Below are 72,089 nucleotides of genomic sequence, written 5' to 3' on the forward strand. Positions count from 1 at the left end.
CGACACTGAGCTGTTCTAACCAAACAAACAAAAGCCTGTACGATACGAGGGTCAGTAGCAACGGCGATACTGTACACTACACTGTTATTAAAATAAACGGTTGTGTCTAGTAGGCACTCCAACACGCAAGAAATTACAAAAATAAAATAGTAACTACCCAGATAACTGAAAATAAGTTGTACCTGTTTGCAGCTCGCAAAAATGTGTAACAAGCGAACGGTGTACTCGCCTTATTAGCAGCAGGAAATCGAAGTGCTCTCTCACTGACGGTCTAACCGACACTGTTCATTTTGTCTATAGGAATAATACACTACTGGCCATTAAAATTGCTACACCAAGAAGAAATGCAGATGATACACGAGTATTCATTGGACAAATATATTTTACTAGAACTGACATGTGGTTACATTTTCACGCAATTTGGGTGCATAGATCCTGGGAAATCACTACCCAGAACAACCACCTCTGGCCGTAATAACGGCCTCGATACGCCTGGGCAGTGAGTCAATGGCGTGTACAGGTACAGCTGCCCATACAGCTTCAACACGATACCTCAGTTCATCAAGAGTAGTGACTGGCTTATTGTGACGAGCCAGTTGCTCGGCCACCATTGACCAGACATTTTCAATTGGTGAGAGATCTGAAGAATGTGCTAGCCAGGGCAGCAGTCAAACATTTTCTGTATCCAGAAAGGCCCGTAAAACATGTGGTCGTGCATTATCCTGCTGAAATGTAGGGTTTCGCAGGGATCGAATGAATGATAGAGCCACGGGTCGTAACGCATCTGAAATGTAACATCCACTGTTCAAAGTTCCGTCAATGCGAACAAGAGGCGACCGAGACGTGTAACGAATGGCACCCCATACCATCACGCCGGGTGATACGCCAGTATGGCGATGACGAATACACGCTTCCAATGTGGGTTCACCGTGATGTCGCCAAACACGGATAGATCATCATGATGCTGTAAACAGAACCTGGATTCATTCAAAAAAATGACGTTTTGCCATTCGTGCACCCAGGTTCGTCGTTGAGCACACCATTGCAGGCGCTCCTGTCTGTGATGGTGCGTCAAGGGTACCTGCAGCCATGGTCTCCGAGCTGCCGGCCGGTTCCAGGTTCTAGGCGCTTCAGTCTGGAACCGCGCGACCGCTACGGTCGCAGGTTCGAATCCTGGCTCGGGCATGGATGTGTGTGATGTCCTTAGGTTAGTTAGGTTTAAGTAGTTCTAAGTTATAGGGGACTGATGGCCTCAGATGTTAAGTCCCATAGTGCTCAGAGCCATTTGAACCATTCTCCGAGCTGATAGTCCATGCTGCTGCAAACGTCGTCGAGCTGTTCGTGCAGATGGTTGTCGTCTTGCAAACGTCCCCACATGCTGACTCAGGGATCGAGACGCGGCTGCACGACCCGTTGCAGCCATGCGGATAAGATGCCAGTCATCTCGACTGCTAGTGATTGGAGGCCGTTGGGATCCAGCACGGCGTTCCGTATAACCCTCCTGAACCCACCGATTCCATATTCTGCTAACAGTCATTGGATCTCGATCAACGCGAGCAGCAATGTCGCGATACGATAAACCGCAATCGCGATAGGCTACAGCCCGACCTTTATCAAAGTCGGAAACGTGATGGTACTCATTTCTCCCTCTTACACGAGGCATCACAACAACGTTTCACCAGGCAACGGCGGTCAACTGCAGTTTGTGTATGAGAAATCGGTTGGAAACTTTCCTCATGTCAGCACATTGTAGGTGTCGCCACCGGTGCCAACCTTGTGTGAATGCTCTGGAAAGCTAATCATTTGCATATCACAGCATCCTCTTCCTGTCGGTTAAATTTTGCGTCATTAGCAAGTCATGTTCGTGATATAGCAATTTTAATGGCCAGTAGTGTACTTTGTGTCTAGCGAGTGAGAGAGTATGAAAATCTAATGCGTGTTATTTGAAGGCATTACAGGCTGCATAAAATCCATAGATAGGGGCAGCTGAATCACCCTGCATACACAAAAAATTTTTTTTTCGAGCTATTAATGAGTTTACTGTCCACAGCCTTCCAGGTGAAAACCAGCAACCTGATTGCACTCATTTAAGAAAGGCTTTGACTCGTTGTATCAGTTCAGGCCAACATTAGCTTAAGAATATGATTGACGTGTAAGCTGGAGTTGTAGGTGACCTGGTACTGGTAGGTCCATACGATCTCGCGGCACGTGTTACAGTTGCTGTCTGGCACTTTATTCAGAACACTGTCCTACACTTGATGAGCTCCTGGAAAGACGAAGAAACATGTTCTTTGTCCAAGTTGTGACTCCACCACATTTTAGCGCCCTTGTTCGAGATGCAGTGGCTGATAACTACCACAACAGATGGATAGTTAGCAGAAGACCAGTTTCATGGCAATCACATTTTTCCGTCCTTAGTCCCGGGGCACCTTAAACAAGCAAAGCGGATACAGAAACTCTTCAATGATGTATCATCGACGCTCATGAAATCATTTGACACCATCAGAGAGTATTTAAAAAGGTGTGACAGCTCATGCGTGCGCAAGTGGAAGGAGGAGATTTCGAAAATGTGTTTGGGTTCCTGAGTTGCTGACACTTTCAAGCTGACTATGTATAACTAATGTACTGAACATCAAATTCATTAGTTAACTAAAGATTTTTGGGCGTTTGTCAATATGTACCTTGTTCTTTTATTATAAGGAACAAGTCCCCAAAGAAAGTAAAAGAATTTTTGAATCATCCTATCTAAGTAGTACATCTCAAACAGGAACGTGATAAATTTAGCTCTGAGCAGGCACACGTAGAGGAAATGTAACTGAAGTTTAGAACAGTTAAGAAAACTATGCGTACGTATGTACTTAGCTGCATACTTCGTGCCGGAAGGAACTCTGCAGGGCCGGCCGGAGTGGCCGAGCGGTTCTAGGCACTACAGTCTGGATCCGCGCGAGCACCACGGTCTCAGGTTCGATTCCTGCCTCGGGCATGGATGTGTGTGATGTCCTTAGGTTAGTTAGGTTTAAGTAGTTCTAAGTTCTAGGGGACTGATGACCTCAGAACTTAAGTCCCATAGTGCTCAGAGCCATTTGAACCATCCAGGACATGCAGTCCTGGTAATGAATCATCCAAAGAACCAGGTGTAAAACAAAGCATAGGGCTACAGACAGAGAAATGCTAAATTAAACGCGATTGATTGACAGAAAGGATAAGTGTGAAGTCTTCAAAGACTACAATAGCAGAATATCATTGAAAGGCCGCTCATAAAACCCAAACTAGTGCTCGACATATGTAAGTGCTTGTGTCCAGACTCTCAGGGACGAGGTAGGAACTGAAATCTAGGGTAGTAAAGGAAAAGTAGAAATGGCGATCTCCGTTTTCAAATGTTCCTTTACAAAGGAAAATCCATGACTATTGAACTAATTTAATTCTCGCACCGCTGCAAAGTTGAGTGCAATAGACACTTGTGTCAGCTGCATTGAAAAATAGCATAAACGTTAAAACTGAACGAAGCTCCAGAGCTCAGTGGAATCTCTATCGGCAAGTGATACACAAAACTACCGGAACATATCTTTGTTATCCATCTGTTGTGGTAACTTGGACGACATTCTGAGCTCAAACGTAATGGGGCACTTAAAACAATTCTTATTAATTATTCAGTCTCAACTGCAGATTCTTAATTACATGACTTGTTTCAAACACTGTGGATCGTCTTCAGATCTAAAACATTTACATTAAGCGGAAAGGAATTGCACATAAACGTATTAATTGATTCTGTTTCTTGGCACCCTGAAACAATCAAGACGGCACTTTTTCGATCTCTGTGTAATAAGTTATTAAAGCTGCCATTAAGCCAGCAAAAGGGAGCAAAATAATCGCCATTATAAAATAAGTTGCAGTAAGCAATGATTATCCAGTTCAACAGTAAGTAAGTTACTACAGATAATTGGATGACAACAACAACGTAAAATCAATGTCAGTACGCAGACAATTGAACAGGAAGACTAGAAAATTCAGAAATTATTGCCAGACAATGTAGCAATATAAGTTTGCGTATGGGTTTCAGTCTAATGACATTATTCACTTCAAACGTCGTATGAAAAAAAGTCTCAAAATTCATAGCAGGGGGTTTGTATAAACTAGAGTCCAAACTGTGCAAAGGTTATATAGGTCAAATAGGCAGGACGTTTGAAATACGCTTCATAGACCACGCTTCAATTCTTAGTAGTAAAACAACATTTGGTAAGCATCTTCTAAAATCTAAACATGTTGTTGGAAGCACTGACACGAGTTGAGATGTGCTGCACAATGAACCTACGGGAGCCCTCCTGACAATGTTAGAAGAAACAGAGGTTCATATACACATTAAATCAGTAGAAGGATTTTATTAACAGTGCGTACTTAGAAACTGTGAAGGCCTCTTCCAGTCGTCCACCTGCGAGCCGTGCAAAACCATCAAGCACAAGCAAATGCAGTCAACCGTAGCTGTCACATCCTGTTCCCCGGGACAAGAGTTGCGGTATATGGTCTCACTTTTACAATTCATTTCTTATACTTTTCGTGGTTTTATGCTTTCAATATTTATAACCTTTAATGTTACACTTAACTAAGTTCTAGGTGCTATCCGTAATTCCAGTTCTATAATTTTACGATCTTTGGGTTTGTTTTTATTTCCACATCCGTTAGTCTATATTTTCAATATTTTAACGAGAATCTTTACACAATTTTCTTTTTGTATTTTCAGAATAAAACGTTATGGTTTCATACTTTCAGTGTTTCATACTTTTGATTTTGTTGTTTGTTGTTGTGGTCTTCAGTCCTGAGACTGGTTTGATGCAGCTCTCAATGCCACTCTATCCTGTGCAAGCTTCTTCATGGCCCATTACCTTCTGGAACCTACATCCTTCTGAATCTGCTTAGTGTATTCATCTCTTAGTCTCCCTCTACGATTTTTACACTCCATGCTGCCCTACAATACTAAACTGGTGATCCCTTGATGCCTGAGAACATGTCCTACCAACCGATCGCTTCTTCTAGTCTCCATCTACATCCATACTCCGCAAGCCACCTGACGGTGGGTGGCGGAGGGTACTTTGAATACCTCTATAGGTATCGCACCGACTATTGAACTAATTTAAGTCTCACACCGCTGAAAAGTTGAGTGCAAGAGATACTTGTGTCAGGTGCATTGAAAAACAGTGTCCAGACTCTCAGGACGAGGCAGGAACTGAAATCGAGGGTAGTAAAGGAAAAGTAGAAATGGCGAATTCCTCATTAGTTAGGTGATCTACCCATGTAATCTTCAGCATTCATCTGTAGCACCACATTTCGAAAGCTTTTATACTCTTCTTGTCCAAACAACACTCCTGGAAATTGAAATAAGAACACCGTGAATTCATTGTCCCAGGAAGGGGAAAATTTATTGACACATTCCTGGGGTCAGATACATCACATGATCACACTGACAGAACCACAGGCACATAGACACAGGCAACAGAGCATGCACAATGTCGGCACTAGTACAGTGTATATCCACCTTTCGCAGCAATGCAGGCTGCTATTCTCCCATGGAGACGATCGTAGAGATGCTGGATGTAGTCCTGTGGAACGGCTTGCCATGCCATTTCCACCTGGCGCCTCAGTTGGACCAGCGTTCGTGCTGGACGTGCAGACCGCGTGAGACGACGCTTCATCTAGTCCCAAACATGCTCAATGGGGGACAGATCCGGAGATCTTGCTGGCCAGGGTAGTTGACTTACACCTTCTAGAGCACGTTGGGTGGCACGGGATACATGCGGACGTGCATTGTCCTGTTGGAACAGCAAGTTCCCTTGCCGGTCTGGGAATGGTAGAACGATGGGTTCGATGACGGTTTGGATGTACCGTGCACTATTCAGTGTCCCCTCGACGATCACCAGTGGTGTACGGCCAGTGTAGGAGATCGCTCCCCACACCATGATGCTGGGTGTTGGCCCTGTGTGCCTCGGTCGTATGCAGTCCTGATTGTGGCGCTCACCTGCACGTCGCCAAACACGCATACGACCATCATTGGTACCAAGGCAGAAGCGACTCTCATCACTGAAGACGACACGTCTCCATTCGTCCCTCCATTCATGCCTGTCGCGACACCACTGGAGGCGGGCTGCACGATGTTGGGACGTGAGCGGAAGACGGCCTAACGGTGTGCGGGACCGTAGCCCAGCTTCATGGAGACGTTTGCGAATGGTCCTCGCCGATACCCCAGGAGCAACAGTGTCCCTAATTTGCTGGGAAGTGGCGGTGCGGTCCCCTACGGCACTGCGTAGGATCCTACGGTCTTGGCGTGCATCCGTGCGTCGCTGCGGTCCGGTCCCAGGTCGACGGGCACGTGCACCTTCCGCCGACCACTGGCGACAACATCGATGTACTGTGGAGACCTCACGCCCCACGTGTTGAGCAATTCCGCGGTACGTCCACCCGGCCTCCCGCATGCCCACTATACGCCCTCGCTCAAAGTCCGTCAACTGCACATACGGTTCACGTCCACGCTGTCGCGGCATGCTACCAGTGTTAAAGACTGCCATGGAGCTCCGTATGCCACGGCAAACTGGCTGACACTGACGGCGGCGGTGCACAAATGCTGCGCAGCTAGCGCCATTTGACGGCCAACACCGCGGTTCCTGGTGTGTCCGCTGTGCCGTGCGTGTGATCCTTGCTTGTACAGCCCTCTCGCAGTGTCCGGTGCAAGTATGGTGGGTCTGACACACCGGTGTCAATGTGTTCTTTTTTCCATTTCCAGGAGTGTATTTATCGTCCATGTTTCACTTCCATACATGGCTCCACTCCACAGAAATATTTTCAGAAACGACTTCCTGACACATAAATCTGTACTCGATGTTAACAAATTTCTCTTCTTCAGAAACGCTTTCTTTGTCGTTCCCAGTTTACATTTTATATCCTCTCTACTTCGACCATTATGTTACTTTGCTCCCCAAACAGCAAAACTCCTTAACTACTTTAAGTGTCTCATTTCCTAATCTAATTCCCTCAGCATCACCTGATTTAATTTGACTACATTCCATTATCCTCGTTTTGCTTCTGCTGATGTCCATCTTATATCCTCCTTACAAGACACTGCCCATTCCATTCAACTGCTCTTCCAAGTCCTTTGCTGTCTCTGACAGAATTACAGTGTCATCGACAAACCTCAAATTTTTATTTCTTCTCCACGGATTTTAATACCTACTCCGAATTTTTCTTTTGTTTCCTTTACTGCTTGCTCAATATACAGATTGAATAACATCGCAGATAGGTTACAACCCTGTCTCACTCCCTCTCCAACCACTGCATCCCTTTCATGCCCTCGACTTTTATAACTGCCATCTGGTTTTTGTACAAATTGTAAATAGTCTTTCGCTCCGTGCATTTTACCACTGCCACCTTTAGAATTTGGAAGAGAGTGTTCCAGTCAACATAGTCAAAAGCTTTCTCTAAGTCTACAAATGCTAGAAACGTGGGTTTGACTTTCCTTAATCTATCTTCTAAGGTAAGTCGTAGGGTCAGTATTGCCTCACGTGTTCCAATATTTCTACGGAGTCCAAACTGAACTTCCCCGAAGTCGGCTGCTACCAGTTTTTCCATTCGTCAGTAAAGAATTTGCGTCAGTATCTTGAAGCCGTGGCTTATTAAACTGACAGTTAGGTAAGTTTCACATCTGTCAACACCTGCTTTCTTTGGGATTCGAATTATTATATTCTTCTTGAAGTCTGAGTGTATTTCGCCTGTCTCATATTTCTTGCTCACCAGATGGTAGAGTTCTGTACGGACTGGCTCTCCCAACGCTGTCAGGAGTTTTATAGGAATGTTGTCTACTCCCGGGACCTTGTTTCGACTCAGGTCTTTCAGTGCTCTGTCAAACTCTTCACGCAGTATCATATCTCCCATTTCATCTTCATCTACATCCTCTTCCATTTCCATAATATTGTTCTCAAATACATCACCCTTGTATAGACCTTCTATATACTCCTTCCACCTTTCTGCTTTCCCTTCTTTACTTAGAACTGGGTTTCTGTCAGAGCTTTTGATATTCATACAAGTGGTTCTGTTTCCTCTAAAGGTCTCTTTAATTTTCCTGTAGGCAGTATCTATACTACCACTAGTGAGATAAGCCTTTACATCCGTACATTTGTCTCCAGCCATCCCTCTTTAGCCATTTTGCACTTCCTGTCGATCTCATTTTTTAAACATTTGTATTCCTCTTTGCCAGCTTCATTTACTGCATTTTTATATTTTCTCCTTTCATCAATTAAATTCAGTATTTCTTCTGTTACCCAAGGATTTCTACTAGCCCTTGCCTTTTTACCTACTTGATCATCTGCTGCCTTCACTATTTCATCCCTCAAAGCTACCCATTCTTCTTCTACTGTATTTCATCCGCCATTCCTGTCAATTGTTCCTTTATGCTCTCCCTGAAACCTTGTGCAACCTCTGGTTTAATCAGTTTATCCAGGTCTCATCTCCTTAAATTCCCACCTTTTTGCAGTTTCTTCAGTTTTAATCTACAGTTCATAACCAATAGATTGTGGTTAGAGTCCACATCTGCCCATGGAAATGTCTTGCAATTTAAAACCTGGTTCCTACCATTATATAATCTATCTGATACCTACTAGTATCTCCAGGCTTCTTCAATGTATACAACATTCTTTCATGAGTCTTGAATCAAGTGTTAGCTATGATTAAGTTATGCTCTGTGCACAATTCTACCATAAGGCTTCCTCTTTCATTTCTTACCCCCAATCCATATTCACCTACTACGTTTCCTTCTCTTCCTTTCGCTGCTATCGAATTCCAGTCACCCATGACTGTTAAAGTTTCGTCTCCCTTCACTATCTGAATAATTTCTTTTATCTCATCACACATTTCATCAATTTCTTCGTCATCTGCAGAGCTAGTTGATTTTGTATTTATAACCCTGTATTCACCTGATCAAAAGTAATGGTTCCTCCTGCCACCGAACTTCGATAATTCCCACTATATCTAACTTTAACTTATCCAATTTCATTTTTGAATTTTCTAACCTACCTGCCCGATTACGGGATCTGACATTCCACGCTCCGATCCGTAGAACGCCAGTTTTCTTTCTCCTGATAACGACGTCCTCTTGAGTAGTCTCCGCCGGAGATCCGAATGGGGGACTATTTTACCTCCGGAATATTTTACTCAAGAGGACGCCATCATCATTTAACCATACAGTAAAGCTGCTGCACGGCTGTAAATACCCCTTGCTTTCAGCCATTCGCGGTACCAGCACAGCAAGGCCGTTTTGGTTAGTGTTACAAGGCGAGATCAGTCAATCATCCAGATTCTTGCCCCTGCAACTACTGAAAAGGTTGCTGTCCCTCTTCAGGAACTACACGTTTGTCTGGCTTCTCAACAGATACCCCTCCATTGTGGTTGCACCTATGGTACGGCTATCTCTATCGCTGAGGCACGCAAACATCTCCACCATTGGGAAGGTCCATGGTTCATGGGGGCTTTTAATATTATAAGACAATAATTTACGTTCAGTGTCTTTATTTCCAGTTTTATAATTTACTGTTCTATCCCTGTTACTGTTTTACGTATCCACTGGTTTACGCTTTTAATATTTTAAAGGTAAATTTTTGTACATAATCGATTTTTCTCGTGTTAAACTCAGAATATCCCTACCATTACCCTACCCCTCCCACACTACCATCGCCTTCTCCCCCCCCCCCCCCTCACCTTTAGCAAAACCACTATTAAACTCATGCCATCCCTGCCAGTTCCCACTCTCTGCTGCCTTTCCCCACACCCACGTTCCTCGCTCCTCTTCCCGCCCTCTTTCCCACTCCCCCCCCCCCCCCCCCGCAGCCTTCACTCCTACTGCAACCGTTACCTATTTAAAACTTTGAGCGCAGTCGCAAAACGCAGTATTCTGAGAAGAGATTATGAACAGGCAAGATGGATTGTTGTCGGAGTTACTGAGATAAAATTCCGCATTTCTGTACGATTCTTTCCCACTTATTTTAAATATTAGACGGTACATATATAGTTTTATATGTCATGGAATAAAAAATGTTCGTCTAAGACTGAAGAGTAAGTGAGAACTGTTTTCAGTATCAGTACAGGTGCCGATTCTCTCAGAATGAATATGACGGCTGTAGGAGTACCTTGAACCGCATTACGTCCTCTATGACTGCCAGCATGGACCCAAAAATAAGAGTTGGGATAGACTCAACTCGCGCTTTCCTGAAGTGACTTCCTGAAAGCCGTGTATCAAGGAAGTAAGGTAGTATCAGTGTTCCTCGACTTCTGAAAAGCATTCGGCTCAGTACTAGACATCGCGTATTATCGGTAGCACTGTCGTATGGGATATCAAGAGAAATTTGTAACAGGTGTGAGCATTTCCTCATAGGCGTATTATCTTGAATTATGACTCATCAGCAAATGTAGAAGCAGCTTCGGCGTGCGCTAGAAACTGTGTTGGCGCTCATGCATATTTATGACCTAGCAGACGTTATTACTAGCGACCTCTGTTTTCTCGCAAATGACGCAGTTGCCTGTAATGAAGTATAGACTGAAAAAAGCTGCATAAATATTCAGTCAGACTTTGATAAAATTTCAAAATGCTGCAGTGATTAGTGTCAAATGTTCAGATATGAAAACTATCCTGTGACTACAGCATCAGTAAATCGGAGCTACAATCAAACAATTCACACAACTAACTGGGTGTAACGAAATGTTAGGTAGGAATTGGTATAATCATACTGATCGCATTCACTCAGTCGCAGGAAAAGCAGGCATTATAAATGAGGGTAATGTAAGCAGACAGACCTTGGAAGCTCGTTGCTTGGCTCCAAGATAGAAGAAATGACTGAGACAACGGCCGAATTGTCAATGATTCGATTATACTAGAAAAAATGCAGAAGAATTATTAATAAGTATCACTGCAGACAGTAATGCAAGTCTAGAGCAGGGCATATCCAATAATCGGTAGCTTTCCACCCACGGGAATCGTCAGAAACACACCATCTGATCAAAAGTATATGGACACCCCTGTGTAATGCCGAACTGACCACCAAACGTCACGAGAGGCGAGTTCTCCAGTATGAAAGAAGGCGGGGAGTATTGTGTTGTCTGTAGAGAAGCAATTAAAGCAGCGCTGGTCAGACAGGGGAGCTCGCTGACTTTGAACGTTGACCAGCCATTGGGTGTCACTTATGTAACAAATCACTGGGGAATATCTCAGTGCTTCTAAAGCTGACCATTTCTACCGTTGACGACGTGACTGAAGTGGAAACGCGAAGGAACAACCACAATTAAACTGAAACCAGGCAGACCCCGTGTAGTGACGGACAGGTGCCAGGACCAAGGCGAGGGTGGTTGTAAAACATGGCATATCAGCGGAAGGATTCATTCGTGAGTTCTAACTAGCTACCAGCAGTCCAGCTAGCACAATGATTGCGGGTCTGGAGTTAAAAAGAATGGGGTAAAGTGGTTGAGCAGCTCGTCGTTCGTGTAGTCAATGTTATGTGACGTTTGAGGCGGTGTAAAGAGCGACCCAGTGGTCAGTGGATAACTGGAAATAAGTAATTTGATGAATCGCTCTGTGCCCTGCCCGCAGCTAGGGGTCGAGGGGCTAGCGTCACTGCCTCTGAATCACGGGGTCCCGGGTTCGATTCCCGGTCGGGTTGGGGATTTTCACTGCCCGGAGATTGGGTGTTTGTGTTGTCCTCATCATTTCATTATGGCCATCATTTGTGAGAGTGACTAGATTAGATTGTGAAAAGGAAATGAACTGTGAAAAATTGCGACTTTGTTCGGGCGCTGATGACCACGCAGTTGAGCGCCACACAAACCAAACATCATCATCATCATCATCATCAACTCTGTGCCCTATAGCAATCGGAAGGAAGGGCATGGGACTGGTGAATCCCATCATGTGTAGTGCCAACAGTCAGGAGCGGAGTAGGTGGTGTTACAGTAGAGGATTAACAATTAAGTGATTATTTATATCAGCATGACAATGCGCCCTTTCATAAAGTATCGTCTGTGAGGCATTGGTTATGGACGAAAACATTTCTGAAATAGACTGCCCTGCCCACGGTCCCTACAAGAACGCATTGGAACACCTCTGGGATATGTCAGAAAATCGACTTCGCTCTGGAACTCAGGATTCAACATCAACAATTTCTCTGATTTCGGCTCTTTAGGAAGAATAGGCTGCCATTTCACCCCTGACATTCAGACGCCTCACCAAAAGTATTCGCAGCTGTTTTGAAGCCGTCATAAAGAAGAAGGTGGACACACCCCATACTGATAGGTGTCCGGGTAGTCCAGGTCAGATAGTGTGTTAATGCCGAAACACCTGTAGTGTGTGTTAAAGAAATGCTGAAAATTCTGTACATTTTGTGAGGAATCACAAGAACGTCGTTTTTCAAGCTAGAGGCCATGTACAGAAATGCAGATTTTTGGCCCTGTGGAGCGTGGATGTTTGAGATTAGTTGCACCAGTGTGTCTGTGGATTCGTCATGCAGCCTGCTGGCAATCAGTGCAAAGTAGATTCGTGGACTGCGCCTGACAGAATTACTGTCAGTTCACTGCATCTTCCCACACTCCTTCGCTCTCGTCATAACCGAGTAGCTGTTTTGTGGACCAGCGCAGTAACGCTGTTGACAGCATTATATGTACCAGCACACAAGTGATGAAACGACCGATGTGCTGTTTGCCTACGGCGAAGTCAACGGTAACAGCAGCGATGCTGCACAATTGTATGCGTTAAGGTTTCATAACAGAAATACTCCCCCATTTAACCTTTGCAGTAGTTGAGAGGAGAGTATGAGAGACCGGAGATTTGCAAACAGGTAGTTTTTCTAAAGCCATAGCGTGTATACACTAAGAATTGCAAGTCCTGTGCTTGTTTGCATTTTAGAGTACACACAGTGGCACTGCCTGGCATCGAAAAATTTACTCTATGTACAGTACGCCTTCGGAATACTTAGCAATTACAGAGAAACTTTACTAATACCGACTAACTGGAGCAGGTCGCGGTCTGGATTACTGACATTTAGATTTATATCAATGTTTTCTAAAATAGATGTCTCAAAGTTATTACTGTAATATGCATTATATGTAGTGATTATATAAAAACGAAATGAACTATAGTGTTGTGAGAAATGCTGTTCATTTTTTCCAGTTTGAAAGCAACTAATGTAATGATGTCTTAATAATTAACAGTATTATTATTGTTGTTGTGTCGTCAGTCCGAAGACTGGTCTGGTGTAGCTCTCCACTTTGGACTCAGCGGTGCAAGCCTCTTCATGTCTAGATAACTACTGCGACCTACATCTATTTGATTCTGCTTACTCTGTTCAAGCCTTGGTGACTCTCTATAATTTTAACCTCCCTCATTTCTGTCCATTTCCAAACTGACTATTCCGTAAAGTCTCAGGATGTGTCCTGTTAACCGATCCTTGGTTTTAGCCAAGTTCTGCCATGACCAATAGGATTAAAAATTAAAGTTTCAATTCATATACAAAGCTTAACCGAGCGAGGTGGAGCAGTGGTTAGCACACTGGACTCGCATTCGAGAGGACGATGTTCCAAATCCCTATCCTCCCATCAGGACTTAGGTTTTCCGTGATTTTCCAAAACCGCTTAAGACAAATGCCAAAATGGTTCCCTTGAGAGGGCACGGCCGATTTCCTTCCACGGCCTTCCCAAATCCATGCTCCGTCTCTAGTGATATAGTTGTCGACGGGATATTCAACACTACTCTTCTTTCCTTCCTTCAAAGATTACATTAAACAAGCTTGATATGTACACTGTTGCGCATATACCTATATTTATGTATGTAATAAAAACGGCAGTCTGCATAGTACTGGAAGTTTATATGCAACATTTTGTGTAGAATGGGATTGCTTTAAGAGTTACTTTATATTTGCTCATCTGGATTTATAATGATATGGTCCAAAGCACCCATTATACTGATGTTGATGCCTCTGCAATATTGTTATTCCCAATATACTTATATTTACTCCGAAAACTCATCTTTGTTCCAATAAGGCACTTTAAAACACTTTTAAGCAATCTCACAGTGGAATTTAACACAACTCTTCAAGTGCAGGTGAACTGAGTAGTGATTAACAATGTTGCGTGGTTGTGACAAACAATGATACAAACTCGCTATCGGCCCAGGATGAAGCGAAAGAGAAAATATAAGTTGCGTTCAAAACTTATACAGTAATGATAAATCTTTAAAATTGTCGTGTCAATCTGTTTGTGTGTTTAAACACTCTAATCTCCGAAACTACAACACGAATTTTCATGGGGTTTTTAAGAGTAACATGTGCTTAGCGTGACGCACCGTATAGGCGTCATTTAGCAACACTGAACCACGGAAAAATATCGTCATTTAAACTGTTATATCAGTCTGTTTGTCTGTTTTACGCTTTAATCTCTTTCATGGAGTTTTCATAGGTATCTTGGGCATAGCTTGGTGTACCGTATAGGCTTCAGGTCATCAAAATCAAATCACCACAGCCAAGTTTTATCCGTACGTGTATTATAACTACGGAAAGAAATCTTTTATTACTAACCCGCTGAATTGATTTCGATGATATTTTGTATTGAGTCAACTTGAACCCCAAGGAAGAACATAGACTACTTTAGAAAGTGTGTGGAACAAGGCACTTATTGACTTCAAGGATATTACGCGAATTAGGGAAAAATATTTATTCTCTGAAAAAGCTATTTACTCTTTGACTTTTGATCTTTATCTTGTTTGTGAAAAAATGAAAAGATTGAAAGTAACGAATACAGTGCAGATACAATCTTCAGTTTGTTTAATCCCTACTTCACACTATTTGCTCCCTAATGTACACTTGGTATGATGTATATAGCCACTTAAATAGCACGATACGCTCTCATGCTCATCTCCTTATGCTTACCCAAACGGGCTGACACGTGAGGGCAGCTGATACTTCTGCATTTACAGTTGCTTATGTATCCACAGTCACTCATCGTAACAACGCTACTGTTACAAGAGACCAGCCACTGGTAGCAGCTAGTTTTGCAATAAATGGTCTTAGGGTACATGATGTCTGGAACAGTAAGACGATGCTTCAGTTCTATACGAAAAACCAGGTCATTCTCGAGTTACTGAAAACCGAATTACTGACGGTCTGCTTCGTCCAGCAGTATTAGTTGTCAGAAACGGATGCCTGTCTTCCACGCACGATTCGTACAGTTGCTTCCGAAAATGACGTTTTGGAACACTTCGAAGATTCGCCGTCCACCAGCATTCGCCAAATGTCGTAAGCGTTGCGCAGATCCCATGCTGTCGAGTGGAGAGGTATCTAAGCAAGAGTTGCATCCGGCCCACCTATAGAAAGTCCAGGAATTAGTGTTGGACGACCATTTACGATGAGTACCGTTCGTGCAATGGTATTTGCAGTGTGGTATTCATCAGGCGCTATTCCCAACCTTGGTGCCAATTACTAGTGAATGCACGTTCACTCGAGACAGCATTGCAACTTTCTATAACACCTATTTTTGGGCAGACAAAAATGTGCATGTGCAAATGTCAAAAGTAACTAGTGTGAACATACGGACGAAGATAAAATGTCTTCAGATCATTGGGTCATATCTAAAATCAACTAGAATTAATGGAGTGATTCACGTCGTTTTTCTGCGAGATGTTCTTTCTAATGTGTTCCATGAGGTCTCACTGTGGGTCCATTAGATAACGTGGCTGCAAAACGACGGAGCTCGAGCTTATTTTGGTGTAAACATGAGGTACCACCTCGACATCACATACTCAAATCAACGGCGAGGAGTCTATTCCATGGCCGCCACAAACATCAGATATAAAACGTACTATTTTTTATTGAGTTATATTAAGATTATGGCATATTCTATTCCTTTAACGCCTCCATATAGGAATCAAGGTATTGAACTACAGATCCACAGCCCGACTTAACCACGTTTGTCAGTTCCTAAAGCGACATAATATGGGGAATCAGGCTCAAGTTCAAAATTTTAAACCCTTTCTTCAACATACAGCAGGAACTGATTCTCTTCTTCTGTTTCTTAACAAAATGTGGACCGTAGGCGTCACCATATCGGAATTTTTCTTCAGATTTTGCACCCCACAGCGCCCAAACTATGTGCCTGGAAAAGACTCCTTCCTGAAATGCGATCAGTTTGGCGTTCTGCTCAACATACTAATCACTGCAAAAGCACAGTTCTTTGGTCCACTTAACGTTGATGGATAATGGGTTGAGTAAATGAGGAAGAAAGGAAGGAAGGCAGGAATTGGTTTAAAGTCCTCTCGACAAAGAGGTCATTAGAGATGTATGAGGAAGAAATATGCCGCACCCTCTCAAGAGATCTGTCCGGGAATTTGCCTTAACCGATTTAGGGAGTACACGGACATCTAAATCTGCATTGCCGGACGCGACTTTGAACTGCCTCCAAACCCCCAGGATGCCAATCCAGTAGTTTAATACTGTTTCAATGGTCTCGGGGTAAAGATGGTAGTTAGGATATTGTATACGTTTGGTTCTTTTATCTCGGTTCGGTCTTTTCTGCCTTTCATTTCCAGAATAGTTGGTCATTCAACATTTCCTTCATTTTGGCTGCTCTGTCTACACTTACTATCGCCAGCTTCAGTAGAGGAGGGTCAATAATCCTGCTTCTAGTTTACGTCTTTCTTATCTGCAATAGTAGTTAAACATGTATTACTACTTTTCACTTTTTAGAAGAATTTCTCTGACAATCAGTTTTACGCTGTGAACATCTTCAATTATGCATTAACGATTTAAGGATTACCATCTTTGTACTACTACGTAGATAATTGTAGCCGTAAGTTCCAACAGTTAGAGCGCAAATGCTTTCAAAATTGTGAACTCCTCCACGGATTTGTACAGTAGACGAATTATATTGAAACATGCATAGTCGTGTATAGAAATGTGTTTGATTTGTAATTTAGTTTTCTGGTGTCTTGTTATCCCTATTTTTCTTTCTTTTGAAACGGATCATACGATGATGACTTGTTAATAAATCGAAACGGTAATGACACAATGTGCATGACCGGAATCTAATAATAATAATCACTTCAGAAGAACCTTTAAAACCTTCGTTTCCAAACCTCAGTACACCACATCGCCAACACTATACATTTCCGAACGGGATCTCACCGTTGAAAAATTGTCAATTCGCCGTCCAGCGTGGCACAGCAATCGTTAACGAAAATTTGTTTCTTACATATCATTTATAAGGAAATATTTCGTGCAGTGTACTGATGTTATTCAATAATACACACGCTTGTCGGACTTGATAATTGGAAGCATTCCATTGCTTTACACAGGGTCTTGCTGCAATATGCCATAGTCGCGGTCAGATGTCCTCTTCTGAATACAATCACACTATAATAAATATTCGATCGATAATGCGCACTACAAGCTGTCTTGTGGCGGCAGTCATGTAGAACACGGTAGTTTCTCTATACTTGGTAAAACTGAAATCATGTGTTTGGTCAACTTGTCAGATACATGCTGAGTAGTAATTGTAATTTTTGTAGTATCTTTTTACATTAATGATAAGTACTGCAATGTATCTTTATTTGAGGAGGCCTAAGAAGCATTTCGCCAGTAAATGATGCGCCATATGAACCCCTCCAGGAGTTCTTTGATCAGCACGGTCATCAGCGTGGCCGTCCGCAGAAATATATTCAGAGAGGAGGGAGGGGGGGGGGGGGAGTGGGAGGGAAGGGAGGGGAGGAGGATGAGGAGACTCTAAAATTGCCATTTTTTCTATAAATAAGTCGGTCAGTTTGGAGACGTGTCATGTCACAGAAATTCAATTTTTCAGGTGACAAAAAGTTTATTACATCACAGAGAACTGATCGTTGCCTACTCATTTCTAGAAGTGTATGAGTGTTCTGTAATGAATAAAGAATCAATACTGTAGATTCCAGGAAGGGGGCGGCGAGGGGTCGTAAGCGGTTAGCAATAATCCATTTCGGCATGTAGACGGAAACATTATGAGCAAACAGCAAACGGAAGCTGCAGATTTTGGGATATTGTCAAAATAAGTAATACGGCAGATTGTCTTTAGAAAGAAAAACCTTTTCAGCAGTTGTGCGTTCCTTAGTAAAGACAAATGAAAATAATTCAAATAATTCGAAAAACGAGTATCCAAGGTGGCTAATAAAATGTGATGTTACTCCCAGGGCGATGCACTGCTGAATTGCTAAAGGAATGAGGGGACTTGGAGATGCTCCAGCTGCAGAATGTTGCTGCTACACTTCAGGGTCTCCTGGAAGGCTGCTATCACGTCGCCTACACTTGGAGTTTTCTAAGGTATTTCGTGTGGTGCTACTACGGCTCATTGTGCTGTACTGGTCTGAACCATGTACTTTCCTGTGCTGGTCTGTCCAAATCTCACCTGAATAAGGAGGGGTGCTGGACTGTATTAAAAACACTGACGAGTCAGAACAGTATGGCCACTGGCTGGTGGTGTTGCGGACACGTTACGGCATGAGGCAAACGTATAAGCGGAGTAGAGACGAGTGGTAACCATTCGGTTGACGGTCCGGTTCAAAATGGGGATATCCTCTGTTGTAAGAGACATTGAAAAGGAATATTATGTTCTACCACCTGCGAACGAGCATCTAGGAAACGGTGAAACTGATACAGTGTTAGGTCCCTGCAGTCCTGAGCCTATATGGATGGAGAACGCTGTAACTACGAGCGGGTGAAAAAATATTGGTCGTCCACACCGGGTCACAGAACACACGTTTCGGAGTCTTACCCAGTCTGTAAAGCGGGATAGGCACAGGAGGCTCAGATGTTACGGAATGCACCGTTCGGTACATGCTGTTGAACATGGGACTACACAGAAGACAAATTCTGCGTGTTCCAACGACTTCGTCAATTACGACTGCAGTAGGCACGAGATCACTGACACTGGACCGCTGATCAATGGACGTGTGTCGCCTTCTTACAACAGGTCGATGGTTGTCACCGGACGCGTGGTCGTCCTGGCGAACGACTGCTCGAGGTATACATCCTTCCACAGGATGGTTGGGGTAAGATGACGCTGCCTTTTAATAGTCGACAATCACATAACGACTATGTGAATTTATTTGTGTTATCCTGATAGCGTGTTTTAGAATCAGCCCCAGATCCCTTGAGCAGGCCGGCCAAGATTTTAATTCAGCGCTGCCAATGTTTGTCGGATCATTTATCACGCACTATAATGTAATAAACTGAGTTAATGGCAATTATTGTTTAATTTCGAAGATTACGAAACTCTTGGTCATTGTTTTGGAGGGCAACGATTTCATTATGTCAGATCAATGGGAGCACTTCGAAAATCTCTAGTTAATAACTTCTCCACGCTGTTGAAGTTCCGAAGAGAGCGAAGAGTTCAAAGAAATTACATCTTACAGTGCGTGATTGCTTACGACTCGTTACTGTCCCGTAGCATATCTCGCTCGAGAGGCCAAAGTCTTTTATAACTGCCTTTCTTTTAGAGGCGGTCTGTCTCATAATATTAAATAAACGAATCATGTCAAAGTACATCAACTGCTACGGCTTTTCTCCCATCTTCGAATTTTTTCCAACTAACCTGAAGTATTAGGAGACGTAGCCGTCTCTTCATTCTTTAGCCGGCGTCTGACAAGTCCACGAATAACCTTTGAACAGTGACGGTACGTGGTACAGTTGTAATACCGTATATCTTCAGCTGCTGTCTGCTGCGGGTACCCAAGGCTTACCGGAGATCGTTAAGTGGGCGAGTGCGTCACAAGCTGTAGAGCGTCTGGAAGCAGAACTTTTCTTTTGTTGAAGAAAATTATTTCGCCCTAAAACCTTCTATTGGCCTTTCGCCTCTGCTATATCTGCTTCTATTTCTCTATTTTATGGATACCTGTTTATAGGCATAAGTCGAAATATGTCTGTTTCGCCTGCGTGTACGACAATAAACATTCAACGCAAAAACTTTCATCGTGTTACTAGTACTACGTCGGTCTTCAGCAGACGAAATATTTCTTGAAGCAAAGGTACCCCTGATAGTATCAGTATTCGTGGCGAAGCGGGAAAGTCGTAGGGCACGAAACACACGTGCTCTACTTTTCCTTCTGTTAAGTTGGTCAGGGAATGTTAATAAACTTCCGGCTGACCAGAAACGCAGGTTTGTGTGGTCGGACTCCTACGCGGTGACCGCGAGACGAACAGGACCTACCTCGGACGGGTTGTGCTGTAAACTGTGAGGAACTACACCATCGTTATTTTTGTACATTTTCCAAAAGGACTTTTATAATTCCTATTATTTATGCTATCATTGAAAATTGAAGTCCTATTCTGGGCATATTACGGTCGCGCAATTTCGGTTAGTTGGTTTTCGCGGCTCTTGCACGCAAATGTCAACAAATCTCAAAAAAATGTTCCAATGCGTGTGAATTCCGAAGGGACGAAACTGCTGAGGTCGTCGGTACCTAGACTTACACAGTACTTAAACTAACTGATGCTAAGAACAACACACCCACCCATGCCCAAGGGAGGACTCGAACCTCCGGCGGGAGAGGCCGCGCAATCCATAACATCACGTCTCTAACCACACGGCAAACAACAAATCTCAACGTGCACAATCACAACCGGTAATTCGGCACCTGTCCTGACACAAAGATACGTCAGCGCTTCCCATTTCTTTCTTTGTGTTCTCTTACGTGGTTTCTCGTTGTCTTTTCGGCGCTTTTTTTTCATGATTATAGCAAACGTGAGAGTCGCGAGACTTTCACATTCTGTAACATATGGTCACTCAATGTGTGCCTCTTTGTATTTGCCCACGTGTTTGCTTACATTGTAATAGGAATCCTCAGTGTTTTTTTCTATTTTTCTTCTCACTACCGTTTTACTCGAAATTTTTGTTACTGATTTTACACAATCTCTGCCTAATCTTCCATATTCCTCTGTGTTCCTTTCCTACGGTCTTAGTCTCTCCTTTCTGTAATGGGTTATCTACGTACATTGCACAGATTAACACATAAATGTTTTCTTTCAGTGTATCAGGTAGCTTTGTTACTGTGTCTACGAGGTAAGAGATAGGTGCACAGAGAGAATCTGTTGCGCAAACTGTTTATTCATTCCAATGGTTGGACTAATGGATTGTTTATGCACATTAATTAAGGTCTTCAGCGATTGGTAAAGATAGTGTCTATTTTCAGCAAAATCGAATGATAATTGTCAGTACGAAAATAAGAATTCACGCAAAACTCAATATTCACGTAATCAGTAACGACGCACATAAAGTGGCCGCGTTTGCCTGTACCTGCTGCCTGTACGGCTACGCGGCAAGGTTAAGACCAAGCAGCCGGCAGCCTTTCTTCCCAGACCAGTCTGCCCCGCCCAGTAACGGCGCAAGGTCTCGCTGTGTCAAGGATATCCGGAGCACTGCAGGAAATTAAACGTGCGAACAGCGCCGGGGAAGAGCCTTCAGGCGTAGTTACAATTTGTTCCGACTGGGGAATCCAGCTGCTGCGGCGCCACTTGTGAAGGGCGGCCTCCTTCCTCCGTTCTCGTACTGCGCAGTAACACCTTTAAAGTAGCAGCATGGCGTTTTGCTTCTGAGAAACAGCGCCTCGGCTCACTTGACGAGTCACCGGTGCCTAACATGCATTGACTCATACCGCGATACCTGTGTCTGTTAAGGTGCAATACGCTTGAGCTTCTCGGATATTGTGACACTAATTTCAGTTCTTTTCTGTCGTCCATTTAATTTATTCCTGCCGAATGGGTATCGAGTATCAGATATTTCAGCAGCTCTGTAACACAAGTGCATACTAGGAAGGGAAACTGGATCAATTATTCAAGGGAAATAGATCCACAAATCGAGCAAGTCGATGAAGCGTTGGTCTACCTCTGGCCCTGATACAAGCCGTTATTCACTGATAGTGTTCTTGGATGTCGTCCCGAGGACTAGCGTTCCAGATTCTGTCCAATTGGCTCGTTAGGTCTTCAGAATACCGAGCTGTTGGAGGACCCTGCGGATAATGCTCCAAACGTTCTCAGTTGCGGAGACGCCTGGCTACCTTACTGGCCAAGGTAGGGTTTGGCAAGCAAGAACAAAAACAGTAGAAACTCTCGCCGCGAGAGGGCGTGCACTATCTTGCTGAAGTGTAAGCCCTGAATGGTTTGCCATGAATGGCAACGAAATGGGATGTAGAATGTCGTCGATGTACCGCTGTGCTGTAAGGGCGCCACAGATGACAACAAAAATGGTCCTTCCAAGCAATGAAACGGAACTCCAGATAATCACTCCCAGATGTCGGGCTGTATGGTGGGCGACAGCAGGTTGATATCCCACCACTGTTCGAGGCTTCTCTAGACACGTCTTTGCTGGTCATCGGCGCTCAGTTCGAACCAGTACTCATTACCGAAGGCAGTTCTACTGGAGTCAATGAGATTTCAAGCCGAAACCGTACCTAGATACCCACCAGACAGCCATGTTACACCAACCTGACTGCCTTCTGCTATACGGTCCGACACCGAAAAGCTACATTCTGGGGTGCCATTTCATTTCGTAGCAAGACCCCTTTGACTGTCATCTGCGACATCCTTACAGCACAGAGGTATGTCGACGATATTTTACACCCCGTTTTGTAACCGCGCGTACACGGGGAGTGTTTCTACTGCTTGTTTTCGTGTTTGTGAAACCATACCACGGCCAGTAAGGTAGCCAGATCTCTCCCCTGTTGAGGGTGTTAGGATCATCATGGACAAGGCTCTCCCACCTCGGGATTCTGACGATCTAACCGTCAACTGAACGGCCTCTGGCACGATAGCCTTCAGGAGGACATCCAACAACTCGGTCAATCAGTGCCAAGGCGAATAACTGTTTGCATAGGGGCCAGTGGTGGACCAGTGCGTTATTGACTTGCTCATTTTGTGAATCCCGTTCTCTTGAATAAATCATCAATTTTTTCTGAAATTGTAATCATTCTTTTCTTTTTTTTACGTCAGTACTGCCATTGGACTGTTTCTGTTTTTTTATTTGCAGTGTTACATTTACACGATCGTGATTTCTGCTTTACAATGCCATTATCAAGTGTTTTAATGTTATGCAGTGCCGAAGATGGCATACTGTCATATTTAAAACACACTATTAGACACATTGTCTAAGGGTCATATTTAAGTAATCATTCGTTTCTCTGCTGTACGTGTACATCGTATCTCCCGATTTCCGTCGCTTTCGGGTAATTCCTTCTTAGTGCTTATCTTTGTTTGTCTTATAACAGTCTCAAAGTACTTTTTAGTACCCCCGAAATAATATTGTTCAATTAATCATTTCACATTCACTACGACCTAGTCCTCTGCGTTCTGTAATTTATTTGAAACTAGAATAATATAAATGTTCCTTTCTAATAGTGGTCTTCCACGGTTCACAGTCTTCACTCTTTAAGTAACTCTGAATTTAGTCTGGAATTTGGCGCCGGAAAGGTTCAGTCAATAAAGTTGTTCGCCCTAAGTGAAGACCATCAGTCAACCACCATACCGTAATTAAGTTCATCGCTTTGCACGCGGTTTCTAACATGGACTCGTGACCTGTGCCAATAAACAAGAAATTATGTTAAGTAAAGGATGGTGGATCCCTTAAATCACGTTGCCGAGTCTGCTGTTTTTAATTTTCTTGTTTTCACTACTGCAAGTACACAAGCTCACCGGACAAAATATTACTCAACCCTCAGAAGAGTTCACTGGTTGATCTGGACATATGTGGAAGCTGCAGAACTGGTCTACAGGCAGCGGTCTCTTGACCCTCCATCGCTGACGTAAGTGATGGAAGTGAAGTTGTGTGCGTATTTGCAGTCGGCTGTGCGGAATCTATGCAGTAAGACTGGTCGACTTGCAAACGTAGCGGAATCCCAGAAAAGAGACACCGCATTTGGACGTGCCTAGATGACAGGGACTGGAGACGAGTACTCTACAACTAGTTTCAAATCTGATACGAATTGGTGCAGTCAGTGTCTGCCAGTCCATCTCAACATGTTTCTGACAGAACACCGAGGCGGGAGCTGCATGCAGTGGACGCTTGGCTTTCAGGTATCTCGCAAATGGACATCGATTACATCAGCATGTAAAGCTGCAGACACACAGTCGATCAAAGAACACACAAACTGCACTGCAGCCGAATGAAACTATTTAATGTGGAACGGCGTGTGGCAGTTTTGTACAACTCACCGATACTGTCACTATCATTTTCTCGTATCCAGTTCTAACCCCATTTTATCTTTTCCTGAACTATGAGCAACAAATCTCCTTTTGATGCATTGAAATTATTTTAATTTTAAAATACGAGGGCAGTTCAATAAGTAATGCAACACATTTTTTTTCTGAAACAGGGGTTGTTTTATTCAGCATTGAAATACACCAGGTTATTCCCCAATCTTTTAGCTACACAACACTATTTTTCAACGTAATCTCCATTCAATGCTACGGCCTTACGCCACCTTGAAATGAGGGCCTGTATGCCTGCACGGTACCATTCCACTGGTCGATGTCGGAGCCAACGTCGTACTGCATCAATAACTTCTTCATCATCCGCGTAGTGCCTCCCACGGATTGCGTCCTTCATTGGGCCAAACATATGGAAATCCGACGGTGCGAGATCGGGGCTGTAGGGTGCATGAGGAAGAACAGTCCACTGAAGTTTTGTGAGCTCCTCTCGGGTGCGAAGACTTGTGTGAGGTCTTGCGTTGTCATGAAGAAGGAGAAGTTCGTTCAGATTTTTGTGCCTACCAACAAGCTGAAGTCGTTTCTTCAATTTCTGAAGAGTAGCACAATACACTTCAGAGTTGATCGTTTGACCATGGGGAAGGACATCGAACAGAATAACCCCTTCAGCGTCCCAGAAGACTGTAACCATGACTTTACCGGCTGAGGGTATGGCTTTAAACTTTTTCTTGGTAGGGGAGTGGGTGTAGCGCCACTCCATTGATTGCCGTTTTGTTTCAGGTTCGAAGTGATGAACCCATGTTTCATCGCCTGTAACAATCTTTGACAAGAAATTGTCACCCTCAGCCACATGACGAGCAAGCAATTCCGCACAGATGGTTCTCCTTTGGTCTTTATGGTGTTCGGTTAGACAACGAGGGACCCAGCGGGAACAAACCTTTGAATATCCCAACTGGTGAACAATTGTGACAGCACTACCAACAGAGATGTCAAGTTGAGCACTGAGTTGTTTGATGGTGATCCGTCGATCATCTCGAACGAGTGTGTTCGCACGCTCCGCCATTGCAGGAGTCACAGCTGTGCACGGCCGGCCCGCACGCGGGAGATCAGACAGTCTTGCTTGACCTTTCGGCGATGATGACACACGCTTTGCCCAACGACTCACCGTGCTTTTGTCCACTGCCAGATCACCGTAGACATTCTGCAAGCGCCTACGAATATCTGAGATGCCCTGGTTTTCCGCCAAAAGAAACTCGATCACTGCCCGTTATTTGCAACGCACATCCGTTACAGACGCCATTTTAACAGCTCCGTACAGCGCTGCCACCTGTCGGAAGTCAATGAAACTATACGAGACGAAGCGGGAATGTTTGAAAATATTCCACAAGAAATTTCCGGTTTTTTCAACCAAAATTGGCTGAGAAAAAAAATGTGTTGCATTACTTATTGAACTGCCCTCGTATACTGTGATAAGCTTATTCGCGAACTGACGATAATGCGGACAATAAAGTGTAGTTCAGAGCAGTTACGAGGGTCATACTGAAAGTAGAGAGCCACAATTTTTAAATGTTAGTATTTTTTGAAGGGAAACCAAGTAGATCGTCGCAGTACACAGATTTGTCTTTCATTCTTCAGTATTGTCTCTATTTCTTTGGACACATTTTTCCCGTCGTTCTGCAAGTTTGAAAATATCATTACGATGTAACTCCATCCAAGCTGCAAGAAGACACTGGCGCACTGCTTTCTGAATATCCTCCACCGTCTCGTAGTATTCCCCTCCCAACCGTACCTCGACTGAACCAAAAACGCGGTAGTTGGAGAGTGCCAAGTCGCGACTGTAGGGTTATGCGGAAGTATTTCCCATCCATAGCTCCTTCTCTGAAGTTTGTGGTCTTCCGTCAATGGCCGTGGGACGAAACGAGTAAAACTTTTTCGATAACCTAAGCTTTGAATCATTTCTTGCATTGCACTGTGCCCTACTGCAATCTTAGCAGCTATTTAACTCACTGCGACATGCCCGTCTTCTCTAATGAGCTCACCAACTCTCTGCTTGTTGCGTTCTATGGAGGCAGTTCTCAGAGGAGAGATGCGAAGTTTATCTTCGCTATTCGTTTTTCCACCTTTGAAAAGCTTCTCGCGTTTCCTAAAACGGCTAGCACCCAGGCAGGCATCTCCATAGACACCCTGGAGTCTGAGGTGAATTTCAGCAACAGATTTTCCCTGTTTAACAAGGAATTTAGTTACAGCACTCTGTCGGAACGAAACATCGATGTCCGCTGTTTTGGATTTTACTTCCTGTGGTCGCGTGATAACGCTAACGACGTCACAATATCGCAAACTACGGTGGAAAGTCCGTAGACTGTCACATTGTTGGAATTTGAATTTTAATGGTGGATTGCTCACGACTTTACTGACCCTCGTAATAGTTGGTAACGAAATTCCCTGTTTACTGTCTATCCCAAACACTAGTAATTGAAAATGCACGGTGTCCGTAAAATGCCAGTATCTCACGCCGAAACGCTGTCGAGAAACACGACACGAGCGATTAAAGTAATATTAAGCATTGTATCTCAAACAGCAATCAACGTGATACATTACCATGACACACATCGATAGTCCATTCATCATGAATGATACCGAGCAACACTTAATGACTCAAATGTTTATCGTCCAGCGTGCGCACAGTGACAGCAACTTTGATAACCCATAAAACTTTTTCGGTGGACAGGATTTATATCTCGCTATTGGGCGCAGCCTAACCAGTAGTTGCTGCAAGAATATCGATATATTACACATCGACATGCAGCCATAGGAAAGAATAAGGTTAGCAAAAACTGCCAAAAATTAATAAAGGTCTGTTACTTGTTAGGATACAGACTGTTTGATGGAATATCGATTGCGGCAGAGTCTCTAATAAACTCTGTAGAACTCTTCCTCGTTGGTGCACGGCCCGTGAAGAACAGAGCTGTGGCAATCTGGTAGAGTGGCAGTACTTTGACGGGACGTCATTATCAACCGCCAATCCAGTAGACACGTAAGGCCTGTGACATCCGGTGGCACAAAGCGAACGCGCGCCTTAGAGAGCGAGAACTGTAGAGTTGCCATGACAGGACTGCAGAGCTGTGGAGAGCGGCACCGTGATGGCATTCCATTTGCGGCATCTATAGCGGCTGAATGAGTGGCAGGTGGCTGGCTCTCATGTTGACAGCTTAAACAGAATGATATAGCTTTGACAATCACTCAGATTTGCTATGTGACAACAGTAACGTATGTTATAGATGACATATTGTCATGTAAGATATCGGAACTGTACATATTTTTTAAATCCTTATTCGGACACAAGTTGTCACAAATTATTGCTAGTTTCGATCACTTAATGATCGTCTTCACATTTATAAATAAAAATAAAACATTAACAACACTAGTTAACAAATTTAAACATTTTTTCGGCATCTGGTTTGTAAATAAGTTTATTTACCTAATTCTGGGGTGTTGAATACACTGGTAAAATCAGTTTCTCTCTATGACGTCAAATTTCCCAGGTACACAGAAGAATAAAAAATGGTAGTACTGAAAATTCACACAAATGATTCAAGCAAATGGTTCAACTGGCTCTGAGCACTATGCGACTTAACTTCTAAGGTCATCAGTCCCCTAGAACTTAGAACTACTTAAACTTAACTAACCTAAGAACATCACACACATCCATTCCGAGGCAGGATTCGAACCTGCGACCGTAGCAGTCGCGCGGTTCCAGACTGTAGCGCCTAGAACCGCTCGGCCACTCCGGCCGGCAAGTCAAACAAAAATACACATTCAGAACGTTTGAAATCAGTACTATTTTGTATGTATATATGGGTATGATGCTAATAAAAGGTCCTAACTAGTTCAGAATATATTTTCATCTTTAATCGTGTTCGGGTTTTGAAAAATGCGACGACGGAGCTCTTGTTTTGTTTGTCGTTTCATCACTCTCCCTAACAAGACTCCAGCAGTAGTCACCAATCATCTAAGGGTTCCAATGGCCTTGGTAACGGTGTTTCATGGTAAGAATGTCTTAGTGGTAGCGTTCACCATGCTCATCGCTTACGGCTCCCAAATTTTCCGGGAAGAAATCAAGATGAGAATGTAAAAAGTGAATTTTAAGCGACATTCCACACCCCATGTTCTTATAGTTGCCCAACAGATCATTCACAATGGTAACATAGTTTTTGTCTTTTCTGTTACCCAAAAAGCCTTTCATAATTGCTTTAAAAGAAGACCAAGCAGCTAATTGGATTTCTGTGAGTTTGGTATCAAAGGTTGGATCTATCAGCAATTTCCTTTTTTGTGGCCCAACAAATAAACCGTTTTTAAGCTTAATTTGGGAAACTTTTCTTTTAAGTGATTGGAAGCTTCACCTTCTTTATCCATAGCTTCTACAAAGTTCTTGATAAGGGCCAGCTTGATATGAAGGGGAGGCAAAATGATTTTATCGGGCTCAACCAGTGGGGTATTGTTCACATTCACGTTTCCAGGAAGATATGACTTCCTTATAAGCCATTCCTTGACTGTATAGTGGTTCCTGGTGTCACGGCTGTCCAAAAGGTACAAAAGGCAGCAGTATCTCGTGAATCCAGCCTGTAAACCTGTAAAGAGTGCAATAACTCTTAAATCACAGCAAAGCTGGCATGCATGATCCTTATATTTGATTGCCTCTAGCAGCGAAGCCCTGGCTTTGTAAGTTTTCTTCATGTCTCCTGAGTAAACCAAAGGTAACGATGGAAATGCACTGCCATTATGCACTAATACCGCTTTCAAGCTGGATTTACGGGAGTCAATAAATAGTCGCCACTCCTGTGGATTATGTTGTACACCTAGCTGCATCGTCAGACCATTGACCTCTCTACACATTGAATTCTGCATATCGAATTATTGAGCGAAGGAAGCATCTGTTGATCTAAAACAGGAAATTTCTGTCCCTGGAGCTAGAAGGTTCCGTTGTTGCAGTCTCGATCCCAAGAGTTCAGCTTGCTGTTTCGAAAGTCTTAGATCGAGAACCAAATCGTTCAATTCCTTTTGATTAAAGAGCAGAGGCGAAGTATCATGATATTGAGGGCAGTACTCTTCTATATGTTCAGTACTTTCTGATTCACTTGACCTGGTGTCTGGTTCCGTGGCTTTCAAGTTACAGACAGGAACAGGCAACCCCTCCATGATGGGGCACAGGCAAATGCACTGAAGATATATTTGGATACTTTATTTTATATCTAGTTTAGCTTGAATGTCGCGAAATATTTGCAAGACAGCAGTAACGGTCTGAATAATGGTCATTAGGCTCACACCACACCATCGGAACAGCGAATGGCATGGGTCGGCGTGTTCCTTTCGACCAGTCGGTTAAGGTTGTAGTACAGGTTATGCAGGCAATATGAGGTGCAAAATTTTTATCTTGATCACCATCAGGGCAATCAAAATAAAATTTATATGCCTTCTTAACCGAATCAGTTATTGGTTTTCTTTGGGTTTTGGAGTGAGTTTCCCACATACATAACAAAATTTGTCCGGGGTGATTTAGACAGCAACGAAATTTACTAGTTGCCATTTTTCTTAGTGTAAGTTTTAAACACAAAAAGCTTGCACTGTCTTTCACAGGAAACATTCACTGAGGATCTCTTCCACAGCACTGGATTACCACACCAACCATTTACTGACGATTTGTAGATCTTCTAGCTCTCCTCTGCAAATCGAAAACAAACAAATAAACATCAAAACTGAAGAACAGGAAAAAGCGAAATACTGAATACGAAAAATAAAAAACCTTTAAAAACTCAAAAATTATACGTGCTAGAACTTTTTGAAAGGTATATTCGGATTCTACACACCAAAATACATACTAGATGATACTAGATGATGTATCACATCCCAGATGCAAAATGGATGTTGACTAGTGTAATTATCTATTTGAGTGTGTTACACAGAATACAAATACTTACAATTTAAAGTTCTAGAAATTGTATCCAATTAACTAGAAGGTTTCGAAAAAGCTTTATAGAAGAAATCAGTGATAAGTTATAATATAGGAGGAATAGCTCTGTACCAGACTTCATCCAGTGGTCTATTCTGCCTTTTCCTGGTCTTATACCGTATCTTTACAGCGTCGGCGTGTTGATCAAGTGAATGTGTGAAAACATTTTCTAAATGTTTACGAATCGTGTAACTGAGGCAATAGGCTGCTACCAGCCTGATTCGGAAATCGCGTTGACCAGCACTGCGGCCTTTGTCGTTGATCTAAGTGGCGGATTCGATCTGGGACTGGTGTCTCCCCGAATACCTGAAGCGGCGTTCTAATGCGCGGGGTTATCCAGGCAAGTCAACATTCCATGGTAACCAATACGTTACTAATGCCACAAGATGACGCACATATCCGTGTTTCAGATACGGTGGATGGAGGATGAGTTTGGGGGGTGGCAGGGAGGGTAGCTAGACAGCTAATAACCCGTGCTATTAAAATGTTACAAAAATTGTCTAAAACGTGTACTAAAATTAATTTAAAGAGGTATACTATTTGTATAAATGGACTTGATATTCATAAATAAGAGTAAATTACAAGTCTTTCTTTGATATCCCTAAGCGATGACAGGGTATTGGTGGACTGCACATTGTGATATATTATACTAATTGTGCTTTAAATCACATAAAGATGATGAAATTCTTTATTATGTTATAGATCTTACAATTAAATTTTCCTCGAGACAGTTAAGTCTCATCTTTATCTACGATAATGATGGAAGCTGAAGAAATGATTCTTCAGTTTCCATCTTTATTCTGTTGCTAACTTGTAATAATACTTCCTCAATATGCATCTTTTAACGAAGTCTGTAAATGCGAACAGAGACAATAATTACAATTGTAATTAGCAGAATTTTTGTTACTAATTCATGTTATTACTAAAATTAATTTCTTGACGTATAACTTTATGATTCAACAGATTAACTATAGAGGATAATTAAATAAGAATTATATAGTTTCTATTTCAAGAAAGAAAATTTTCCCCTTTCTGATAAATGCATTGTGAATATTCCGTCGCTTCTTGGGGGAACAAAGACATGTTAAAATATGAATACGCAGTATTAATTTTCCACAAAAATATTTACCTTATTCTAGTTCATTATAAACCACCTTTCTGTTTCCTTTGCCGTCGTCTGATAATTTAATACGAAGCAGATAGTCCACACAACTATCTGTTACATTACTCATTGAATACTTGTGAAAAAACTGGAAAAAATCAAAATATACTTTAACACATATATGTCTTTCGTGTCCCACATCAAGAAATTGATCGAAAGGGAGGAAGATCTTATTGTTTAGCAAGAATTATAAGAAACAGATTTCGAATTACCTGAGCGGTCAGCATGAAAATTTCATTTCCGGCATTAATAATGTTAAGAAGCAATGGACAAATTTCAGGATCATTTTATAGTGCTTTCTTTACATACGTATGTGCTGCGCGAAGATACGAGGGACTAAAAAGACCTGACATGGTTCGATAGACAACTACTGTCTACATCTACATAGATACTCCGCAGGCCACCGCATGGTGCGTGGCGGAGGGTACCCCAAACCAATATTGTTATTGCCCCCTCCCTTCCCCCTGTTCCACTTGCAAATAGAGCAAGGGAAAAAGACTGTCTGTACGCCTCCGTAAGAGCCTTAATTTCTCGTATCTTATCCTTGTGGTCCTTACGCGCAATGTCCGTTGGTGGTAGTAGAATCGTTCGGCATACGGCTTCGAATGCTGGTTCTCTAAATTTTCTCAATAGCATTTATCGAAAAGAACGTCGCCTTGCCTCTAGGGAATCGCATGTGAATTCCCGACGTATCTCCGTAACACTTACGTGTTGTTCTAACCTACCGGTAACAAACCTAGCAGCTCATCGCTGTGTTGCTTCGATGTCTTCCTTCAATCCGACCTGGTACGGATCCCAAACACTCGAGCAGTACTCAAGAATAGGGCGCACCAGTTTCCTATATGCGGTCTTCTTTACAGGTGAACCACTCCTTCCTAAAATTCTCCCAATAAACTGAAGGTGACCACTTGCCTTCCCTACCACATTTCTGAAATGCTCGTTCCACCTCACATCGCTTTGCAACGTCACACCCAGATATTTAAATGACTTGACTGTGTCAAGCAGGACACTAGTAACACTGTATCCGAACATTACAGGTTTGATCTTCTTACTCGTCAGCATTAACTTAGAATGGCCAGCTGCAATTCATCACACCAACTGGAAATTTTGTGTAAGTCGTCCTGTACCTTCCTACAGGCACTCAACTTCGACAGCTTACCGTACACCACGGCATCATCAGCAAACAACAGCAGACTGCTGCCCACCCTGTCCGCCAAATCATTAGTGTATGTAGAGAACAACAGTGGTCCTATCACACTTCCCTGAGGCACTCCTGACGAAACTCTTATCTCTGATGAGCACTCGCCGTTGAAGACAACATACTAGGTTCTATTTTATAAGAAATCTTCGAATCACTTATACATCTGTGAATTTATTCCATTTGCTCGTACCTCCGTCAACATCCTGCAATGAAGCACCGTATCAGATGCTTTCCGGAAATCTAGAAATATGAAGTCTGCCTGTTGCCCTTAATCCGTAGTTCTCAGTATATCATGTGAGGCAAGGGCTAGCTTAGTCTCGCACAAGCAATGCTTTCTAAAACCATGCCGATTGGTGGACATAAGTTTCTCAACCTCAAGGAAGTTTATTATAGTAGATCTGAGAATGTGTTCAAGGATTCTGCAGGAAACAGAAGTTAGGTATATTGCTCTGTAATTTTGCATGTCCCTTTCTTTTACCCTTCTTATACAATGGAGTCACCTGCGCTATTTTCCAGTAGCTTGGAACTTGGTGCTGGGCGAGAGATTCACGACAACTTGAAGCCAGGTAAGGGCTCAGTGCCGTAGAGTACTCTTTTTAAATTCAAACTGGGATTCCATCCGGACCTAGTGATTTAATGCTTTCAAATCTTTTAGCCGTTTCTATACGCCAGGATCGCTTATTACTATGTCGTCCGTAACCGTACGGAAGTCTATCCGATAGTCAAATGACGGTATGTTTGTACGATTCTCCTGTGTCAACGATTTCTTGAACGTGTAATTTAAAACTTCGGCTTTCGTTTTTCTATCTTCAACTGCGACACCAGATCGGTCAACAAGGAAGCCTTAGACTCGTTTAGCGATTTTACATACGACCAAAATTTTCTCGGATTCTCTGCCAGATCTTTTGATAACGTGTGACGATAGTAGTTGTTGTATGCTTCGTGCTAGATTTTTGCACAGACGCACGAATCTCTAATAAGCTTAACTTGTCGCCGTTTATGCGTCCCCGTTTGAACCGAGAGCCAACAACTTCTGCTTCCTCAACATCGGCCGAATTTCGTAATTAAATCAAGGTGGGTATTCTCCGTTCTTTACCCACTTGCTAGGCACGTAAGTCTCCAGAACACAATTTACTATCTGCTTAAACTTCGCCCGTAATTCCTCTACATCCATCTAACTGGAACTAAGTGAAGCCAGTTCACTGTCTAAGTGAGATGTTAATAACTGCTTATCTGCTCTTTCTAGTAGAAAAATTTACCTAGCCTTCTTGACTGATACATTAACTTTCGTAAACATAGTTGCTATAATGACATCATGATCGCTAGTCCCCGTTTCTATACTGACATTTCCGATAAGATCCGTACTGTTTGTAGCTACAAGTTCTAGGATATTTCCATTGCGAGTGGGCTGCAGAGCTAGCTGCTCAAGACAATTTTCGTGTTCAAAACTATTTCGCATTACTGTCTGTCTGTACCCCCCTCCCTCCTTCCCTCCGTAACGTATTCATAGACATCCAAGTCTATAATCGGCAGCTTAAAGTCTTCTCCGATTACTATTGCATGACCTGGCTATTTACGAGCTATTGACCGTAGACGCTCTCTGAATGACTAGAACTGTCACAGCAGAAACAGGTGGCCGGCAAAAACATCCAACTGTTAACTTAGTTTCACCTACACCTGTTATACGTGACCAGATAACCTCACTGTCACACTCAACTCCGATCTCAGCAAATATTTTTGTCAACTGCAATGAACACTTTCTCTCCTATGGCCTCTAATCTGTCTTTACGGTATACGTTCCGCGTCTCGCTAAATTTCTCAGAGCTCTCCGAGTTTCAGCCAGCTCTCAGTCCCAAGAATAATCTGAGCACGAGAACTTAAAAACAATCTGACCGCGAGAACTTTCCTGGAAGGCGGTAAAGTTGGGAATTTTATTACGAGTGATTCAACAGTTTACTGATAAAATTTTGACAGTCGTAGTTTCTTTATTCTGAACGCCGTTTGACTTCCTTCGCTGTGAGTTGACTGGCCACAGTTGTTCAGAGCAGCTAGAACTATCGCTTAGCCTAAGAAACCCTCAAGTGCACTCCACAAGTACTCCGCCAACCGAGCAGCTGCCTACTTTGTGTAGTGCATCCCTCACCTAACAAGGAGAGTTTTACAAATCCCCACACAATAACGCAGGTCTAGAAATCTGCAGCCAAAGCCGTCACAAAGTCGACGAAGCGTCTGGTTGAGACCATCCACTCGGCTCCAAACCAAAGCACACCTATTAACTCGGAGAACGATGCTACAAATTGCAAGCTCTGCTTGCACCACATGCGCGAGGGCAGCAGTCTTTACTACCTCCTACAGAGCTCTGAGGATCGCCTCAGAACCCATGCGACAAGCGTGTGCCGCAACATGCAGTCGACTGTACCCTGCACGTTCGATAGCCACTGGCAAGGCCGCCTCCACATCCCGCATGAAGCTCCTCCGGCAGACAAACCGCTGTCTGCCTAAGGGGCTCCATAACCTCCTAACATTGGAGCTCCCTATAACTAGCAAATCCTCTCTCCTGTGCCTGCAAAGGAAGCTATTACGAAAGCGAAGAGAGCTTCGCTGGAAATTAAAACTTAGCCAAAGCCTCACAGACAATCAAACGCCAAGCGAAACAAATAGTAGAATAAGGAGAGCCAAGCATGCAGTGTCCAACGAACTCAAAGGTAAATTTCTACCTACGACCTTGACAGAAAATCTTAAGAAGGTTTGGTCTTCTGTTAAATCAGTAAACGCATCGAAGTCATTTGTGCAGACACTCTGTGACCATTATTGGATTGAAACACAGGATGACTCAGAAAAGCACGAGGTGCTAATCGTCTTTTTCTAAAACTGTTTCACGGAGGGAGATCCCACTGTACCTTCTATAAATCGTCACATGAACGACCAAACGATGGACATCGAAATAAGTAACGTTGGGATAGAAAAGCAACTGAAATCGTACAGCCGGGGATCAGCTGCCGGACCCAGGGGGATACCAGTACGATTCTACGCAGAGTACACGATAGAACTTGCCCTCTTCTAGCCGCTGTGTACCGAAGGTCTCTGGAGGAGCGAAGTGTTCCTGATGATTGGTAAAAAGCACTGGACATTCCTTGTTTCAAGAAGGATAGTCGAACAGATGCGCTGAACATAGCCCATATTTCTGACGCCGATCTGTTGTAAAATTTTGGAGCATGTTTTATGCATGATCATTATGACATTTCTGGAGACCAAAAATACCTCTATAGCAAGCAACATGGGTTCCAAAACCAACGATAGTATGAAACCCAGCTTGCTCTGTTCGTCCACGAGCCAGGGAGAAGTAGATACAGGCGCACAGGGAGATGCCGTTTTCCTTGGTTTCTGCAAGGCATTCGGTACGGTTCCACACTGCCGATTAATGAATGCGAACGTATGGAATATCAGAGCAGCCTCGTGATTGGACTGAAGAGTTTCTAGCAAACAGAACACAGGATGTCATTCTCAACGGAGAGAAGTCTTCAGGCGTAAAAATAAGTTCGGGCGTACCCCAAGGGAATGTTATAGAACAATTACTTTTCACAATATACGCACACACTGAAGCGTCACAGAAAGTGGTATATGCATGCGTATTCAAATACAGATATAAGTAAACAGGCGGATTACGGCGCTGCGGGCGGCAACACCTGCATAAGAGAACAAGTGACTGGCGCAGTTGTTAGATCCGTCACTGTTGCTTAAATGACAGGTTATTAAGATTTAAGTGGGTCTGGAGTGGTGTTATAGTCGGCGCATGAGGGCCACAGCACCTCCGACGTAGCGATGAAGTGGGGATTTTTTCATATGATCATTCCACGAGTGTACCGTGAATATAAGGAATCCGGTAAACATCAAGTCTCCAACATCACTGCGGCGGGAAAAAGATCCTGCAAGAACGGGATCAACGAGACTGAAGAGAATCGCTCTATGTGACATAAGTGCAACACTTCCGGAAATTGCTTTAGATTTCAATGCTGAGCTATCAACAAGTCTCAGCGTGTGAACAATTCAACGAAACATCATAGATATGGGCTTTCGGATCCGAAGGTCTACTCGTGTACCCGTGATGACTGCACGATACAAAGCTTTACGTCTCGCCTGGGCCCGTCAGCACTGATATTGGACTGTTGAGTACTGGAGACATATTGCCTGGTCGGAGGAGTCTAGTTTCAAATTATATCGAGCGGATGGATGTGTACAGGTATGAAGACAACTCCGTGAATCCACGAACCCAGCATGTCAGCAGGGGACTATTCAAGCTGGTAGAGGCTCCGTAGTAATGTGAGGCGTGTGCAGTTGGTTGATATTGGAACGCTGAAACGTTTAGCTATGACTCTGAAGTGACACGAACGTAAGAATCGTGTCTGATCACCTGCATTCATTCATGTGCATTGTGCATTCCGACGGCAGGGCAATTCCAGCAGGACCATGTGGTTCTCCATGTCCGGGATTGCTACAGAATGGCCCCAGGAACATTCTTCTGAGTTCAAATAATTCCACTGCCCACCATACTCCCAAGATATAAATATATGGTGGATTGAAAACTGCAATGAAGCTTTGGCAAAAATGTAAATCGAATCCGACACAAAACAAACTGGAAAGATTCAGAGGAGGTAGGAATATAGCCTCATACACACTCAGAAACAAAAAGAGACTGTATGAAGGACTATGTCTTCAACAAATACAGGTGTACTTCACTCGAAACAAATCCAGAGACTATTACCAATCTTTCAAAATCACCTGAAAAGTTACGAACCACCCAGTTTAAATTTTCGTGACGAATCAGGGAAAGTAGATACAAGTGACCAAAAAAACTGCAGCATGTTAGCATACTATTTCGAAGACCTTCTCAACTGTAAAGCACCTCCAGAGAAACCAGAATTCAAAACTCCAGAAGAAATCCCTGCAGAATCACATCTACCAACTCTGAATGAAGTCCGCCAACTTATAAAATCCCACAAGAACAACAAATCTTCTGGTGAAGATGGAATCACAACTGAACTTTTGAAGCTAGCTGAGGAAAAAGTAGAACTACACCTCGGTACAATTATTAAGGACATTTGGAGATCTGAGAAGATCCCACAAGATTGAAGGACGCTACTTATACATGAACTTCACAAAAAGGGTGAGAGATCAGATGTGAACAATTACAGGGGTATTTCCCTTCTATCCGTTTCATACAAAGTCCTTTCCAGGATATTACTAAATAGGATTGAACCAGTTCTCGATGCGCAAATAGGAGAATACCAAGGTGGATTTAGAAAAGGGTGGAGCTGTTCGGAGCGAATTATTAACCTTTAAAACGTAACTGGAACACTTGCTCGTCATTTGATTTTAGAAAAGCGTATGACTCCACAGACAGAGAAAGCCTCATTAGAACTCTGGAGGAATTTGGAATTGACAGAAAAACTAGAGAGATAGTAAAGCAAACACTGACAGATACCAAGCCCAAAGTCAAATTTCATGCCAAGATTTCTGAACCTTTTAAAATCCAAACGGGTTTGAGACAAGGGGAAGGACTCCCCCAGTTCTATTCACCATCACTTTGGAAAAGATTATGAGAGAGACATTGGAGGAATACACACAACGAAAAGTAAAGAGAATTTCTTTTGGAGGATCAGTTAAAGGCCTTACGATACATGCACTAGGTTTTGCAGATGATATTGCTCTCCTGTCCACAAATATGGCAGATGCATTTAAACAAATAGAAATCTTAGCAAGGCAGCTGCTAAATTTGGTTTACAGCTGTCACAAGAAAAAACTAAGTACATGTCTAACAGATATAAGGAAATCAAAGAATTGTACACAATTATTGGATGTATCGAAAGGGTCAAACACTTTAAATATTTGAGAGAACAATAGCGGATACTGCCATTGAAACAGAAGCTGTCAAACTTCGAGTAGTTAAACTTAGGAGAGCACACATTTTAATGAAGAAGCTGTACAACAAAAAATACCTATCTCGAAATGCAAAGTTATTACACTGGAATACAGTGACGAGAAGTTTATTATGCAACATAAAGACTCTCGCTCAAGAACAAAGGACTAATAGATGAGCTCGAGAAGAAGGAAAGAGTAATTCTGAGGAAGATTCTTGGTGGACACAAAAAAATTGGTGAAAAATGGGTAAAGATGAGCAATAAGAAGATCTACCAATTTATTAAACCAGTCACAACGGAAATGAGAAAGAGAAGGCTGACGTTCTTTGGTCATCTGGTGAGAATGTATGATGGCAGTTTAACGAAGAAAATCTTCAATACAATGCGATTCTTGGTTGCAAGAAATAAAGAAAGACCACGGTGAACTTGGACTTATAGAAATGGTCGCAATGAACAGAGACAAGTACAGAAAGGCAACAACTGAATTCGAGGTTTTTCAGAAGGCTCCAAAACCGAACACCAACAGGAAACTAACAGCTGAATGTCTGGCAAAAATGGCAGCAGGAAGAAGAGCAGCCCGAAAGAAGAGAAAGAAAATAGTGAACATGATATAGAATTTGTAACGCGGTCCTTAGGCAAGAAGACCTGCAAAGGACCGACGCTTGGTGCAGGAAGTGGAAATTGACGCTCAACGTACACAAATGTAACGTATTGCGTATGTAGAGGTAGAATGCCCCTTTATTGTGTGATTACACGACTGAAGAACAATCACTGGAAGTAATTACTTCCACAAAATTCCTAGGAGTATGTGTACGGAATGATTGAAATGGAAACCATCGCATAAAAATAATTGCGGGTAAGCCAAATGTCAGACTGATGTTCGTTGCAAAAATCCTCAAGAAATTTCGTTACAGGTTCATTTCATAAAAAACGAAAGCGTCACGAAGGTAATCTGCCAACTTCAGTGGCAGACGCTGCAAGAGAGTCATTCTCCACGAAGTTGTGGTTCACAGTTGAAGTTCCGTGAGCATACGTTCCTAGAAGAATCTTTCAGCTTACATCTCTCGAAAAAACCGCGAAGATAAAATTAGAGAGATCTGAGCCCACATGGAGCCTTCCCAGCAATCGTTGTTCCCGCAAACCACTCTCGACTGGAACAGGGGAAGTGGGAAGTGACAGGGGTACTTGAAGTACACCTCCGCCACTTGCGCTGTAGGCCTATAGTTGTAGATGTACTGTGAACCGTGTAATTATCTTTTCGGTAGGGAACTCATACTCACCAACTCAAGTTCGCAATGTACATGAATAAATATGAAGAATAATGTGTTTCGCGTTACTCTTTCTGCTGGATGACAAAGCAATTTTCCTCTGTGAGTATACACATACATCTCTCGATTCTTCTCACCCTGTAATATGTGCTAATTATGCACTACAATGGCTGCACTGCATGCTACTGAAAACTGCGGCTACGGTGTAAATACAGATTTAAATGGAGATAAGAGAAACAACTGCTCGCCAATAATAATTCACAAGAAATAATAGATTGTCATCTATTATTTACACTATTAAATGTATTTCATTACAGGCTTTGATCACAATACACAGTGCGAGTTACTACCTATCGCCACCGAGGATAACTCCGAAAGTGTGATAATATCTGAAAAGTTTGTGGGACAAATGTTGCTTGGGACAATGGAGGCCATAATCTGACGTTGGTTTTTCGTTGCTAGTTGGTGTCGCGTCAGAGATATGAAGGTCAACTTTTTCTTTTTTTTTTTAATGGAATGCTATAGTTTGGTACTTATTTTCTGATAGCGGCTATCGATATGAATCCAATGATGGTATCAGTAAGTCATTGACGGTCAACGAAGATCAAAACAGTAGCATGAACGTCCGTTTACAGAAGGTGTTCGAAGTGATGACCATTGGTATCAATCCAAAGGTGCAATCTACTTATCAGGGATTGAGTGGTATTCCTTATCAAATCGGCGCTTACCGAAGCACATGGACTTACAATTCTCTCTCGCATATCTTCAGGTGTTGTTGGAAAATCTTTATAAACAATATCTATTACGAATACCCACAAAGAAAAATCCAGAGGCATCAAGTCTGGCGAACGAGCCGGCCACAACACATCTCCTCCGTATTCAATGCAACGATTTGGGAATAGTCTCTGCAACTCATTTCTAGCCACCATCGAAAAATGTTCAGGACAACTATCGCGTTGAAACCACGTTATGTTCCTTGTTCCAAACGGCATTTCTCCCAGTAATAGACTTCAGTCTGGAACCGCGCTGCTGCTACGGTCGCAGGTTCGAATCCTGCCTCGGGCATGGATATGTGTGATGTCCTTAGGTTAGTTAGATTTAAGTAATCCTATGTCTAGGGGACTGATGACCTAAGATGTTAAGACCCCTACTGCTCAGAGCCATATGAACCATCTGAACAATCCAATAACAGACGTAATATTTCTTGCTGGAATGTGACGTACTTCCTACGATTAAGAGTCTCTAGCTCTCACTGAATTTCGCTGGCATTCTCCGTAAATGAAAATCATATCGACTTGTTCTTCGAAGGAATACATGATTCACATTCGCTTGATTCGACGATACTAATCTTACAGTTCCTATTAGTGTTGTATTGTGAACCCGTCGAATGGTGTTTACATGTCAATGGCACGTTAAATGGCTACGCCTTATTCGGCGAATATTTATTTTTTGCACGATATACGAGAGAGAATTGTCAGAGCATGTGTTTCGATAAGTGCCGAAGTGATAAGGAATACCACTCAATCGATGATAAGAAGATTGCAGCACTGTGTTGATACCAGCGAACACCTTCTGTAAATGGACGTTCATGCCACCTTTTTGAACTCCGTTGACCTCCAAAGACCTTATTGTTACACATCATTGGATTCGTCTCGATAGCCGCTATCATAAAATAAGTACAATACCATAGCATCCCATTTTAAAAAAATAACAAAGTTGGCCTTCATAAGTCTGACGCGACCCCACCTAGCAACAAAAACCAACGTCATATTATGGCTCCCATTGTCCCATGCAACATTTGTCCCACAAAACTTTCAGCTTCTATCATGCTTTCGGAGTATTTCTAGGTGGCAGTAGTTACAGACTCACCCTGTATATTGTGATCAAAGACTGGATTAAAAACATTTGACAGTATTTGGATCACTGTTTGTATTTGCGACTATGTCGCAGCTCGTGAAATTTACACTATTGTTGCACCCCACAACGAAGTACAGAATATAAATGAGAAATTTACGTCCGCCGCGTCCTTATTAAATCAAATTTCCTGGCAGATTAAATGAATTTTCAACATTTCTGTTACAACATGAAGCAAAGACTCTGTATTCTTTCGTATTCACAGAACCTAACTATTACGTCTGAGCTTTATTTGTGAAGAAATTTATATCTAAACAACATTGCCAACCTGTTGAATGCATATTAAGCATTAACGACTTGTGACTGTAGACTATACAAAGAAAATGTAATAAATATAGTCGGGGAAGTTCACTCTTTGAACCTACGTACGGTTTATGAACATACAATTAGAGGGAATTTAAGTCAATGTGGCTACATGCATAATGGAAAGCGAGTTCTGCTATAAGCAGAAACCGGCAACAAAAAAGTGCTTTACCATTAGAACTGCAAGCAATATCTTCTGCGTCATGTTGCTCTTCAGTTTCTTCTTACAAAATCGACGTAACGCCTCTCTGCTGTCATCTTCTGCGGGATCAAACGTCTGTTGTATTGTAAGAAATCGAGAAGAATGTGATGTGGCCTAACAGCCTAGAAGGTTTTACCTTTAATGTCAACCGTCACTAAAATCTACAAACTTACAGAAAAAAGCAATTCGAATCACGTGAGCAAGGCATTTGAATTTTATGCATTTACTTAAGTTAGTCTCTGTAAATCTACAAAGTTATTAGACACAAGGGAAGAGGGTACCTAATAATTTCATATAAAATAAATAGAACAGAGCAGGAATCGTGGCCTTGATGTTTACAATGCTTTGATGATGGTACAAAGTCAGTAACGAAACACCAAATTACTTTCTGCGTTTGTAAAGACCTTCGCCAGACACTTAAAAAGACGTGTTCGGCTGCGCTATTATTTCTGTACACTAATACTGACGTTTGCATTTCTAGCTAACATACTAAAATAGATCTGCCAAATGCCATTACACACTCGATTAAGATGCAGTGCATCTTACCAAACGAAATAACATCCTTTCCCACATACTTGAAAATTCAGTAACATTTACATTTTATAAACTTCCATGTCACCGTAAAGACCTCGAATACTGCATCATGAAGCATAGCTGATATGTTTTTAAAAAGTACAAGTCCAGTCCAATGAATAATAACAAGATTTCGTAGCCACTCTGCCAGGAATAGCTTGATTGCTTTCGTCAATCAGTATGATAGATCTCTGGAGAGATTAGCCCAAGTTCCGGTTATGCATGGGCAGCGAAACAAGCCACAAAATTTTAATCTGATTCAATCATGCACAATAACGTTATGGAAATGTAATAACCGCTTAATGTCTGCGCTCCAGCTTAACAAAAACTCTCGATTTGAGGAAGATTCTTGGGCACCTGCATCAGAGAAAGATAGTGATGGGAAAGGAAATGTCCGTCTTTAGATCGAGTAATCGACTATAAGAGAACAGAGGAAATTCTCTTTCAAAGCTGTATGACATCTGCTTTTCGCGTTCCCCCGTGTAGGTATAGTGCATTCAGCTTAAACTGCAGTAGAAATTTAGGTCTTGTATCACTGTAGAATTCTCGCACCTCCGTGTATCAAGCAGATTACGTGATACACGTACGTCTCCTACAAATAATATACTTCAACGTCGCAATAACTCTTCCAAGCAATAGTTATTTTTGTGTAGAACGCAAATTTGTTCAAAGTGACAGATGAGATGTGAAAAAGTCACATCTAAACTACTACACTTTAACTTTTCTTATCCAAGAAATAAAATATGAACTAAATGAAACTGAGATAAACTGTACACAAAATACGGGAGCGTCATCTCTTAAAACCTATGTTTCAGCATCTACATCAGACCTCAATGTGTTGAAAAACCTTGGGTGAATAGCAGATAAAACACCACTGAATAAGTTAACAGAGCGCCTTGACGATCCGAGGTGCGTTTCACTACATATTAAATGAGAACTGATCTTTGTAGGAAACGCAGCAGATAATAACTCCTCTACTTAAAGAACTGAAGAATTTAATAAACTCGTAACTGACAAGTTAGTGTGAAAAGTACCGCATATTTGAGTAAGGTCATGGGAAATGTTTGAATACCCAGCTCTACCACTAGTACTGCAAGCTAAATTCCGAAAACCGATTCTAGTGAATTCCACCACTGAAAATTAATAAATGTGGGAGCATATCAAAATTATGAATTCTATCGAAGCAACAAACTACAACAGGATTATGACCAGATCTTTTATAGCCTACTGTGCGAGATGTACGGAAGGTTTCGAGGCACTTATTACGATGGTTGTAGTATCTGAATGTTATCCCTGAGGGAATTTAAGAAAGCAACACCAATTGCTGTAATCGACTCTTCAAACTAAAATGAATCAGTTCTTGTTGACATACCTATTGAGGTTGAAGCCAAACATAACTTTGCAAATGGCACTTCTGCATAGGATCCATTTTTGCATGACTGTGTATTAAATTACACATCACTCAACGGATTGGTACAGAGAGACGTTTAAAAAAATAATAAATAATTTTGCAATGGCTTCTCCATGTGATAGCATGATTTTAAGCATCCAAGGATTCCACGACAAGAATGGTGAGTTAATGACGAAAGTTAAGACGTGTAATCGCAAAGTTCAATAAGAATGTCGCATAACAAAAACCGTTCCAAAGTGTCAAATGGTTCAAAACACAACAAATGGCATTGTGGTTGATTCCTTGGAATTCGATATGGTGAACCCTGCATTGGACACACGGATTTCATAGCAGCTCTCGACCATACGAATCCAATAATTTATGTGAAATGGTGTGAAAAAGCGGCTTGAATTGGCACAGTATCTGTACATGCTGAAATACGAAATCTTTAAGAGAACTGATAGCGAGTTTTACGTTCTCTAAGAATTACAAGTAAGAAACTTACAAATGCACTTAACAGTCTAATGTTACTGCTAAAATTGATGATAAAATAATTTTTTTAACTAAAGAAAAAGTTTATTTTATTTCGTCCACCTCGTCAAAGTGCATACTTGTGATACAGCACATCACCCTACAGAGCGCAAAGTGTGACTGATCGTTAGAGACAAGCATGGAGCTTCCTAACAGTGGGTATTCGAAAGTCCTAAGTAGCCATCCTCTGTGGAGAGAAGTGGGTGTAAGCGTGAGAATTCATTACTAGCCTCTAAAATTCTAGAAGGCTGAGATGCTTTCTAACTGCAGTAACTCACGATTACGTTGCTATATAAAACATATCGTAATGCTCTGTCTATAATAGAAGGCTATACAGCCATAAATACCTTCTACACCTTGTCCCACTGAGCGGTGAATGTGACATTGAAATCTCCATCTGTGCCGGCCGTTGTGGCAGAGCGGTTCTAGGCGCTTCAGTCCGGAACCGCGCTACCGCTACGGTCGCAGGTTCGAATACTGCCTCGGGCATGGATGTGTGTGGTGTCCTTAGGTTGGTTAGGTTAAAGTAGTTCTAAGTTCTAGGGGACTCATGACCTCAGATGTTAGGTTCCATAGTGCTCAGAGCCATTTGAACCAATCTCCATCTGCCTCGACCGTGTTAGGGCTCCATGTTAACTCGTAACTGAATTTAGTCAGGACAAATCCAAACAACTTTTCACCGCATTTCAAATACCAAGATACCATTATTTCCCAAATAATGTGTCTTTGCCATACCTTCAGATAATCGTTGCTACTATGACAGTATTTCAAGTTAAATACGCTGATGGACTGGCATTGTACCGCATATTTGGCGATCCAATTGAAAACAGTTTATGGTTAGTGGTCACAGTCACAACAGCATTTGCTCATGTGCTGACAGGGTGTTTCTGTAAGGGCGTGCAAAAATTTAACGGGACTGAACAATTTGAGGTAGAAAACCTGGGATCTGAGAAGCTAGCTTAAGCGGATAATAGGAATAAAATCACATTACTGTGTACTTTCTTATTCACATTAGTTACATTTAACTACAGTAACATCATTGACACAATGAATGTACCATTTGTACTGCATCTTACAAAATTTACTGAAATGACGGATATCAACCTCAATGCCAGCATGACATCGAACAAGATCATGACTCACCCTGACAAATATCTTCGGATCCACTGGGGACTCATACATAAGGGACTTTAGATCTTCCCACAGGAAATAATCAAGGGGATTGAGGTCAGGTAACCTCACAGGCTATGGAATAGGACTTCCCCTTCCAATCCAGTGACCAGGAAATGCAGTACTGAGATGGTTGCGGACATCCACACTGAAACGAGGGGGACGCCGTCGTATTGTATTCACATCCTCTCACGAGTACCGATGAGTACGTTCTCCAACAACTCAGGTAAAACTCTTTGAACGAGCTCAAGTACATGTGGCAATTCAGAAGGCCGGGTAGAAGATATGGCCCAATGAGACTGCCGTCTACAATGCCTGTACAGATATTCACAGCAAAACGTACTTGATGGTGAGACTCTACTATAGCATGAGAGTTTCCCTCATCCCACAGATGGCTATTCCTGCTGTTCGAAATACCATCGAGATCAAATGAGGCTTTATCAGTAAACAGAACGATCTGGAGGAAATCTGGTTGATCACGCCATTGTTGGAGCAACCACTGACACAATGCGACCCTTGGTGCCAAGTCAGTCCCAAGCGTTGCATGGACTCATTGCGGGTGGTGTGGGTGTAACTATTGTTTGTGGAGTACTCACCGCACCCTAGTATCTGCAACGCCCATTTCACTTGCAATACGACGGGTACTGGTATTGGGAGGCACTGCAACACGTTCTAGCAGCTCCTCCTAAAATTGGGTGTGCGATTGGTCCTCATGTTGCCAGTTTCTTATTTCATCTTTACAATGAACCAGTCTCCCGCATTCGTCGATCAAGAGAAATAAACACTCGATGTGACGGACGATGTCTGTTACGAAATCGTTCCTTGTACAGCCTTTCAGTAGCAAGAGCATTGCAACGTACATCCCTCTACACAAGATGCTTGTCAATAAGTTCTGCGAAACTGTACCGGTACTGCTCCATTGTATTGTACTGTACGTCTCTACATAGCGCTGAGTAATGAATGGATCTGTCGTTGATTCATAGCACGTTATGTCATGGAACAATGTAAATACGATACAATAGAGCCACCTTATGGACAAGGAAAGTAAACAGATCATGGCTCGTTCTCCTTGTTTCCTTACAGGAAATAAGAAACGTACGTGAAAATAAACAGCACAGTACGCGTAAACTTGTATGCTTGTTAGTTATAGCTGGGAAGCAGTAATGCTAAATAAAGTGGTAGACAAGTTTACTTCCATTTCTTTTTAAGCTGGCTTCTCCGACACTAGGTTCCCTGGCTCAAATTGTTCAGTTTCATTTTTTAACACTCTTACCGAAACACCCTGTATATGGGGCATTTGCTAGTGTGTAGGTCTTCATAAAATCAGGAAGAATGCAAATATTGACACATACTTTCCAGGGTATCAACTAATAAAACCTACGTATTCTTAAAGAGTTACTAGTTATGAAGAATGTTTTGCGTTGAATGTAACCCATACATATTATAAAAGTGGTTATACATATATATGTATGTTCCACATCTTCTCCTAAGCCATTGGACCGGTTTCAGCCAAACCTGGTATCACTTATTGTCTGGAAAGATCTACTATGAAGGTTAGAATCACCTACCTCTCAAAAATGTGTGTGTGTGTGTGTGTGTGTGTGTGTGTGTGTAGGGGGGGGGGGGGAGGGGAGGAGGACGTTAAAAAACAAGAGTAGATCACGACGTGCAAATCGCCAGACTATGTTCATCCAGTATTTCATATTTCAGAATGAGAATACATAATTTCAAACGTTAACCTCCCCTACTCCCAGCCCCCCACTTACTTCATCTTCGCTGTTCGTGTAGTGAAACAGCCACATCGGTCATGGCCTTCTAACTTATTATTTATTTACTGTCTGCTCTATCTGCAACAGATTTCACACACAGTATTCACATATACCACTAAATATGGCTTCCATACATCATTTTACGACTCATAGCTCAGGAAATACGACGTACAATCACTGAGAGATGAGAAAAAGTGACACATAGTTTATTATGTATTAATGTATTACTTCTTTACTACTAATTCTTGGATGCACCTACAAAGCTACATCAGCGTACGAACTAAAGTTCAGAATATATGGCGTCGTAAACATTGAACAACGTGAAAACGAAACTGACGTGCGAAATTCACTAAAGCTAAAGGTGAAATATGGTTACAAATATGCGTGACATATGTTGAACATATGTGAAATATATATGACTCCAGCATACACAGCCACTGTTAAAATGCTCCCTCCTAAGCCCCTACATTGATTTAAACCGAATGTCATACATATATTGTTATCTGGAAAGAAATTATGCGAAAACAGGAACCAAGAACCTTCTACTGGGGTGTGGATGATAGTGTGGGGAGAGAAGGACGGAGGAGGAAATAGACATAGAGGTGGAAGGAGGAGATAGACACAGGTAGGGGGGAGGAGGAGATGGACAGAGAAAGGGGAGGCAGAAATGAATAGAAAGGGAAGAGGAGGAGATGGACAGAGAGAGAAGAGGTGGGTAGAGAAAGGAAGAAGATGGACAGAGCAACAGGGTAGGAAGCGATGGACAGTGAAAGGGGGAAGTAGGGGATGGACATACAGAGAGGAAAGCCTGTGCTGAGAGAAATGGAGGAGGAGATGGTTTTAGAGGGGGTGAGAAGGAGATAGAAGAGGAGAAGAATGTGATGAAGTGAGAGGTGGAGCAGATGAACTGATAGGGGAGAAGCTGATGGACAGTGAAAGGAAAGAGGAGGAGATGGATAGTGGCAAGGGGAGTGAGAGAAGACAGAGACAGGGAGGAGGAGATGGACAATGAGGAGGATATGGACAGAAAGAGGGTAGAGGAGGAGGTGGACAGACAGAGGAAAGGAGATGGATTGACTGGTTGGAGGAGGAGAGGGGCAGAGAGAGGAGGAAGGATGAGATGAACAGAGGGAAAGATCTGACGGACACAGGAAAGGGGAGGAGCAAATGGGGCAAAATGAGGGGTGAAGAGGATATAGACAGGAAGATAAGGGAGGAGCTTATGAACAGAGAAAGGGGAAGAGCAGATGGACAGACGCAGGGGCCGGAACAGATGGACAGAGAGAGGGGCAGGAACAGATATAGGTGGATTGAGAGAGGCCAAGAGGCGATGGATAGAGAGGAGGGAGGATGGACGGAGAGGATGGGGAAACAGATGGACAGACAGAGGGGGCAGAGGAGGAGCTGGCGTAATAGAAGATTTGAGTATGTACGTAACTTGGCAATGCCGAGTAATCAGCTAGTTTTTTATATTAACAGTGATTTAAAATATGTGGCATTTCACAAGTATTCGAGAGTTTAGACACATATCATCTATCAAGGAGGAGGAGGATGAGTAGGATGGGTAAAAGAACCAGGTATGCATAACACACTGTGCAGAGTGTCTCAAAAACACTGACAATGCTTATTATTTTGTGTAGGAAGGTTTTCAAGAAGAATTCCGTATATGAAAATGCATAGCTTGAGCGATGGAGAGAGTCGAAGTGAGTTCCATACCATGTGAATAAACCCAGCGTGAGATGCACATCGTGCTGTCTCCATTACAAACGGGCTTCGAACTGTGTATCTCTCATGTCAATGCAGAGCCTTTATTGGCGGTGCTGAGCCTCAAGCGCATGAGCCAATACTTGCGTTGTCCTTGAAGTATTTCAATCGCTCTGAGGACTGGAGTAGTAAGGTCCTCTGCTGATTGTACAGGTGTACTGTACACCGTACTCTTCATTTACCATCGCACAGAATATAATCGAGAAGTGTAAGCCCTGGTGACTGTGCTAGTCATGGAACTGGTCAACATCTACCAATCCATCGATCATCCAATGCGGTAGGCAAAACATCTCTGATAAACGTGAAATACATCTGTTTTGTTAGTCTTTTTTGCAACAGATATGGCACAATGATATGATCATTAATTATCCTGGCCCAGATGTTAATACCGTCCCTATGTTGTCAGTACACCAGCTGTGTACTGGTACATGTCGCACTACTGTCAACAACGTTACTACACTGGCAGACCACGCACAGTCCGCAGTGGGATGCGCACAAGGGCTGTATCGAGGAATGTAGCATAAGCTCAGGAATGCTATTAGGCTCAGGTCGTCCATCCGCAGTAGAAAGCTGGCTAAACAGTTACATACCCTCCGTATCCAGATATCAGAACGAATCAGAGCAAATAGTCACAACCGATAGTTCTCATACAGGGTGGGGCAAATAAAAGTGGTTCAGAGAACAGAGTCCCATGGAACACAGAAACACAGCAGAAGGAGGTAATACAGTGCTAACCTGACTGTAGCAATTTTGGGACCTAGTCAGCACGTTGCTGAAGGCGGATCGAATCTGGGCTGCTGGAATTCATGCAGTCTCATCCGAAATGTTTTGCTGAAGTTATTGAAGACTATGAGGGCTGTTGCGATACGCCTTAGACACACGGGCTCTCCACACAAAGTAATCGCACACTGACAGGTCAGGTGACCTGGGTGGCCAGCTAGGGCCGCGACCAGACTGGCCTCTGCTAACAACTCTGTCAGACGAGAAGATTCTGTAAAAGCGCTCCAAGGTTCGGACGGCTGTATAGGCAGTTGCTCCATTCTGTTGGAAGTCACGAAGTGTGGTTGTATGCAATATTCACGTCCAATCATATCCATTCGTCTGGGCCACTTCTATTTACCCCACCCTGTACTTCAGCGCTGTCCAGTGCCGAAGGTGTGGCTTTCTGGTGATGGATTCCTTCTTGAAAACCGACCAGTTAGCGTTCCCGCACAGCGTACTTAACGTTGTCGGTGTTTTTGGGACACCTTCTATATGTACAGAGTGGCCCACTTAAACATTTCACCACAAATATCTCTGGAACAACAATAGATATCGTAAAACAACTTTCCCTTGTATTAATTTAAGGCAGAGGCTCATGAAAGTATATACTATGAAACATTTTAAAAGGCAAGCAAATATTATTTTTAACACAAATTTATCTTCTTTTAAATGATCACCACATATTATTAAGCAATCAGTATCACGATAAATCACAAAAAGAATGGCGTTGGTTGTATCGCAATACGTCAGATACTTCCCGAGAAACAGCAAAGTAAAGTTGACATTTGAAATAAATGTAACGTGCCGCTATTGCACACACCGAGATGCAAGCACGACCCCCACGTTGTTCGCAATCGCTGTCTGATTTCTGTACTACCATGCTAAAATCGCTATTCTTACTTCTATTTGCTGGAAACGATACAAATATTCAGTCACGCACTATGAAAAATGGGCCGAAAGTAACAATAGGATTTTACTGCCACAAACATTGATATGCATATAACGGTTTCCCTCTTGGGTGTGCTATTTATCTACGTACTAAACCAACAACTCTCAAATCTATGGATAGGTCTTCGGAGCCGTCTTCAGAGATTTTCAGGGCGGTCGAAGGACCTCATCTTCATTAACATTTTTGTGTAAGGACATGTCGAAAATGCGGCGTATCAGATGTTTCAAACAACAGTGGAGAACATGAAAGCCAATATTACTGCTGCATGGGTTGCAATAACACCAGAAACTCTGACAGCAGTGAATCGAAAAGTGCCGATCGAAGTGGCCGAGCGGTTCTGGGAGCTTCAATCTGGTACCGCGCGACCGCTACGGTCGCAGGTTCGAATCCTGCCTTGGGCATGGATGTGTGTGATGTCCTTAGGTTAGTTAGGTTTAAGTAGTTCTAAGTTCTAGGGGTCTGATGACCTCAGATGTTAAGTCCCATAGTGCTCAGATCTATTTGAATCGGAAGGTGTTGGAGCGCGCACAGCGGTGTTGCAATGTAAATCACGATATCTTCGAATATACGTTGTAGAGTTTCTGCTGTGTGGAATGTGATTGCAGAACGATGCCAATTTTCTGTGATTCTGGGAAGGCGTTTGTTTGTTCTGTAGGTACTATTGTACATTTATGCATAGTTTCATCATGTGAAAATGTTCAGTTGTAACGTAATAATTAAAATGTTCAGTGATATGGCCCGTACGTGTCATATACCATTATGTTATTCATTTACAACTATGTAAAATAAGCATTTACCCTCTGTTAGAACCTTGGTCAGCCATTAACCGTGTTTATTTTACTCATTATTTCGTTATCGTTATGACCGTTCTAATTCTGTAATAAAGAAAGCGTGAACGAGTAACACCTTTCCTTATTTTTCATTGTGTGTGACTGGAAATTTGTATTGGATCCACCAAAGAACAATAAGCACGGTGTTTGTCGCCTCGAGATTATTAACAACGTGGAGCTCCTGCTTGCGTCTCGAGATGTCCAATAGCGGCGCGTTTCTTTGTTGCAAACGTCAGATTGGCTTTGCAGTTTCTCGGCATGTAATTGACTTATTGCGATGCATACAACGCCATTCTTTTTGTGATGTTTCATGTTTCTGATTGCATAAGAAATAATCGGGGTGTCCATTACAAAAATTATCTCGAAAATAATATTTCCTTAAGTTTTAGTGAGGATGTCGTGTAGTAATTACTTTTATGAACCCCTGCGTTACATTCATGACCGCGAAAGTCGTTTTTCAATATCTGTTATTAATCCCAAGATATTTGCGCTGAAACCTTTCAGTTGACCACCCTGTATATGTTTTCTCATTGCGATCTGATGTTGCCGGGCCCCGGAATAGGACGTTATGATGCAAGATCTCGCCAACATCAGTGCCATTGGCTTGGATTTCATAAAGTATGTATAATATATTATACTATTTTAATAATGTTTTGGTACAGAAATACTCGTATTTATCTAGATGTATAAACGGTCCTGTAATCATGTATTGTTTTTAATTTTGTAGTGCACTAATGTATGTCAAATGATCACTCTTGTAGGTTTATGTGAGAATGCGTCGTTTTATGAACAAAGTTAGCAAACATAAGGTATATATAACATTGCATTTTATGTGTCTAATCGCATGCCTATATTTGTTTCTCATAAAGATCTTAATTTGCATTATTTTTCAATGACAACGGTGTTCTTCACGGATGGTATAAAAAAGGGACTTTTGATACAGATGTATTTTTTTTGCTGCATAAACTCTCTGAACTATGTCTACTGCCTTATTTTGCGCCATCTACGTGCTACATACCTCCCAGTATAATCACATCTTGGAACTGCTTTCATTTGTCCTTCCCATTGTCATTAGCAAGTTCTGCCTGCATGCACCGGCAAACATATTTCCCACATCGAATTGACGTAGTCCGCAGCTCATAGTCTAGTTGCTAGCTTTGTTGCCACTGGACCATGTGGTCCTGGGTTCGACTCCTGACCGGGTTGGGGATTGTTCTCCGCCTGGGGACTGGGTGTTTGTGTTGTGGTCATCATTTCATCATTATTGGATTGGCGAGATTAGACTGAGTAAAGAGTGGGAATTTGTACAAGCGCTGATAATCATGCAGTTGAGCGCCCCACAAACCAAACATCATCATCAGCGAAATGACATAAATCAGATGTTCTCACGATGGCAGAGAGCGTCATCATCCGCGCATTGCTAAGTGCACTATGCAAAGCAATTAAACGGTCACATTTTCTAAACTCTGTACCGTCTCCCACTGTGACACTGCAGAAAGACTGGACGGGAATGTATTCACTGTACATGACCGTTGGGAGCGGTGGTCGCGAGAATGCAAAGTTTATAAGATTTCTCGCGCTTTAGTTAGTGCCTTCCGTAGTTAGAATCTTTTATTTAGCTGGCAGTATTGGCGTTCGCTGTATTGCAGTAGTTCGAGTAACAAAGATTTTTGTGAGGTAAGTGATTCATGAAAGGTACAGGTTATTGTTAGTCAGGGCCATTCGAAATTTAAACGGTTCTGCTCATTAAAAAAAAAAAAGAAAGAAACGATGGCTAGATTTTAGAAATTCATCCCTAGTGTGAACCTTAAATTATTTGAGGTCCTTTCCCAAGTCAGTCAGTATGTGTATCAAAAAAGACAGTTTCTCCTGATTGCTTTTGAGTACTATGAGAATGCGATTGTTTTTGTAGGTTTAACCATATACCCGAATTTACAGAAAAAATTCGTTCCTGAGTAGTAGTTTGTGGGCAGCTTGAGCGCACTAAGAGATTACTCACTCAGCAAACCAACCCACCCACAAAAATAAGATATAAAAATTAAATCAATAAAAAATTATTCAAGCAATGAACTCTAGATCATGAACTTCGTTATCATTATTTTTCGTTCTCTTCATTCCTTTATACTTTAGTTTAATATTAACATCTTTAAAAAATTGGAAGTCCCAGTAAGTTATTATTTTATTAAACCCGTCTGGTAAAATAATTCCAAATTTAATATCAAGCTCCCCACAAATTTTCTCACCATATCTAGCTCACTAATCTTTTTAAACAAATTAGAATTGCTTGCATTATTTAGCTCCTTCAGTAGTGTATCCATTTATACCATGATTATTTATTGCTTTAAGGGGCCTTTGGGGCCTACAGCAGATCAACAATAAGAAAAAAGAAACATTACAAACACAAAAACGCCAATCACAGGAATGTCTGTCAATCACAAGAGAGGAGGTATTTTCTGCAGATGGCACTCCATCTTCTTCAGTCTCTAGCATCATCCTCCAAGGCCGCTGGTCCACTTCTTGAAGGATCACCGTCACTCGACCCTTCCATCGCGTTCTTGGGCGTCCTCTCGGTCGTTTTCCTGTGGGTTGAGAGTGGAGAACTCTTTTAGGAAGGGATCCGTCCGCTCGTAAGATGTGGCCAAACCATTGTAGTCGTCTCTGTCCCAATATTCGTCCAATGTGTGGTTTACAAAACCTCTGGTACAGGTATTTATTCTCTCTTCCATCCCATATGCCTTCCATGTCCATGTCCATAGATCTTCCAAAGCACCTTTCTTTCAAACGCACATATTAAATCTTCTGTCGTTACTGATGTAGCCTAAGTTACACAGCCGTATAAAGTACCGGCCTGACCAGTTTCGTGTACAGGTGGACTTTGTACTTCTGAGGTACCAGATGAGATTTAAAAAGATTGTTCAGACTAAAGAATACACGATTTGCATTTGTTATGCGTTGATGTACTTCTTCCTTCACTACACTTTTGTTGGTTAATATTCAGCCCAGGTACTTGAACTCTTCAACTCATTCGATGGTATGTCCATCTACACCAATGGAGGGAGGGAGAACTCGACGACGTGATAGTCCAAGATATTTAGTTTTGTCCTCGTTCATCTCCAGCCCAATTTCCTTTGCATTTTGGAGGAATCAGGAAGTATTTGCACACATTTGCTCTAGAGTGTCGCCAAGGATCACAACATCGTCCAAAAATTCCAGAATTGTGTCTGCTCCCACCATCTCCATTTCTCTGGTTCGACAAGTGCCACAGCTTACTTTTTCGAAGGCCAAGTTAAATAATTTTGGCGCCAATGGATCTCCTTGTCTCAATCCATTTCGGATACTGAAAGATAGTGATAGTCGGTTGCCATACCATACTTTCGAAGTTGACTGGGAGAAGCAAGTTGCAATTAGACGGATATATTTTGATGGGATGCCAAGTTCCTCTAATGTTTCCCGTAATGTGGTGTGGTCAGTGCTGTCATAGGTTTGCCGAAAATCGGTGAAGATGAAGTGTCGTTCGTGACTGAACTCACAGAATTTTTCTATCAACTCTCTAAAATTACATATATGGACAATGGTAGACCGTCCGGGGATGAAACCACATTCATATGGGACTACAGTTCCTTCAGACAGTAGTTTCATTCGTTTTAGCAGCAGGGTTGTAAAGACTTTGTATCTAATTTTAGATGTGACATTACTCAGTACTTGTATTCTTGGGTAACATCACCCTTCTTGAAGATGGGACATATAATTGCTCCCTTCTGTTCTTCAGGAATTACTTCTGCTGCCCAGCTAGTTGATATTAATCGTTTCAATGCATCCATCAGTGCTTGCCCTCCCAAGTGTGTTACACCACTCTTCACAGTCGGCTACCCTTGCTTCTTCTAAAAGTTTTTCTAACCATTGTATCCTCTTCGCTGATCTCATCCCAACAGATTCTCAACGTTCTGCATCAAACCTAACTTTACTTCTGCATTTTGGATGGCAAGCAAGTTCGCCTCTTGCACTCAGTAACACTGCATTTCCTAACACTAACCATGTGTCTCCCATTTTGGTAAGGTTCTCTGATATTGTGAGGTTTTCTGCAATTTTATCTTGATAGCATTGTCTCACTTCTAGATCTTGCAACTTATCCTTGTCAAAGTGAGCCATATTTTTTTGGACTTCTTCGCCACCTGGTAGAAAGTTTGAGGCATAGTATCACTACCACCAAGAAATGATCAGAATTCATATCTGCCCCAAAGAAGGTTCGCAGATGTTCGACACTACCATGGTGACCTTGGTTAGAAACAACATAGTCAATTTGATTCATTGTACTTCCACTTGGGAATTTCCAGGTAACTACATGTACTACTTTGTGGGGAAAGTGTGTGCTTCTAATCCTCATACTCCTCAGAGTGTCCATTTATACAGAATCAAAAATAATACTAAAATTTTCACTCAAAACTCTATGCTGAGCATCACATGTTAAATTTTTTTAGCATACATGACTATGTATGCAACTGTATCTTTCGAATTTTATCATTAAAAGTGGCAACTAACTTCATTGTTATTTTCTGGGTTGGCAATGCACTCATTCTCTTAGACATATTTAATACAAAAATAGGATAATTTTCAATAAAACAGGAGGTATATACATTGACTTCATCATTCAGTTGAGTGATTGTCTTAAAATCAAGGAAAGCATAATTTGCTTTCAGATAATTATTTGGTGCATGAAGATTCGAAAATTCGTGAGAAAAAACTGCATTTCTTCCATTTTCCACAGTGATATTTGGTAATTTAACATTATCGAATAAAGAAGAATCAATAGTTTATTGTTTGTCGGTTACTCTGGAAAACAACAAAAAGAAACTAAGGCATATAAAATTCTGAAGAATTATGGTAATTACTAATATCTAGTTCAAAATTTCTTTTTTCTTCTAATCTGGCTATTTCAACTGTTTGTGATTCAGAGAAAGAAATTGTATTTTTTAATCTTTCTTCTTCTAGCTCTGGTGAATATTCTAGTTCATACATTATTACAGGAACACGACATTCCACAGATTCTACTACAAATTACTTTCTTTTGGAAGTGTGCCATTTATTTAAAATAAAGCATCGTTTTTATCAGCCCAGCTAAGAATAGCATCTTCAGCAGTTGAATTCCAGGTAAAAATTGCTGTTAAATATCCTTCTGACATTGCTTCCTTATAATCTTTGAAAATACCACCAAACAAATCTAGTGGAGAAAGTACTTCATTATTCTTACTTCTAATCATACCATTATTCTATAGTTAACTCACAGGGTATAGTCGAAGATAATCTCATAAGGACAGATGAAGAAATAAATGGACATTCCATTCTAGACAAAATATTATTTCCTTTTTTTTATAGTGATGTCCTTGAGCAACTTTGCCACATAGTTATCAACTAATGTTTTATTGGCTTCTCCATCATAATATGTATAATCTGTACCACCAGCTCTGATTATACTAAAACTCACATAAAATTGTGCATGATTTCGATGAACCAGTCTCCAATATTTATATTAACCTCTGTGTTCTTATTGGGGAGTTCTAGATTATTTTTAGTCTTCTCATTCAAAGGGAAAGAGTAAAACTCATAACTCTCGATTGTATTCATGATTTATTAAAGACAAATTTTTATTAAGACATTTCTTAAACAACTGTTAAATAAGCACCATTGAAGTCAATCAGATTATTAATGCCATCAGTTTTAATTATATATAAATTCTGAATTGGTTCAAAAATAGGAATATTTACAAGATAATGTGATTCATAAATTATTGGTCCACCAAATTCTGCATTAGGCTTGAATGAAGCAGAAATATTATATTCTCTTTGAAAATGATCAGTATGTTTAACAAACATTCCATCAGCTAAATTAAAACTAACATTAATTAATTCAAATTGAATGATTTTAGGAACATCATTACTAACAGTTTTTCATTTGCTTTAGTAATTTGATTATTGAATCCTAGCACTCTTGCAATATTATCTTCTTTTATATCCAAGTACAATTTACATCGCTTCTGATTACAGCTGTTTTCAAAATTACATCTGCTTTAATATGAGTATTTGGTTATTTTGAATTTTAAACCATACTGAACAATAGGAACTTCTATTGTTTCGCCCTCACAATATAATTTATTATTTTTCGATATAATATTTGGAGTTAAAAAGTTGAACAAAAGCCAACCAGTGTGACATTACTAAAACTATTTTGTATTGGAATAGTCAACCTCTTTTTGACAACAGGCAACTTTTCACTCAGTTTACTATTAAAAAAGTTATTTAATTAAATGAAAACTGATTGGGAACCGAAAATTAGAATTTCAGAAAAGAAATCAAAAAATAAACATGTTAAACTTTTATATTATTCTATTCAATGTGCAATCAAAGGACCAAGTGGTTGTGGCAAAAAAAAAACATTAATGATACATAATTATATTCTAGCACCTGGACTGCTGAACTGGAATAAAATTCATCATTTGTACATTTATTCAAAAAGTTTATATGTATCGTAATTTGTGAAAAGATGTGATAAATTTGAAGATACAAATAACAAAACAATTACTACTCTTATTTAAAACAATAAAAAATTATTCCATTAGATCAATGTCTAGATCATTCAGTAGTTGCAGTTGATGACATCATTCTTGAAAATAAAGACACGGTTAGAGAATTTTTTGCTAGAAAGAGACATTAAAGAATTGATTTTTTTATTTAGCTCCGACACAGTCATAAATACCGAAGATATTAGTGAGAGACAATTTAATTTTTTAAAAATAACTTTAGACAAGGTGACACAAATTTAAGACACATTTACCATGAGTTTATTAGAGGTGACTTACAGTTTGATAATTTTAAAGATATGTGGAGTATATGTTGGAATGATTAGTTTGGATTTGTTATGATAGGCATGACTAGAAAAACAAACAAAGAAAAATAAGAGCCTAAATAAAATATTTCTTTACAACAAAAGAGTAACAAATTGTTTCTCTTGAAAGTTGAACATAAACACTAAACTCATTCAACATAAACATAAAACACGAAGCATAAAGATAAAACATTCATCATAAACATACAATGTTCAACTTAAACACAAAACGTTCAACAGAAACATTAAAAAATGTTTAATTTTTGATTTTCAACTCTAATAAATGTCTAGAAAATATGATCCCAAAGTTGTTAAAAAAGCTAGGTGAAATAAATGAGTAAAAGTGCAATTAAAAGGAAATGTAAAAGAATGGAAGAAACAACCACAAACAGAATATGAAAAATAAAGAAAAGGAGATCAACCAGATATCAAAGCAAAAGAAAATGTTAAACAAGGTTTCGAAAGATTAAGTGATAATGTTCTGAAAGAGAGAGAAGATGAAGAACAATGTTTCCTTACTACAAGAAGTTAATAGTATACCACCAATTTAACAATATGAAAGTCCACAGTGTGAGTATACTTTAAGTGAATCAGAAATATAATATTTTTACTGATGTATAGAGAAGAGAGAAAAAAGGATAAAAATGTTAAAAAAGTAAATGTAAGTGAAAGCAAATATTAATCTAGGTGAAGATAAAGTTTTTGGATTAAGACCTGTTTGTTAATTTAAATTCATTGTCAAATTACCAGTAAAATTTGATGGAGATAAATTGACTATTGCTGATAGGACATATGAGGCTACAGACATTATGGAATCTTTTAACTAAGAAACAGATTGCTGTAGAAGACACGAATACATTGTTTACAGTTTCTGACATATCAAATTATCCAGATATATTATACAATTTAGAAGCATTATATTATGGTAATAATCCAAATAAAACAAAAACGAGTATAGGAAATAAATAAAAATATTTGGTAAAGGAAATAGTTGATGGCTTTTCCCAGCACTGATGAAAAAGTTAGGTGATTCATTGCAAAGTGATGGAGAAAAAGTTGGTGAAGGCTTGGTAAAAAATATGTATGAATGGTGTCCATCAATTAATTGATAAATTAGCTGTAACACACGGGAAAGAATTAGCTGGAAATAAAAATTACCACAATGAAAAAGCGTGAATAATGCAAATGTTGACAAATAAATTTAAAGATTTCATCATCAACGATCCAAAAGAAATTCCATATTTGATCAGAATTTTGAATAATCTTCCTCACACATTTTGTGAAAGTGAGAAACATTGTAAAGCATTAGTAACTTGGTTTTTAAATAATTTACAGTTGCCAGAAATGCAACTACCAGGATACAGATTTTGTGGGCCTTTCACTAAGCTAGAATAAAGATTAGCATATGGAGGTCAAGGAATAAATGCATTAGACAAATCTTGCAAACAGAATGAAATTACCGATCATGATCATAAAGATTTAGAAAAAAGACACAAAGCTAATAAAAAAACTTTAATTAGATATGAAAGAAGGAATGCATGCAAGTGATGCTTCATTAGGAGAAAAAATAGCAGTGACTACAGTTCAAGGAATTATGTATGGGAAGATAAAATTAGGAATGGAATTAGGCATGGATGACAATGGTTGGTGAGTGAAAAAAATATTAATCCTTATAAATTTTATCTAAATAAATGAATAATTTTTAACCAATTATAGTTTGCTACCTAATGGCAAAACTAAACCAATGTCATTTAAAAAATAATCAATTAAGTAGTATAGAACCATATTTATCTGATGCTCAAAAAAAGAAAGAGAACAAACTGGTGGAAGATATTTATTACATTAGGTATTCCAGTTCTGAAAAAGATTATTGAATATTTAACAAAAAAGAAAGAAGGAAAACAATTAACCCAACACTTAGGTGGATTTCTACTATTACTATTAGTTGCATTACCTTATTTAGCAACTGCTGGTTCACTTGCTGGTGGATCTGCAGCAATTCCAGATGCAGTAATAAACAAGAAAATAGCTGATGTCAGAAAATACATAATCAAGGAATGGAAAAGAAATGCACTGGATCTAGGAAAAATTTAAAAAATTATTGATTTCTATGCTGCTAATTTCGATATAGAAAAATTAGTTAAACAATTAAAAATAAAATACTTTTGTGGCGTTTTTATGATAGATGAATTAAGAAATCATCCTGGACAATACGAATCTGGAATAGTTCATTTAGAGACATCTTATAATGATGGTACTCATTGGACTTGTTACTATAAGAATAAAGATATGAAATTCGTTTTAATTCATTTGGCAGTAATACACAAACTAAACTCGTTAAACTGTTTGGGAGAAATGACCTACACTACAATGTTGGGTTAATACAAAATTTTAATGAAGTAATTTATGATCATTTATGTCTATTTGCATGAAAATTGCTGTCATATAATTTCAAGTTTAATGATACTTCGATTTTCGTTAATGGACGTTTTTGGAAATAAGATCAATAACCATTTAGACCCTTAACCAAAAATTAATAATGAATTAATTGGAAAAATTGAAGATTTTCAATAAAAAACATATTTTGAAACATCAATAGATCCAAAAGTAAATAATGTAATAAAACAAATTCATGAAGAATTTAATACTATTTTTAAAGTGACTAGAGGTTATTTTGGATTTAAAGGTAGAAAAATTTGATTGTAAAAGACCCATTTGATGCAAGGGATGTAGTCAACAAACATTATTTAATGAATTAGGTATGAAATGTCGTTATAAAACCTGAATATACAAGTATTCTAAAACAATTCAATAATAATGTCAGTAAAACTAATATAATTACTACATAAAAAAGAAAATAGACAGATCGTTTTTGGATTATTTCTCAAAAACAGATTTAACTGTATACTTAGACGAGTTAAGTAATCTTAAAGATAAAGTATATGATAAACAAATCATTTAATTTACATTTCTGACTGGCAGTGAACAAAAAATACACAACTTTGAACATAATTTCAGGCTAAGAACAGTCATTGTTGGTGGTAAGAATATTAACAAACGTTTAAAAATTGGTGATTCTGATATCACAGTAAGTGTATTTGATAAGTAGTATGAATTAAATAATAGTATTCAATCAATAATGGACATAAATCAACTTTTCTGACTGTAGGATTGAAAGATACTGTTTAAACTGTCCCACTTGATGTAAAGTTAATTATATTTGGTGAAATAATTTAAATACTAATAACTTTTTAGTCTATATAAATGGATGATCACAATGAGATATACTGTTTGAAGTGTAAAAAATTTACTGAGACTCATAATCCTTACAGAGTCATAGCTAAAAATGGACGATAGAGGATTGAAATTCTTTGCACAGTACATAAAAGTAAAAAGAGTAAGTTTCTTAAAAAGGTGATGGTATAAATATTAGTGAAATATTTATTAATGAATTACATACATCTATGAGAAAAGCTTGAAAAGGAGAAATGTTACTTCTCTTGGTCTTCTCAAAATTTGATTGGACTATTCTATTTTAAGGTAGAACAGGGAAGAATGTAACAGGGGATTTGAAAAAATATTTAGAGATAGAAGTCCATCAAATTTACAGACATGTAATGCTAAAGAATTAATTAATAAAAGGTTTCATAAGCTGATGAAGAAATACACCAATCACTGTTCAACTTTTACAGGATTAAAACCATCTGTTGGTGAACAATAAAAAGGAACACTTAAAGAAAAGATATGGAAGAAATATAGCTTTCAAGGAAATTATAAATAGGTTGAATTAGTTTCGAAACTAGTTGAAAAATACAGTAACAAAACATTCAACTATAAAAATGAAATCAACAGAAGTTAATGAAAAGAATTATAAATCTACTACATTTGTGTCTAATGGAAAAGAGAAATTTGAGAAAGGGAATAAAGTTAGAATTAGTAAACTTAATGAACTTTTTTAAGGAAGGATATAGAGCTAATTGGTCAACAGATATTTTCGAAACTGAATATGTTACTTATGATAAACCATACACATGGAAACTGAAGGATGTTGTTGTTGTTGTGGTCTTCAGTCCTGAGACTGGTTTGATGCAGCTCTCCATGCTACTCTATCCTGTGCAAGCCTCTTCATCTCCCAGTACTTACTGCAACTTACATCCTTCTGAATCTGCTTAGTGTATTCATCTCTTGGTCTCCCTCTATGATTTTTACCCGCCACGCTGCCCTCCAATACTAAGTTGGTGATACCTTGATGCCTCAGAGCATGTCCTACCAACCGATCCCTTCTTCTGGTCAAGTTGTGCCACAAACTTCTCTTCTCCCCAATCCTATTCAATACTTCCTCATTAGTTATGTGATCTACCCATCTAACCTTCAGCATTCTTCTGCAGCACCACATTTCGAAAGCTTCTATTCTCTTCTTGTCCAAACTATTTATCGTCCATTTTTCACTTCCATACATGGCTACACTCCATACAAATACTTTCAGAAATGACTTCCTGACACTTAAATCTATACTCGATGTTAACAAATTTCTCTTCTGCAGAAAAGCTTTCCTTGCCATTGCCAGTCTACATTTTATATCCTCTCTACTTCGACCATCATCAGTTATTTTGCTCCCCAAATAGCAAAACTCCTTTACTACTTTAAGTGTCTCATTTCCTAATCTAGTTCCCTCAGCATCACCCGATTTAATTCGACTACATTACATTATCATCGTTTTGCTTTTGTTGATGTTAATCTTATATCCTACTTTCAAGACACTGTCCATTCCATTCAACTGCTCTTCCAAGTCCTTTGCTGTCTCTGACAGAATTACAATGTCATCGGCGAACCTCAAAGCTTTTATTTCTTATCCATGGATTTTACTACCTACTCCGAATTTTTCTCTTGTTTCCTTTACTGCTTGCTCAATATACAGATTGAATAACATCGGGGAGAGGCTACAACCCTGTCTTACCCCCTTCCCAACCACTGCTTCCCTTTCATGTCCCTCGACGCTTATAACTGCCATCTGGTTTCTGTACAAATTGTAAATAGCCTTTCTCTCCCTGTATATTACCCCTGCCACCTTTAGAATTTGAAAGAGAGTATTCCAGTCAACATTGTCAAAAGCTTTCTCTAAGTCTACAAATGCTAGAAACGTAGGTTTGCCTTTCTTTAATCTTTCTTCTAAGATAAGTTGTAAGGTCAGTATTGCCTCACGTGTTCCAGTGTTTCTACGGAATCCAAACTGATCTTCCCCGAGGTCGGCTTCTACTAGTTTTTCCATTCGTCTGTAAAGAATTCGTGTTAGTATTTTGCAGCTGTGGCTTATTAAACTGATTGTTCGGTAATTTTCACATCTGTCAACACCTGCGTTCTTTGGGATTGGAATTATTATATTCTTCTTGAAGTCTGAGGGTATTTCGCCTGTTTCATACAACTTGCTCACCAGATGGTGGAGTTTTGTCATGACTGGCTCTCCCAAGGCCGTCAGTAGTTCCAATGGAATGTTGTCTACTCCGGGGCCTTGTTTCGACTCAGGTCTTTCAGTGCTCTGTCAAACTCTTCACGCAGTATCGTATCTCCCATTTCATCTTCATCTACATTCTCTTCCATTTCCATAATATTGTCGTCAAGTAAATCGTCCTTGTATAGACCCTCTATATACTCCTTCCACCTTTCTGCTTTCCCTTCTTTGTTTAGAACTGGGTTTCCATCTGAGCTCTTGATACTCATACAAATGGTTCTCTTATCTCCAAAGGTCTCTTTAATTTTCCTGGAGGCAGTATCTATCTTACCCCTTGTGAGATAAGCCTCTACATCCTTACATTTGTCCTCTAGCCATCCATGCTTAGCCATTTTGCACTTCCTGTCGATATCATTTTTGAGATGTTTGTATTCCTTTTTGCCTGCTTCATTTACTGTATTTTTATATTTTCTCCTTTCATCAATTTAATTCAATATTTCTTCTGTTACCCAAGGATTTCTACTAGCCCTCGTCTTTTTACCTACTTGATCCTCTGCTGCCTTCACTACTTCATCCCTCAAAGCTACCCATTCATCTTCTACTGTATTTCTTTCCCCCATTCCTGTCAATTGTTCCCTTATGCTCTCCCTGAAACTCTGTACAACCTCTGGTTCTTTCAGTTTATTCAGGTCCCATCTCCTTAAATTCCCACCTTTTTGGAGTTTCTTCAGTTTTAATCTACAGGTCATAACCAATAGATTGTGGTCAGAGTCCACATCTTCCCCTGGAAATGTCTTACAATTTAAAACCTGGTTCCTAAATCTCTGTCTTACCATTATATAATCTATCTGATACCTTTTAGAATCTCCAGGGTTCTTCCATGTATACAACCTTCTTTCATGATTCTTAAACCAAGTGTTAGCTATGATTATGTTGTACTCTGTGCAAAATGCTACCAGGCAGCTTCCTCTTTCATGTCTTAGACCCAATCCATATTCACCTACTACGTTTCCTTCTCTCCCTTTTCCTACACTCGAATTCCCGTAACCCATGACTATTAAATTTTCGTCTCCCTTCACTATCTGATTAATTTTTTTTATTTCATCGTTCATTTCTTCAATTTCTTCGTCATCTGCAGATCTAGTTGATATATAAACTCGTACTACTGTAGTAGGTGTGGGCTTCGTATCTATCTTGGCCACAATAATGCGTTCACTATGCTGTTTGTAGTAGCTTACCTGCATTCCTATTTTCCTATTCATTATTAAACCTACCCCTGCATTACCCCTATTTGATTTTGTGTTTATAACCCTGTAGTCACCTGACCAGAAGTCTTTTTCCTCTTGCCACCGAACTTCACTAATTCCCACTATATCTAACTTTAACCTATCCATTACCGTTTTTAAATTTTCTAACCTACCTGCCCGATTAAAGGATCTGATATTCCATGCTCCGATCTGTAGAACGCCAGTTTTCTTTCCCCTGATAACGACATCCCCTTGAGTAGTCCCTGCCCGGAGATCCGAATGGGGGACTATTTCACCTCCGGAATATTTTACCCAAGAGGACACCATCATTATTTAATCATACAGTAAAGCTGCATGTCCTCGGGAAAAATTACGGCTGTAGTTTCCCCTTGCTTTCAGCCGTTTGCAGTACCAGCACAGCAAGGCCGTTTTGGTTATTGTTACAAGGCCATATCAGTCAATCATCCAGACTGTTGCCCTTGCAACTACTGAAAAGGCTGCTGCCCCTCTTCAGGAACCACACGTTTGTCTGGCCTCTCAACAGATACCCCTCCGTTGTGGTTGCACCTACGGTACGGCTATCTGTATCGCTGAGGCACGCAAGCCTCCCCTCCAACAGCAAGGTCCATGGTTCATGGGGGGGAACTGAAAGATATCGAAGCATATTTTTATGAACAAGAACTGCAAAAAGCAAAATATCCTCATGTTTGTCTAGATGGAAAAGGTTTGAGAAAAAAAGGAATAAAGGTTATGTAAAATGACTAGGATTTGATAGTTCACATAAGAGTTGTGTTAATAAAATAAAAGTAATTTTATAAAATTTAGACCAATATTTGTCTGGCTGTAAGTAAAACTGCTGATTACACCCAGTAATTCGCTGGGTCTCACAGGAAAAAAATTTCTTTTAATTGAAATTTTTCTCTATAAATTACTACCCTGAGAATGAAAAAACTTGCATTTTCATTCTTTCCATCCGTATGTTATCCAAATGAAGACATATTTACATTCATAATCAATTAATTGATGAAAATGTGAATTACTTATACAATCTCAAAAGATACAAAATTTGTAATGTTTATGAATACTTTAGAAAACAGACTTAAATTAATTCAGTCTGATGAAGATTCATTATATGACTAATCAATTCTCCTTGTGTACAGCCATCCACAACACAAAACAATAGGTCAACAAACAATCCTCAAATTTTCTTCCATTCTTCTGTACATACACTCCTGGAAATGGAAAAAAGAACACATTGACACCGGTGTGTCAGACTCACCATACTTGCTCCGGACACTGCGAGAGGGCTGTACAAGCAATGATCACACGCACGGCACAGCGGACACACCAGGAACCGCGGTGTTGGCCGTCGAATGGCGCTAGCTGCGCAGCATTTGTGCACCGCCGCCGTCAGTGTCAGCCAGTTTGCCGTGGCATACGGAGCTCCATCGCAGTCTTTAACACTGGTAGCATGCCGCGACAGCGTGGACGTGAACCGTATGTGCAGTTGACGGACTTTGAGCGAGGGCGTATAGTGGGCATGCGGGAGGCCGGGTGGACGTACTGCCGAATTGCTCAACACGTGGAGCGTGAGGTCTCCACAGTACATCGATGTTGTCGCCAGTGGTCGGCGGAAGGTGCACGTGCCCGTCGACCTGGGACCGGACCGCAGCGACGCACGGATGCACGCCAAGACCGTAGGATCCTACGCAGTGCCGTAGGGGACCGCACCGCCACTTCCCAGCAAATTAGGGACACTGTTGCTCCTGGGGTATCGGCGAGGACCATTCGCAACCGTCTCCATGAAGCTGGGCTACGGTCCCGCACACCGTTAGGCCGTCTTCCGCTCACGCCCCAACATCGTGCAGCCCGCCTCCAGTGGTGTCGCGACAGGCGTGAATGGAGGGACGAATGGAGACGTGTCGTCTTCAGCGATGAGAGTCGCTTCCGCGTTGGTGCCAATGATAGTCGTATGCGTGTTTGGCGCCGTGCAGGTGAGCGCCACAATCAGGACTGCATACGACCGAGGCACACAGGGCCAACACCCGGCATCATGGTGTGGGGAGCGATCTCCTACACTGGCCGTACACCACTGGTGATCGTCGAGGGGACACTGAATAGTGCACGGTACATCCAAACCGTCATCGAACCCATCGTTCTACCGTTCCTAGACCGGCAAGGGAACTTGCTGTTCCAACAGGACAATGCACGTCCGCATGTATCCCGTGCCACCCAACGTGCTCTAGATGGTGTAAGTCAACTACCCTGGCCAGCAAGATCTCCGGATCTGTCCCCCATTGAGCATGTTTGGGACTGGATGAAGCGTTGTCTCACGCGGTCTGCACGTCCAGCACGAACGCTGGTCCAACTGAGGCGCCAGGTGGAAATGGCATGGCAAGCTGTTCCACAGGACTACATCCAGCATCTCTACGATCGTCTCCATGGGAGAATAGCAGCCTGCATTGCTGGGAAAGGTGGATATACACTGTACTAGTGCCGACATTGTGCATGCTCTGTTGCCTGTGTCTATGTGCCTGTGGTTCTGTCAGTGTGATCATGTGATGTATCTGACCCCAGGAATGTGTCAATAAAGTTTCCCCTTCCTGGGACAATGAATTCACAGTGTTCTTATTTCAATTTGCAGGAGTATATTTATTGAGTTAGGATTGTCTCAAAACACAACATTTCTTCACAGTTTGGATTTCTATGCATAATTCCATATAACTGTCCTTGTAAATTTCATTTTTTATTGAAATTACATAATAATCATATTCATACTCATTATCTATTGATCTTAAAGGAACAAACATATGTTTGAAATTAATATTTTCAGTTGGTATAACTGTATGTCGTATTTCTCTAATTATTTCATTTTTCTCACTGCTTCATTGCTGTAGTTCTTGATATTGTTGGTCAAATTCATGGGTAGTTGTTTAGCTTTAGTAGTTTCATATTGTATTTGAAATAATCAAGAAACGTTTCCTAAAGAGTAATGCAATATTCTCTAATTTCCTTGGCTACTTCAGTTGTTAAACTCATTACAAGACTCTTGAAGCTTTTAACATGTATTAAAATCCATGTCTTTTTACCTAAAGTATTTGGTGTGAATTGCTTGTTTCCAGTTTGAGTATATTCACGTTCTAAAGCTAAAGGATTATCATGTTTGATTTCAGTATATTCTAGGTTAAATTTATTACAGATCTAATTAAATCTCATTTGAGATTTTTAAAATTTTCAGTAGTGATGCTCCACACCTCTGGTTTTCCGTAGTGATTAAATCACAAAATATCATTTATTATTAAAACATGTTTTTGATTAAACAGTGGAACACAAATATCTTTAAAACAAGAACTTAAATTTAAATGATAATTGTGTTCCTGAATAAATCCAAAAATATTCATCACAGTATCATATGTCACTGGAACTGATACCATTTATATAGAATAAAAACATATTAGTAAATTAAGGTTCTATATTGGGAACATTCAAAATTTCTTCATAAACATTTTTTCTCTTCTCATTTATTTCATCAACAATACGAATGGATTGAGCACATCATTTCTCAATGAAGTTAAACAGACTGTTAAAGTGCATATTGTATATTTCTCTACTTTTGTCTACTATGTGTACCCCATGTACAGCAAAATAAGTGTGAAACATATTCTCTACTAATGTGTAATTTGTGCATTTGTATTTTCTGACATAAAATATTTTATCATCATTGGGTCATCCAGTGTTATAGCGTGATACTCTTTCTGAAAGAAAATTTTCAGATAATGTGCCACCAACTTAAAAAAAATATTGTTGTTGACATGCTGTTTTGATGTGGCAATGTATATAATTTATTCTTTCTTCATCTCTACTACATCTGATATTATATCTTTTAATTGTAGACATTATTTTTTTTCTTTTAATTCTTGATCTTTCGTTTGTAATTCTATTGCTTGTTCTTCAATAATTTTCTGAGACTGAATGGCTTTATATTCTTTACATAGTCTGCATAATCCTGAAATATTTCTCCAAGAGCAATATACGAGGGTTGGAACTTTAATAGTGGCACCTATTTATTTACAGCTTGTACGAAACAGACATATGTGTTTCAAAGTTTTACTGACATTCAAAGTAGTCACCAGTATTGTGTATAACCCATTGCTAGCGATGTGGAAGTAGTAGGATACTCTTAGCAGTGCCAGTTGTGTTGACAGTTCGAGCGGCACACTCTATTGCCCAACGAATTTGTAGCAGTTCTGAAGCAAACGCCGTGAAGTGTTTCCTTGAGTTTAGAGACTGAATTGAACTTAAAAGGGCTTAATTTAAGGGAGTGCAGTAGATGGTAAAGCACTTAGCAGCCCCATCAATCAAACAAATCAGTAAGAGGTTGCACTGTATGTGTTTCAGCATTGTCCTGCAAAATGATGGTCAGGTCCTGCAGAAAGTGTCATCTCTTATGTCATGAAACTGTTTGTAGGTTGTGTTCCAAAAATGAACAGCATAGGGACAGAAGTGAGCTTCTCTACAATGAAATGGTAATTAAATCGTCACCCTAGCAGCAAGTACAGTCAGCAATGGTATCTGTTCTTTCAGGAACAGATACTACTTCCATATATAATTAAAATATCGCTGCCTGGCCATTGACCTTCTTGTGTGCATGCACATGCTATACCTCAACTCGTTTGGCACTTGGTAGATTAATCTGCCATGAGTAATGAGTGTGATGGGCAAACATCTATTACACACACTACGAATGTAACGGCAAGGACATGTTGGTTATGTGGGTCTCACGGGGAGCATGCAAGGGATAAGTCCCTGCAGGCACACTATCCTATGTGCCCTCAGGGGCTCAAATGGATGGAGCATCTGCCATGTAAACAGGAGATCTGGGTTCGAGCCCAGTCAGGGCACACATTTTCAACATGTCCCCAATGATGTATATCAACGCTTGTTTGCAGCTTGGTTGTCGATTTAACTAACATTTCATTCTATAGAAGCTGAACAGGCATTAATGGTGTCCAGTCTCTCCGAACAGGTACTACTTTCATATATACATACTTCTCCTTGTGAATGAATTCAAATATATTCAACATGGATGATGCTGATGTTGAGGTAATTGGCTCCATTTATATATAATGAAAATATAGTAAATAAATTAAAATTCTATGGCACTCTGTTATGGTATATCATTTTGTTTGAGAATTTCGAGATAATGGTCTTTATTTCTTCTTAAAGTTGCAGCATCCAAATATCTGTACACTGGAGATGCAAATAAAAAACTTGAATCATCATCTACAATCCATACATTCTTTTATTCAAATAATGAAACCCATATATCTATAAACCAAGTGTCTAAATTTAGATGATAGTTATTGTGGTTAATAAATTCAAATATATTCATGATAGATGATTCTCCACAACAAGGAACAGTTGTGGATGTATTTGTTGTCACTTCAATCAACTCCATTTATATAAGAATTAAAATGCATTAGATAAATTAAAACTCTATAGCACTGTGTTAATTTTTCAGGGTTGATGCTCGCAGACCCTGTAATTCCATACTTAATAAAACACAAAATTTCCTTTGTGATCACTACATTTTTCTCTTCAATTAATGGAACCCAATATATTTAAACCAAATACATAAATATATCTGAAAATTTTTGTGGTTAATAAATTCAATATATTCATGATAGATGATTCAATAACAGTATTGGATGTATATGATTTCAATGGAATCAGCTTTATTTATACAGAATAAAAACTTATTAAAATTCTATAATTCTAAAATAAAATTCCACATTTAATTATGTTAATTTTTCTGGCCATAAATATTTAGCACGTGGAATTCCATCTAGAATTTTTATGGAGGGAATGATCAGTCGTGATTCAGCGCAAATTTGACACATTGACAATTTCCTTAAGAGTATATCATTATAGAATACAATTTCTTTTTCATGAACTGTGTATTAAATTGTAAACTCATAAATGATATAAAAATTACACATTAAAAGACTAATGATAGGAAGAAAATTAAGAGTGTAAATACTTTATTGACACAACTATCTATTCCACAGAAACAAGAAAGCGGATTCATTTAAAAACGAATAATGTCAATTAATCTAATAATTTGCCTGAATAAGTGGAAGTGTTGATGAAGTCTGGAAAAGGCAAAGTGGAGAAGTCAATTGATAACTTTCATTAATATACAAAGGATCAACATTCACATATATGTAAAGAATGTAACAAAATACATATAATAATAAAAAAAGAACGTTTTAAAGAGGTAATATCTAATTGTAAGAGTCCCTTGGAAAAATTTAAGGTCATGAAAGATTTTCTTTGTTTTTACAAACAACAGGAGTTATACAGACAACAAAGTGAAGCACATCATAAAATCACTACATTTTGAAACCCTCATTTTTTTCAAAGGCAATGTTTTTATCTCTAGTAAATGAGACAGTTTACAGTCTATCAACTCCATCATTATTGCAGATGGAATAATTCATGAGTTTGTAGCAGATTTAGGAAAGGTCATTTAATTAATTTAATCGTTTCAAATAATTTACCTCCTCCTACA

The sequence above is a fragment of the Schistocerca serialis genome, chromosome 5 (genome assembly GCF_023864345.2).
Source record: "Schistocerca serialis cubense isolate TAMUIC-IGC-003099 chromosome 5, iqSchSeri2.2, whole genome shotgun sequence".
NCBI classification, from domain to species: Eukaryota; Metazoa; Arthropoda; class Insecta; order Orthoptera; family Acrididae; genus Schistocerca; species Schistocerca serialis.